The 72,089-nt window shown below is 37.3% G+C and overlaps 2 protein-coding genes and 3 long non-coding RNA genes across 5 annotated transcripts; 3 read left to right on the forward strand and 2 right to left on the reverse strand.

Annotated features, from left to right (window-relative positions):
- The first annotated feature begins 3,985 nt into the window (after positions 1-3,985).
- Positions 3,986-4,494, forward strand: LOC127953500 (uncharacterized). The gene is made up of 3 exons (XR_008153264.1): positions 3,986-4,013; positions 4,096-4,248; positions 4,429-4,494. It is a non-coding gene; the product is annotated as an uncharacterized LOC127953500 (long non-coding RNA).
- Positions 4,397-5,964, reverse strand: LOC127953455 (uncharacterized). Its single transcript, XR_008153179.1, has 2 exons — positions 4,922-5,964; positions 4,397-4,848 (listed from the first exon to the last, which is right to left on the reverse strand). It is a non-coding gene; the product is annotated as an uncharacterized LOC127953455 (long non-coding RNA).
- A 602-nt stretch (positions 5,965-6,566) lies between these two features.
- LOC127953379 (gastrula zinc finger protein XlCGF26.1) lies at positions 6,567-32,230 on the forward strand. The gene is made up of 2 exons (XM_052552607.1): positions 6,567-7,282; positions 30,484-32,230. The coding sequence occupies exons 1-2, from the start codon at positions 6,817-6,819 to the stop codon at positions 31,710-31,712; spliced, it is 1,695 nt and encodes a 564-aa protein (XP_052408567.1). The 5' UTR covers positions 6,567-6,816; the 3' UTR covers positions 31,713-32,230.
- Positions 32,231-35,841: 3,611 nt separating this feature from the next.
- LOC127953511 (uncharacterized) lies at positions 35,842-39,339 on the forward strand. The gene is made up of 5 exons (XR_008153278.1): positions 35,842-37,298; positions 37,406-37,732; positions 37,822-37,986; positions 38,159-38,286; positions 38,379-39,339. It is a non-coding gene; the product is annotated as an uncharacterized LOC127953511 (long non-coding RNA).
- An 824-nt stretch (positions 39,340-40,163) lies between these two features.
- LOC127953414 (zinc finger protein 239) lies at positions 40,164-58,032 on the reverse strand. The gene is made up of 2 exons (XM_052552659.1): positions 57,526-58,032; positions 40,164-42,884 (listed from the first exon to the last, which is right to left on the reverse strand). Exons 1-2 carry the CDS (start codon positions 57,812-57,814, stop codon positions 42,070-42,072), a joined length of 1,104 nt encoding a protein of 367 aa, XP_052408619.1. The 5' UTR covers positions 57,815-58,032; the 3' UTR covers positions 40,164-42,069.
- Positions 58,033-72,089: the final 14,057 nt, after the last annotated feature.

Consider the following 72,089-nt stretch of genomic DNA (forward strand, 5'->3'; position numbering starts at 1 on the left):
ACCCCATTGTATGTATGTTATGTATGTATGGACAGGTTGATGGCTAATTTCGCTGGTACTTGTGACTAGTGACAATAAAGGGCTACTACTACTACTACCTGCCTCACTGGCATGAAATTCTTGAAAAATGCTGTCTGCTTCTTCAGCACCTCTAACCACTTTTACATTAAGCTGTTTTTTGGTTCCCTTATTGCAGATATAAAACAGCACTCCATCTATATAAAAATTTACATATATTGCTTTTATCTGAAATGCACCATTTTTATTAGCAACATATTATGAGTTAAATTGATGATGTGGAAAAAAACGGTAAACCTTCAATACTAAGATCAGTGTTTTTAATGTCACATATAACTATACATGAAATAACTATAGGTGAGTATAATATAATAAGTATAAATGTATATAAATAAGTGTACAGTAAGTTTCTTACCCTGGACAACATACTGATGTGCACGTCTTCGAATTACATACTTTTCGGCCATGGATACATTTTCTGGGTATTTACCACTATTATTGTAGTTTAATATTGTGTCATACTGTTTCGAATCCATTCTAGCAAAAAAAAAAAAAGAGAAAAAAAGAAAAATTATACTTATTTATAGTGTTTAAATATTTATTCGATCTACGTCACACTCATGGTCTTTGGGGTGTCTAGGGACCCCAGGCAAAATGTAATTTTGTAACAAAAGAATAGTTTTTAAAACAAATGTAATTTTACTCTGTTTATTACTCTGTTTAATTTCTGCAGTTTTTCTATATAAATAAAAAAATATTAATTTTTCCAATATGTTTTTATACATTGATTTTTATGTCAAATTAAAGGTGCGGTAGGGAACTTTTGTAAAAAAATATTTTGTACATATTTATTAAACCTGTCATTATGTCCTGACAGTAGAATATGAGACAGATAATCTGTGAAAAAAATCAAGCTCCTCTGGCTCCTCCCAGTGGTCCTATTGCCATTTGCAGAAAGCCATGCGCTCCCGGTAAAAAATAACCAATCAGAGCAGCGGTCCGTAACTTTGTTTGTGTTCAAAATGTAGAAAAATTTACATAATAAATGAGTACACCATGAATCCATTTTCCAAACCGTGTTTTTGGCTTGTCCTGAATCACTAGGGTGCACCTATAATAAGTGTTTATATTCGGACTATTTTAGATTGCTTCGGGGGTACCGCGGCGGAGTAACCCAGTACCTTTGTGATTCTTCGTATGACATAAACAGAGAGAAGTAGTTCCGGCTACGATGTTCTTCCGCAAGACGCAAGCAGTTCTGTTTATTAACCGCTAGAGCGTCAAAAGTTCCCTACTGCAGCTTTAACTTTATAAAAGACAGAAAATGCGTAATTGTGTAATTTTTATTGTTCAAATTGTGATTTCATAATATGTAGATATGAGTCCAACTGAAAAAAAAAAAAAAATAACTTGGGAAAATAGCTTTCAGTTAACGTTAGTCAAATAGCTCTGCAGCCATCTAGTGGTAAAAGTGATTATATTTTACTTTTAAAACTTTCCAAAAGATGGGCAAAAAAAAAAAAAACATACACCAAACCATGTCAAATTGTCCATGTTATCCCCATGAATAAAAGTTAGAAATGTGACTTTGTATAAAGTGATAATAAATAAATAATTCTTGGAAAGTGGGACGATTTATTTTTTTCAATTCTTAGAGAAAACTATTTGCAAGTTATCAGGTGCACTATTTAAAAAAAGAATAGTGCTTAAAATAAATGCGTTTTAACACATGAGATTAAAAACACATACGTATGCGTAAATATAAATATACATATACATATATATATACTTTACCTAGCCGTCAGTGTCCGACTCGTGGGACGCTTAAATGGCGCTCTTTTACAATTTTTTTTTTCTTTTTTCATTCTCAAGCATGGGTACACTACGTAATCCGTCACGTAATTGCAGGGATCCGTGGAATCATCACAGAAATGCAGAAGGAATGGGTTATCATTGTCAGTAAACTTGATAATGCCACTTTTTTAATATGTAATATAGGCTATCACAACTTTTTTTTCAATATTACAGGGGAAAATTGAAGATTTTATTGTTTTTGATGGAGACTTTAATAATTCAGTGGACAGGTTTCCTCCCGTGAAATGGACCTCAGTAATAACATTATTTGTACTTTATGTGATTATCTTCATTTTATAGATCCATGACGTTTTTATCACCATAATGTTAAGGAATATGGGAGGGGGAACCATATTTCTCAGTTCTTTGGGAAAATCTGTTCCCACTTTGTTTTTGGTGTATGGGACGGTTCTGTAGATTAAAAGTTCTTCTAGACGGGAGTAGTTTAACAATAATATCAACACAATATTGTACATTGCAATATTTTTTATTTATGGAAAACATAAGGTTGTGTGACAACCCCGACAAACAACAACAACAACAACAACAACAACAACATATGCGCCTGTCGAAATTCATTTATTAACTTGACGCTGTTGTACAGAGTTTCACAAGTTGTAGCCTATGAAAGACTGAGCTATAAAACCTCCAAAAACAATACATTCTACTAATATTTTTGACAAACAACGTGAAATTTACCTTATGTGGATGAAAAGTAGGAAATAACATCAGAAACTGACGCTTGGGATAAAAAAGCACACATTTTCCGCTTCGAAATGACAGGAATTCACGCATCCGCGCCGAAGGGGAAACAGGGGAACTGAACTCACTGCAACACCGGCTCCAAGGTTTTTTCCATGTTTTTTTCCTTTGGCCGCTTACCTCAAGGCAGAACTTTGTTTTGATTACGGCCAATCAGGGGGGTATTCCAGAAAGCTTGGTTAACTTACCATTTGATAAACTATAACCTCTGGGTTGATTTACCCCAAACAGGCATACCATGAGTATGTCGGTTCCAAAACACCTGAGAAGAGTTAGCTTAATCAACCTCTGACTGGTTACCCAGAGTTAATGCGCGTGCACGGTGCATGTATAAAGACATTTTCAATGGATCGCCGATTTCACGAGTCACCATGGAAACTCAAAGCGAAAAAAAGAGAGCCGCGTATTTCACAGAGGCGGAGTTGGAAGTTTTAATGCATGCTTATGAGGAGTTTAAGCCAATAATATTAAAAAGAAGCAATACAGCTGCATCGGCTAAAGCAAGAGAGTTGGCTTGGCAAAAAATAACGGACAGAGTAAATGCGTGAGTGTATTAAATTACAAATTTGGTATTGGCTCCCGTTTTATTGAAATGCAAAATAATGAAGTATGACTTATACATACTTTTGAATATGTTAAATCACTATGAAAGCATTTACTTTTCCTGCCATTTTATTTCTTTAGCTTGAAATAATAATGTATATTTCTTATTTAATAAGGTGTAATCCTTCTGGAGCCACAAGAACTTTAAGCCAAGTCAAAATGAAACACAAAAACATTCTGCAAAAAGGTAATATTTGATTACACAATTACTGAACTATTATTATAACAGGATTTAGTATATTCATTCTGTCATGCAGCTAACAGAAAAAAGACTGAAGCCCGTCTAACTGGCGGGGGGCCACCACCACCTCCCCTCACCCCATCTGAGGAGCTGGCTCTGTCCCTTAATAAAGGGCGACCAGTGGTTGCTGGCATTCCAGGGGGCAGTTCATCACACATACTATGCACCACAAGTGATGGTGAAAAAAGGGTGAAATGTAAGTTTACCTCTATGATTTGTTTTCATTTTTTATCCTGATAAATTACTATCTCTGTCACTTAAAGGCTTTTTGAACAAGATTAATTTATGTAGGCTTATTTTATTTAACTGCATATGATGTATTATTTTCTTTGATAATATTGAGAATTTAACGGGTTGTGTGTTCTTATAGATACTGATGGACGGATTGTATTATTGGACTCTCCAGAAAGAACACAGTCTGTCACAGTTGTAAGTGATTTGTTGTCAGGTACTTTTAGGGTTTTTTTTTTTTTTTTTTTTTTTGCCAAATAATGTACACTTGAATATTTCAGCCTCAGCACACAATCTAAGCAGGGTAAGAATTTGTGTCCATGTGTCCATATTTTAATTTTATTGTCTGACCAAACAATCTCATTTATTACATTTTTCCACCTTAGTTGCCAGCAAAGGAGCTGTATAAGGTCCATCTTCAAAAACAAATAAGAAAAAGTGACATGGAGATGGACCTTATACAGCTTCAAATGGAAGAGAAAAGGCTCCTCATTAAAAAAGCAGCACTTGAAATAGAATTACTTGAGAATCGCCTTAAGGTGAGAACTTGTCTGAATATTAATCTGTTGCATGTTAAAAGTGGTCTGTCTGTCTCTATCTATCTATCTATCTATCTATCTATCTATCTATCTATCTGTATGTATGTATGTATGTATGTATGTGTAAAGCAATATAAAAAAAAAAACATTTTAATGAATTTTACTTTTATTGTTTTTCAGGAAATGAAGAAATAAACTGCCTGGCAGACCAGTGCAAAAAAAACTAATAAAAGTAATTTTGACAAATCCTGTCTCTCAAAAGTCTTCCGTCTCTGTTGGCCTCTAAAATCTGTCGGTGTTCCTCTGGGCCATCTTCCTCAATACAAGGAGGGTGGCTCTCTCCTCTTATAGTGGCAATATTGTGAAGCACAACACAAGCCACAATAATATCGCATGCCCTCTCTGGACTAACCCGGAGCCCACGCAGACACTGAAACCGAGATTTGAGGATCCCTATAGTCATCTCCACCTTGGCCCGTGTTCGGCTGTGAGCCAGGTTAAACCGTGTCTGTGGTCCAGGCTCAGGTTCAGGGTAGGGTGTCATTAAATAGGGCAGACAAGGGTATCCTCTGTCCCCCAGCAAGTAACCATTGTACTGTCCTGTAATGATTGAAGTGTACAACACAAATATAGTAAAAACGAAAAAACAAAAATTGTATAAAGCAAATCATACCCTGCTGAAATGTCTGGCATAATGATGACTCGCGGAAAATTCTGGCATCATGCACAGATCCTGGCCATTTTGCCTCGACATTGGTGATGATTTGGGTTGCCTCACATATTACCTATAGTTAGTGGAAAAAGTAATGACTTTGATGATTTTAAGAAGGGGAAAAAATTAAGTTGTTACCTGCACATTGATACTATGAATAGATTTCCTATTAACATAGTCTCCCTCATTTATTGATGGAGCTTTAATAGGAATGTGAGTGCCATCAATGCACCCAATTACATTTGGAAACCCTGAAACAGAAAGTTTTGGAAGTATGAAGTGTGTGCATAAGGAATACATGTATAGATATTAATAATATGACTAAATATTAAATATGCGTCATATATTTTACTACAAAGGACAAACCTGCCACTCTGTGGAATTCGTCTTTAATAACAAGCAGAGGTTTATGGCCAGGGAACTGTACAAACGTGGGTAACAACTGTTTAAGTGCCAGACACACTGTACGAACGGCTCTACACACAGTTGCCTTTCCCACATGCTCTGAATCGCCCACACTGTACAAAAAATGGCCAGACGCAAAAAACCTAAGTGCTATGCACAGAATGTTTTCTGTGCTAAGCGCAGAGCCGCGGTTTGTCACATTTGCGATATGCGGTTTTAAAAGACGTGTTAAATAAACTAATGAATCTTTTGAAAAACGATAACGCTCTTTTAAATATTCATTAGGGTAAGCAAACACATCAATACGCGGTCTTATAACCCTCTCCCGATGAAAAAAACCTCGTATAATTTGTGCTTCAACGTCCACAGGATCCTCGTCAAAAGGGCACGCCATGCTCACCAACCTTCTGAAACGAAGTTACACTGAAACATAACCTGCTCTCGAGCAGGTTATCTTCAGAGAGTCAGTTGCTATGGTTACATACATACCCAGAAAGTGACCTCTGTTTTTGGAACCGAACGTTGAGGTTATCCACGAACTTACCCTTATACATACCCAGGTATGTCACATAACCTGCTTTTTGGAATACCCCCCAGATGTGAGTATATGGGATCATAAGATTATGTTAAAACAGAGAGGGGGTTGACGTGAAGCAGCACTCCACTGCAAGTTAACGAGTCGTAACAACGTTAATGGAGTGGAGACTGTGACATCGGTTCCTTCAGAGAGAATCTTCTCAAAAACAGGGCACATAATCACAGAAAAAAGAAATACAATCAGTCCATCAAAGCTGAGGCATCTGATTTTTTTGAATGCCAATCTTCGCTGAGGACATTAATACTGTTTGCTTGAGTTTGGTTCTATTTCTGTGGATTTATTTGCTGTTTTGTTGTTAATTTGTGCAATAAAATGTTTGATTAAAATATTACACAAAAGAATGGTTTTATGACAAAATAAATGTACAAAATTAGGCAATTCTCATAAAGGGTTTTCAACAAACCATTAATTTATGCAAAGTTATGGTAAAACAAAGCCCTGCAAAAAATCCTAAATTAAGAACCTTTCTGGAGTCGCAAGAGCCGGCTCTTCTTTGGGAGCTGAGCCAAAAGAGCAGGCTCTCTGAAAACAGCCGAACTTCCCATCACTACATTTAGCGCTCGTTGCTTCGCTCCAGTCCAGCGGGAGGCGCTAAAACACACATACGTCTGTTTACCAAACACCAAGAAACCTCAGAAGAAGATGATTAGTTTCACCGCGCTGTCTGTTGTTTTGTGGTGATGCTGGCTTAACACAGACGGTTTGAAATGTTGTTTCTGTAAATAGAAAAATACAGCTTTTTTTTAGTCAAGTCAGTAAATACATGTATTCGTCCTCACCTTCGTCTAAGTGTTGAATCAAGCAGGAATATCTGGAGGAGTTTATCATCTGAACTGAGATCTGTTGCTGTGAAATGATGTTTGTTAAACAAGAGAGAGAAGAGGACACGAGTGAACCTGAAATCTGCAGAATAAAACAGGAGGAACCAGAAACTTCGAGAATAAAACACGAGGAACCAGAAACATGGAGAATAAAACCAGATGAACAAGAAACTTTGAACATAAAACACAAGGAACCAGAAACCTGGAGAATAAAACAAGAGGAACCAGAAACCTGGAGAATTGGACAAGAGGAAGCAGAAACCTGCAGAATAAAACACGCGGAACCAGAAACATGGATAATAAAACCAGAGGAACAAGAAACTTTGAGAATAAAACACGAACCAGAAACCTGGAGAATAAAATCAGAGGAACCAGAAACCTGCAGAATAAATCAAGAGGAACCAGAAACTTTGAGAATAAAACAGGAGGAACCAGAAACCTGGGGAATAAAACAGGAGGAACCAGAACAATGGAGAATAACACTCGAGGAACAAGGAGGTTGGTGTTTTTTCCTTAATCTTTAATCACTGTTTGTGGTACATGAAGCTTATAAAGCTTTAGACACAAGGGGGGCTGCACTAGAGAGCTATCAAAATAACTGAAAATCAAAATTTTTATTTTGTACTTACATATGATCAAATTTCTATTTATATGTGAATTTAAAATGCATACTTTCAGTTAGGGTGAAAAAAGGCCACGTCTTGTGGCCTCTCTCCTGAGGCCACAAGACGTTTCATCGAGCAAAATATTACTAATGCACATTTATTCAAAATATAAGAAAACATAACTGTGGAAAAGAAAACATAACTGTGGAAAAAGGTTAATGTTTACAATAATGTTTAAAAACCAATTATAATTAAGTTGCTTAAACAACTAAAAACAAAACAGCATGTATGCATGCATAGTTAAATACAAAGGGCAGAAAGCCAGTCACACAGAAATGTAAAATTTCATGTTTTTTAATTTAAAAACATAAGATGTAATGAGATGGGTCGGCCGTCCGCATTATGTCATTTTCGTCATCCGCGTACAGGCAATTTTTTGAGACCGCGTGGATGGTGCACGTACGCGAGGTGAATGATGAGACGTTGACGCTGGTCCACCTTTGAAAGTTGCGTGGACACGGCTGTCCCTTACAAAAAACAACTGCAGTATATTGAAGTACAACTGCAGTAAAACTGCAGTACAAAGCAGTTTAACTGCAGTATAATTAAGCACAGCCGTAGATTTGCAGTATAATGGCAGTACAGCTGCAGTACATTGAAGTACGACAGCAGTAAAACTACAGTAAATGTTAGTACATCTGCAGTCAAATGAAGTACAACTGTAGTTTTCCAATATAATGAAGTACTGAAATGCAGGTATAAACCTACACTCATACTACATTACTGCAACTGTGGTAACAGTAGGCTACTACTGTACAGAAAGTAAAAGCTATGGACCACTGTAACATTAACCCTTAAGCTATCTTAAATAATAATAATAATAATAATAATAATAATAATAAAAGTTGTCTTAATCTAAATGGCATGAGACTTGGTGACTTTGTGGACACTTGCTGACAATTCAATTCTTCATATAAAATCAATAAAACACAACAATTAAGATATAGCCAATGCATAAAAGATGCAAATGGTTTGTGTAAATTTATATGGAGTTCTCAAAATTCATGGGTAAATATACAGAATATTTTTTTTTTATTATATTTGTACTAAGGATGCAATAATATAAATTATTTACCCAAAGTATTCATTTTCTCCTCGTCACATTTTGCATTGAGATACTGTCACAATAAATCTGAATCTGATTATTTGTTAATCTCGTTAGTAATTATTTTAAATAAGCAAGTACACATGTGATTTTCAATTAATGTTTATTTGTATTGCATTTTGTACTTTTTATACATATATACATATCATTTGTCACATTCTGAGATTGAAATATGCAGTTAATACAAGAAATATATTTATATTGAGTTATTCTAATGAATAGATGGGTAAGCATACACAATTGCAATTTTACTAAATTTGTACTAATGATTAATCCATAAACATTCTTTTCTCAAAGCATTAATTTTCTCCTCCTCACATAGTACACTGAGATACTACAGTAAATCAAATTCTGCTTATTTTTTAATCTCTTTCATATGTGTTTGGTAGGGGCAAAATGACAAGCCCATCTGGTCTTTTTACAATTTCTATACATTTGTTTGTTACTTCAGATGGAAGTACTGCCTTGTAGCCTGCACAGAATGTGACATTAAGTATGTGAGAATCCATGCAAACATACTCTGTTCGCTTTTTGTGAAAGGCTTGAATTTGATTTGTTAACCTTACCAGTAAAACTGGTTGTCTGGGGGTGGCCTGTGTTTGAACAACAATGATGTGTTCAATTTTTGCAACCTGTTGGCCAATGGTTACCAAGGAATTACATCTGGAGTATTTTGAGTCATACTGATCAGTGGAGTAGAGTGTCCCATCACAAACAAACCTCTGAAAGTAGGTGGCTTGATTTTGTTCTGTATGAATTCCAGAATCCTGTAGTAGGATGTGCTGAGACATTGGTAGCTCCTTCACCTGACCATGACCAAAAAAATTGCAGCTACTGACCTGTGCAACGTTTTTGCACAAGGAATAACCCCGAAGTGCTGATGAAACGTATTCATGTGCCAGGGAGTCTTCTGCAATGTAAATTCTAGTTAATCTTTTTAGCTCCTTTAGTCTTGCTAGATTTTGAGCTATTTGCAATGGTAAATGTTGTGTTCCATTGAAAAGTTTGAGCAGTCTACCATTATGTCCTTCAAAGACGAATGTTGACGTCAAGGACAAAGGTCCATGTCTTCTGACACTCTCAGCTAAGTGGGTGAGGAGATGAATGTTGTAAGACACTTCTTGCTTTCCATACAGAGACTCGGTTAGAAGTACAAACTCACAAAGAGCCATATGAGCCTTGTCGATGTTCACATGTGAAATATGTGAACTAGTTAGCAGATAAACTGCAAAGGCTAGTAGCATCCAGTGGTGGAAATACTGTGTCGGGATTAAACCCATCAGTATAAATGGAGAGATTAAAAGAAATGTTCTCCACTCACTTCCTTTCCATTTTTGCCGTTCTTTTACAGATCGTGGCAGACGGGTTATCTCGTTAGGTGGCCTGACTGATTTCAAACGTTTGTCTATCTCTTTCAAGACACATGGATTTTTGACGTTTACTTCTGGCACTTTGTTGTCAAACCACAAGCCTGTTATTTGCCGCACTACTCCAAGAAGTACACTATGTAAATAGTCTGGAACAAAACTTTCTGCCATGTCAAAACACTGTAATGTGGTCAAAAGACTTGGTCCTTTAACACCATTGACTGGGTTATTTACAGAGGCCAGTTCTGCATCATGGATCATGCCTTCATGTGTTCTCAGACTTGGAATGGGTACTGAGAGTGGGTAGACCCTGGTAAACCCATCACCCTTTTCCACTCTCTCTCCAGAATGAGTGCAAAAATTACAGCCATGTGCCCCATTAAACTGGTTGATATTCTGCACTGGAGCCCTTGCAACAGAGTCAACACTGCATAGAATTGCAGCAACTTTTGAACATTCGTAAGTTTTTGTCAAAGTGTTGTGCCACACAACACCCTCAGATTCTAAAGATCTGCACTCTTCAATGAATGGTTTAAGAAAGCTTTCCATTTTTGGCTTGGTTTGCCCAAACCAGAGTGCAGGCACCAACACAAAGTTTTTTCGTTCGGAAGGAGGGACTTCATTTATGGTACACTGAATTGGCCACATTGAATAGCTTGAAGAGTTAAACACTGGGACACCATCTGTATTCCATGTCAAAGATATATTTCCCTGCTCTGTCAGCATTGGAATTCTCTTATACAGTGTACCATCACTGATATCTTGGATGCAATCAGAGTTGTTTGTCTGTGATAGTTTTTCATTTAGTTTGTGATTTTCAAAAAGATTTTTAATTTCATCTCTCAAGGGGGTGTACATAAAATAATAGCCTTTACTCAGATGTTCTGATACTTTGCATTCTGTATCACACATTGGACATAGTACACTTTCGACATCTAATATGCCAATGTAAGCCCCACAGTCAGGATTCAGACAATAGTGATGTAACTGCCAGCTGGCTGTGTCAAAAGCACGCTTGAACAGGTAGTTGGTGGAGGGTAAACTATTTTCAGGGAGAAGCATCTGCAGCAGATGCAGTAAATCTTGACTTCCTGCTTTGGTCACATGGTGGCGTAGCATGTAGCCCAGAAGTGCAGTTAGACTTTCCCCTTTTGAAAGTTTGGCTCCAGGATACAAAGGCTGGTCTCCATCAATGACACAAGTGGTGGTTCTGATATTTCCATCCTCAAGATTGGAACTGCTTAGCTAGAGATTAAAAATGAGAAGGAAATAAATGTATGTATGGTCATTTAAAGTCATTTTACAATCCAGTTTTCCAAATTATTCATGCATAACTTTCAGAAAACAGTGCTGCCAGTGCTTTACTGTAAAATCAAATGTACTGTGAATTTAAATACAGCGATGAAGTGTAAAATAGTCAAATATACTAATTGAAACAAGTTATTATCACTTAAATATTTAGTTCATTGCACTAAGTAGAAAAATTTTAATGTGTGAACTCAATCGATCAGGAGAGTTGAACTGAAGTGTTTTATGATTAATTCATTGCTTTAATACTCAAGTTAAATACACTTAAATTAATAATATAATATAAATATTAGTTGTTAAATTTGAATGGTTGGCACAATCGGTTTTCTGAAATTAAATGTTATCCTCCATGGGATTATTCGGTAACAGAATTTATTTTCAACTTTTTATTCAATCTGTATGATTGTAAATACATAGTAATAAAGGATAACTTCATCATAAAAAGGAAGGCTTAAAAAATATTTGTTTCATTTAGACACTGTCCATGGATGTGCTTGACCAGTTGGCTAAATGTACTTTATAGCACATTTGCATAACAAGCAAACATGTCCTTTATTAGACTATACCCTACCTCTTCATTGCTCAACCAATGTGTGTTTTGCTCTTCGTCTTCTATATCACCACCTGATATGTCATCTGGCTGAAGAAAAATGTAAATGACCATTAGGCTTACAAAAAATATTAAATAAAATGGTAAACTGTTAAAGGATTGGTAACACTTTACAGTAAGATCTTTGTTAACTAACCATGAGCAATACATTTGTTTATTTTTTAATACAAATATAGCGGTTAATTGTTTGCTCAGTGTATTAACTAATGGTAATAAATACAACATTTTATTTTAATAATGTATTAGTAAATGTTGAAATTAACTAAGATTAATACATGCTGTAGAAGTCTATTGCCCATTCTTAGTTCATGTTAACTAATAAAACCTTATTGTAAAGTGCTACCAATTGATTGACTGCATGGTTGGCATACAATCAAAATGAAATAAATAAATATGATTAAAATAAAATATATATATATAAAATCAAGAGCAAACTAAATATTTTGTAATACCTCAGTGAGTTGCCTAGCTGCCTCTTCTCTGCAGAGCAGTTGTGTGTCTTCCTCAGACTCAGCATCAACTCGGTTCTCTGTGTGTGTCTAAAGTAAAAAACTAAATTACCTTTAAGCCAGTTGTGTAATGTCTCCATGTATTGCAAAATGTGTATTATTATAATGAATAATAATTAAAAATACTGTTAAATAATATTAAGGGAACTGAATTAGAGGTTATATTGGCTAAGATGTATTTATTTAATTGAACTTTGACTTGAATTATTTTACCTGAGGTGACAGGCTTGCAACATCACCTTCCCTATTTCTCCGCACACTTGTGCTTCTGTGGGGTTCTTCTTCATCTTCCAGAAATATTTTATACTTGTTTCTTCTGGGATTTTTTTTCTTGTGAATATAGTCATCTTCTAAAAAAGATTTGTATTTTTTTCGCCTGTCGGACATTTCACCCTCATAGATAATTAGCACGCGCGTGACTAGATCTTCTTCGCGCGTTCGTTGCCCTGACAACGAGTCTCGAGAGCAACTGATACTTGATGAGCAAACTGTCAGTCAGCGTCCTACGTTCGCTCAGGATGGACATAAAATACGTTTTGGTAGATTTTTTCACAGACAACACCGTTCATATATGTGAACTTTCACAAATAAAACACAAAAATATGTCAAAACTACACCCCGAGGCCATTCACAAGTGGAACAAAGATGAGGAAGCATATGTTTACTGGAAGAAAACTTCGTCAGGCGAGCTGCAGCGTTGGCCTTGTCGAGTCATCCAGTTTAGTGGTGAGTAGGCTATAATTTCCTCTTATCTTTGGTTATTTAATTTAGAGAGCTGTACAAATACTTTTATTTATCTTTTATTCAAACACAGTTGAGAAAATAGGGGGAAACGCTGCTTACGTACTGATTTGTAGCGCACGCGCAGGTGCGCAATTAAAGCACGAGCACAGCCTCGCGAGGACTGATCAACACAGACCTCGAGTCTGATTGAAAGACAAAACAATGTTGTTTTTTTGGAGGTGATACATTCACTGTCATGTTTTAGTTATACAGTTACCAGAAGTAAACTGACCATTTATGGGATCCATTTTATTGCGTTGGAAAGATATTAATTTCAAAGTGAGACTGATTAATCGTAGGCTATCATTAAAATCTCACTCCAACCAGTTACGTACAATCCTTTGTGAATAGACAAATGTATTAAGCTATCATTGAAGCTCAATAATTAAAATATAAAAACTTATGAAAAAAAATATAATAATGGAATAAACAAAACTGCACTGAATGTCTTTTTTTTTTTTTTTTTTTTTTAGGAGAGCGTCAGCCCTTAATTGACTTGAGAAAAAAAATTGAAAATGGCTGTGACTTTGACAGTATACCCCTCTTTGCAACAGAGGAAACATTAGGAAAGGGTAGAAGAGAGAAAGTAAAAAGGTCCTCAACAGATGTTGGCGAGACTTCATTTCTGGACCTGGTAAATGGATAAAAAGAATTTCACATTCTAACTCAAATGTCAACCTGATTTTAGATAGTATTTAAATGAGATCAAGAAATCCAGTTACATGTAGGCCTAGTCCTGTGTATTTTATACATGTACTAAATGCACTGTAGACAAGCATTTATGTTTAATAGTTACATTTTTCTGGGATACTTTTTTATTGTGTGATTTCTATTTTCAGGAAAATGCACCGGTAACCAAAAAAAAGAAAAAGACCAAAAACATCATTCAACAGAAGATTATGGCTGCGGTGAAACAAAGCTGCACTCAAATAAATGTCAGCAGGAAACTACTTTATTTTATCTTTTGTAAACTATAACTTTACAGCTAGAATACATAATAACTGATATTGTACTTCAGGAACCAAGACCTGCCGTGGGAGTGCTGAAGGATTCAAGTGTACCAAGTCCTTCGTCTCCTCAGCCATGTAAGAGGTCAGACATGGCTGAAGAGATCAAAGAGTTAAAAAATGAAATTAAAGAGCTTAAAGAAGATTTAAAATATGAGCGTCGCTTCAGGATAAAAGCAGAGAGAGAGCTGAGGGAGTGGAAAGGTAATGAAATCTAGCTATAGTGCAGCAATTGTTCTCAATCTTCTTCAGTATATATAATATCATATTTTTGAATACTCGATTCTGATTGGCTGGAAGGTGTGCATTAAACAATGAATGCACAGGTTACAAGTCAGTTGAATCACTGTTCTAAATTAATGTGCTGCTTTTATTGTAGGACACACACACACACACACACACATACACTCACACACAGGCAGTCACTCGCAAAAAGAGATCTTGCAATGATCTCACACGCAGAAATATCAAAAGTAACCGAAAAGTAACCTGGTCTGTCCTGTCTGTCAGTGAGTACGTTGTCAGTCTCTTCTCTGCCACGCAATGTATTTTTCCTTGCGTAAGAACATGGAAGGTCATGAGAGCAGTGTAGCTTGTCAGGCATAGCGACAGTAACTAAGGGGGGTGGGTCTTTGCGAACTGACAATTAAAGTGACAGCTTCATTAGGAAAATGCTGTGCCTGATGAAAATAGGCTAATTTTTCAACTCCCCATTTATCCTGACCACGACTGTATTTATCAATTCATATTAATATTTTTCCCAATTATTTTATTTTGATTTTAGATTAGAATCTTGAATGAAAGACCAAGAGGATAAATGGTGCCAATAGATGTGGAGGGCACTGTAAAGGTTTTGTGGATTGTGAACATGATTGTGTCATTCTGCTTTTTTCCAGAAATGCATGCTGTTGTGCAGGAGCTAAAAGGCACAGTAGGAGAAATAAAGATGTGCATTTCAAAGCACAAGCCTGGCACTCAGCAGACCTCATCTTCTCAAAACATCTGTTCTCAAACTCAAGAACCATGCTCTGCTCAAGGAAGTAAGCAGGTAAGTAGGTCCCAATTATACAGTTATTGTATTGTATTCCATTTTCTGTCAGAATTTTCAATTCTGGCTAGAAGGTGTGTTAAAATCTACATCTTTCACTTAACACAACTTGTGGTTGCTGATGTTGTTTTTAACTCTGTACTGGGCAAAGTATTTGGATTTTTCTCTGTAGCTTTATAATTTATTCTAAAAGGCATTTCTGAGCCATTTTGTTTTAGATTGTAGTCTATCACTGTGGTGGTCAACTTTTTTTCAATTCTTTTACTTTTTCAGAAAAGAAAACAATTTGTTCTCTGCTGTTCCCCACTAGGTAGTCGATTACATCAATTTGGGGGAGGGGGTGCGGATCAAGAGAAGCCAGTTTGATAGGATCAACACCCAAGATTTTAAAAAATTTACCAGCGAGCTTTTCCTTGTAACCTTTGGGCGAGAAACTCTTGCCACTCACTCTCTAAATGGAAGAAAGGCACCCAATGCAGAGACCAGCAAGGAGGCACTTCCAGCTCACACAGTGTCCGTCTTAATAGGTAACTCCTCATGTATTTCTACAGACTAGCTCTGCTGTGAAAGAGAATTTGGAATTTTTATCAGTTGCTTTATTATTTCTTTGTCAAACAATTTAGTTTGTTTCATTCCATGTATATAATTAGTTGTTTATAGTAAATTTGTAAGTATTTTCGAATTGTTATATTAATAGCTTTCAGAATTAGGTGAGTATTAAATCAAGATTTATCTCCCATTTTAAATAGCATGTGATCTTTTGTCATCAAATGATAATAAAAGACTTAATTAATTGCAAATTTAAAAACTCTGGAGTGGAATTAAAACACATTTGATACTCACATGCTCTTAAGCCCTCTATGCCTTTTACATTTAAATTCTTAACATTTAAAAAAATGCATAAAAAAATAAACACTTTAATTCAATTATTTTTTTACAATTATTAAATAATTGTTGATAAACTGTATACATATGGAAAAGGTTTTTTTTTTTTTTTACATAACCAACTATTTTCAGATGTTAAATTATATAAATAAAGAAAAAATATCAAAAAGATAAATCATATCAGTTAGCATATGATTCAAGTTTTAGTACTTCTCCAGTGACTGCTATATCCCAGATAACTTAAGAACAACATATTTACCTTGCCTAATAAAAAGTAAAGTTTCAACAACAGAAATCATGATTTTCCATGAAGTGGGTTTTGCTCTATATGTGAGCGTAATGAGACCACTTCCCCATGTGTTTTTCATTGTATTAATGCATTAGATTTGAGTAACAATTCCTATGAAGCCTGTACTTATCATTTTGTATTATCCTATAAAAAAACATAACAACAGTAATAATACATTATAATGCTTACCTATTTGTGGTCGTAACGTTTAAGAGTGCATAACACCAGCCTTTATAATGCATTATATAAACAAATAAACGTATAAACAACCTTATAATAACTGTTATATCTTCTCATGGGTAATAGCAATAATATTAATAATAATTACTTATTTGTGGTAATAACCATTAAGAGTAATACTGTTTATAACACACAATGAACAATTTAATTCACTTATACAATAATGGATTATATAGCCCATAGTTTCCTTTATTTTGCTTACCCAAGACTCATATCTTGACATTGTTGACATTGAAGATCCGCACAGTATCATTTTACATCTAATGAATCTCTTTATCTGCTGAAAGTAAAGCGACAATAACAAATTTTAAAGATCTAAAGCACTTAACAATGTGCTCATGATATTTATAAGTAGTCTTTGTCTGCTTTAACAAGCCAGAACTATCCCTTTTAACTCACTGGAAACTCTTTTACATTTAAAAATACAATGTTGTAACTTAAGTCAACAAAGTCAAGATACAGTATGACTCTTGGGAAAACAAAATATATGAAACTATGGGATATATAATCCATTATTACAAGTGAATAAAATTATAAATAGTCATACTCTTAACACTTTTAACCACAAATAAGTATTATTACTATTGTTACGATTATCATTGAGACGATATAACACATTATAAAGTTGTTTATAAGGCATTATGCATGCATTATAATACAATAAAAATACACTTTTAATGCATTATAAATACAGGCTTCATAAAAAAAGTGTTATGCATAATGTGTAATGCATTAAAACAAATGACAAACAACCAATTTCAGATGTAACAACCAATCTGCAAATATAATGCATTTTAACTTTAATAACAATTACTTATGAAAATATATAATGCAATATAATGTGCATTATGAACACCTTAATTATGTATTATACATAAATGCTTTAAGAAGTAAAGTGTTACCTTAACTTAATTTACTTGAAATGTTCATAGCCATTAATGCTGACCAGTATGCCATTACAAATGAATTAGGGAACAGTATGAATAGTTACCCCAAACATTTGGTGAAACCACAATGCAAAATTCAGTTTAAGCATACTATATGCTATATGTTATTATATGTTGTAGACAGTAACTGAAACTTGATAGTTTTTCTGAATCTTTTTTTTTTCTTTTATTTTTCAGACTATATCCAAAAGAAATTCAGTGTGTCTTCATCTGATGTAAAGGCAGTCATAAGAACCAAGCTTAACAACGAGGACAAGCTATTCAAAAAACGAAACCTTCCTGAGTAATGAAAATAGACTATAAAGTGTTTATTTGCAAATGATTAATTTATTAATTTAGTTTCTAACTCTCAGCCGGTTATTTAAAGTTTAAATAAATAAAAAAATGTATTGTTAAATTGCAGATTCACTGTTGTTTTGTACATAAATTAATATATGTGTGAAAATAAAACTATTTTCTGGATAACCCGGTTGTATCTGTACAGCACTTTATTAGTACTTGTACTTTAGTTGTAATCTTTATTTTAGTACTACTGCAGTTGTACTGCAGTTTAGAAATACTTCAGCTGTACTGCATCTGCTCCAATACATCTAAAGTACTAGTAAAATAATACTGTGATACAGATTCAGTACAGCTGAAGTACTTCTAAAATACAACTGCAGTACAACTGCAGTAGTACTACAATACAAAAGTAAAACTTCAGACTTCTTTTTTTTACAGTAATACTGCAATATTGCAGTTTTTTCGTGTCCAAAAAACTGCATTTTTCTACATGTATCAAAAACTGTAGTATTACTTCTAAAAAACTGCAGTAATTTTTTGTAAGGGGTGCGCGAGACGGAACGGAACACGGAATGTGACGTTTACCCGGGGCTTAATAGGCAGCCTTCGTTAATGCACACCTAAAATTCAAATGCAACGTTTTTTCTTTCGAATGTGGATTTTATTTTAAATTAGACGAACATTCGAAATTCAATTAAAAATTTTTTTGAATAACTATGAATACTTCAACCTCGTCTAACATACCCAGTGGCATTAGAAAAAGTCTCCACTACAATACTGTCGCCGCGATTGCGGAGAGGTGCGGTCAGAAGACAAATATACAGGTCTAGCGCGGTAAAAATCTCCCGCCTCGTCCCCGCAACAATAACACGCCTGCTAATTTCGCGATGAACACTCCGACCCCGGCAAACATTGTTCAAAACTCTGACATCTGGCAAAGGACCATTTATTTACATTAGGCAAAGGATTCACCGTTTGTGCTTGGTGTAGGGCTATACTTTCACTTTCAGTATCACCGTCATCTTCTGAATACAGATATTCCCCTTTAGAATCAGTGTCCGCGAATAGAAGTAACAACACCTCATTGCGGCTTTATTGATGCCATTAGATAATAATAATAATCTAATGCCAATACTCGCTGACGTTGACAATATTGGTCAGATAAAATGGCTCACTTAATTCTCACACAAGCTCCGCTTTTTTTCGCACTGATTCAATGCGTTCTAGCTCGAAGATTTTGTATAGGAGCATTACGTTTTTTTCAGTCAGAGATGAAGTATTACATGTCTGCTATCTGGTGCAGGGGAGGTTGCATGAAATGTGACACCCTATTTGACAAAATCGGCCGTTTTATTCAGTGCCGCATCTTGTCGAGTAAACTCGTCCGTGGCGCCAAGAGGGTTAATAAGTAAAGCCTGTGGGATGGAGTTTGCAGGTAACTGTGTTCACCACCGAATCTATACATTTTGTAATTGTTGTTTTATGATGTGCGGTGGATATTATCAAGTGTTGCAAAAAATCCAAACAAAACACACCTACAGAGTGCACGAATACATGACGTGAAGTCAGGCTAGATTAGTGTGCATGCGTTCTTTCACTGCATGATTCAGTCTATTAAAATGCATAACAAAATTAAAGATACCGGCCTTTATATCATTTCATATAATTAAAATCACAAAAGAGTGCATTTTTCCTCAAAACCCCAGCATGATTAGAAATTTGATATTGATTTTATACAAAGTTAACAGATAAACAAGAAGTTAATATTAAGAGACTTATGTTTTTAGACTTTTTTTGGTAAATAAAGGGGATTTACTATTAAAAATAAAACTTGGAAGAAATGTGAGGTTATTTATTAAAAAAATGTTGTTTGTTTAATTTTAGTAGTAGTAGTAGTAGGCTATGTGCATTCTGCTGAACAGTAGTAATACATTTCTGGCAAATACTTGTCTTTAAATGAAACCGTATTTTTATTTTGAAGGGTTACCATGAATACCTTTACAGTTTATGTGTATGTGATATCACACTAGTTTTACTCAAATCAAACAGTCAGATGCTCATGAAGTGACTGTCAGAGCAGTTCTTTAGATGTTTTACATGTGTTCATGTCCTTATTTAGTGAGACGACACACGGTGTAATCACCGGGAGCGTCACGCGCTTCAGTGTGTTTAATAAACGAAGTCATGCTTCTGCGCCATTCATTAACACAGACACGCAAAACATGCATGATTCATATTAAAATAGAGTTTTCCGGCTTAATATTTACAGATATTAGTCCATATTGTTTTTTGATGTAAGTGACTTACTTTTAATTAATCCAATATTGGACAAATTCTGTGACATTCCGTGTTAAACTGTAAATTCCAGTATAACAGATTTTATCCTCGCATTCTAAACTTTAATAAAGAATTTAGACTGATTAATATTAGCTGTCAATCACACAGTCACTGCTTTCCGCTAACTACCACAAGGAAAAAAAGGGCTGAAGAGGAAAAAATGAAAAGAATACTGATTTCATTTGTAAACAACCTAAACCTAACATGCACAAAAGAGGATGAGAGCCTGTAGTCGGTGATGAAGTTGTAACGCTTTTGACTCTGATAACTCTTAAAATCCATGAAATGAAAGAGACTCAATTCAACTTTACTCCAAATATATGAACTCATCTCTTTTGAATACTTTATATTTAACATGTTCCTTTATGTCCAATATCAGTGTTAAACTGTTGGACTTTAAATTAAATCTACTATTGCTTTTCACCATTGACTTATTTTGCAGAACATTTAGACTGATCATTTCAGTGCGCAGATACGGCAGATTTGTCACAGGATGCACGATGTGACAGTTGTGTCCGACTATGTGAACTAGCTGTTTTAAATACAGTATTTTTATATTTAACATTAGTTTATCAGTATGTTTGAAAGTATTTTTTTTGATTATTGGTGATTCCATAGGCTCTCTCTCGCGCACCTGCGTGGTTTAAAACACCAAATAGTGATGTTATGACAAGAACAAAGAGTTTCTCTCTTGCTTCACCCATGCACGATAATATCGTGTATCGTCGATCTCATGGGCTGACGATATGACTATTTGAAAAGTGACCATATTGCCCAGCACTACTAAGTTGGTTACTGCATTATGATTGGTTCAAAGTCAAGTCAAGTCACCTTTATTTATATAGCACTTTAAACAAAATACATTGCGTCAAAGCAACTGAAAAACATTCATTTGGAAAACAGTGTGTCAATAATGCAAAATGATAGTTAAAGGCAGTTCATCATTTAATTCAGTAATGTAATCTCTGTTCAGTTAAATAGTGTCTGTGCATTTATTTGCAATCAAGTCAACGATATCGCTGTAGATGAAGTTACCCCAACTAAGCAACCGAGAGGCGACAGCGGCAAGGAACCGAAACTCCATCGGTGACAGAATGGAGAAAAAAACCTTGGGAGAAACCAGGCTCAGTTGGGGGGACAGTTCTCCTCTGACCAGACAAAGTCAGCAAAGTCAGATTGTGCAGAAGAATCATCTGTTTCCTGTGGTCTTGTCCTGGTGGTCCTCTGAGACAAGGTCTTTACAGGGGATCTGTATCTGGGGCTCTAGTTGTCCTGGTCTCCGCTGTCTTTCAGGGCAGTAGAGGTCCTTTCTAGGTCCTGATCCACCATCTGGTCTGGATACGTACTGGATCCGGGTGACTGCAGTGACCCTCTGATCTGGATACAGACTGAATCTGGTGGCTACGGTGACCTCGGAAACAAGAGAGAAACAGACAAATATTAGCATAGATGCCACTCTTCTAATGATGTAGCAAGTACATAGGGTGTTATGGGAAGTGTTTCCGATTCCGGTTTACCTAATTAATGCAGCCTACAAATCATTTAACGGATTTGGATATTAAAAGCATATTAGTATGTTATGTGTATGCCAGGTTAAAGAGATGGGTCTTTAATCTAGATTTAAACTGCAAGAGTGTGTCTGCCTCCCGAACAATGTTAGGTAGGTTATTCCAGAGTTTAGGCGCCAAATAGGAAAAGGATCTGCCGCCCGCAGTTGATTTTGATATTCTAGCTATTATCAAATTGCCTGAGTTTTGAGAACGTTGCGGACGTAGAGGATTATAATGTAAAAGGAGCTCATTCAAATACTGAGGTGCTAAACCATTCAGGGCTTTATAAGTAATAAGCAATATTTTAAAATCTATACAATGTTTGGTACGGAGCCAGTGCAGCATTGACAGGACCGGACTAATGTGGTCATACTTCCTGTTTCTAGTAAGAACTCTTGCTGCTGCATTTTGGACTAGCTGTAGTTTGTTTGCTAAGCATGAAGAACAACCACCCAATAAAGCATTACAATAATCTAACCTTGAAGTCATAAATGAATGGATTAACATTTCTGCTTTTGACATTGAGAGCATAGGCCGTAATTTAGATATAATTTTGAGATGGAAAAATGCAGTTTTAAAAATGCTAGAAACGTGGCTTTCTAAGGAAAGCTTGCGATCAAATAGCACACCTAGGTTCCTAACTGATGACAAAGAATTGACAGAGCAGCCGTCAAGTCTTAGACCGTGTGCTAGGTTATTACAAGCAGAGTTTTTAGGTCCTATAATTAACACCTCTGTTTTTTCAGAATTTAGCAGTAAGAAATTACTCTTCATCCAGTTTGTTATATCGACTATGCATTCCATTCGTTTTTCAAATTGGTGTGTTTCACCAGGCCGCGAAGAAAGATAGAGCTGAGTATCATCAGCATAACAGTGAAAGCTAACACCATGTTTCCTGATGATATCTCCCAAGGGTAACATATAAAGCGTGAAGAGTAGCGGCCCCTAGTACTGAGCCTTGAGGTACTCCGTACTGCACTTGTGATCGATATGATACATCTTCATTCAAAAAGCATTCAAATGATTCGAGAAGCACCCGGCTGCAGCCTGCAGATGCCTACTCTGATTGGTTCGATTGTCTTTCATAAGCATACATGATAAGAAATGTCAAGTCAAGTCTGTTTTATTGTCAGTTTCCACATGTACAGTACATACATACAGAGAATCAAAATTGCGTTACTCTCAGACCCCGGTGCATACAGATAACATAAATATTAAAACCTAAAAATCTAGATCAAATATAAAATGTAGATACAACTATACAATAAGGGAATGTAATAAAAAGACATATCATAAAATTAAAAATAAATTTAAAAAAAGCAGCGCAAGGCAAATGGCAGATAGAGTGCAAATCAATGAAGTGAACAACAGTGAAGATAAAATATTTTTTTTTAATATGTGTGCGTAGTTGGTGTAGGATGGAGTGTTGTTTAAAAAGCTAAAAACGCTGTGTAGTTTTACAAAGCCTTCATTATAATGCACAGAAGAAGAAAAAAAACCATTAGCATGTAAGCCTCCATGTCCCTGAAGTGATTGTTTTGCTAAATTAAGCTGATCTTTAGGCTAACAGACAAACTACCCACTACATTTAATAAATGAATTGGGTTGATTATCCAGTGGGAGGATCAGGTTTTCAGATAGTAGAATTTGTTATGAATACATTTTTGCAAATTTGATTATTTCGTATTATCATAGTATAAGAAAGGAAATGAAAAGGATGTATCAGTATTGTTTTAATTTACACTGCATGACAAGACAATTATTGTTACATAATTATCTGTCATGCAGTTGATAAACCCGCAATAGGTTAATGTGTCTGCTGTGTGCCATTTTGAAATTTTTATGAAACTTTAATTTTCTTTACTATTTTGCAAAGCATAGACCTTTTCCTCTCCTTTATTTAGGAAAATATGCTGCTACTCATTATTTTAAAGTGAAGAAATCAAGAAACTATTATTTCTATCGACAAGTCTAGATTCTGAAAGGACATAACTGTAATCTGTTGCTATAGTAACGATCGTGTTCTTATTTTAGTGCAGTTGTTAAGATTGTGCTTATTTCAGCGAACAGTTTCATACATTTATACAGGGTTAAACTTTTGTGTCATTCAGTGGCACTATTTAGAGATGAGTGATGTGCATTTTAGACCCTTTTTAAAAATGTTTTTAATTATGCACATCCTTGAATAAACCACATTTAAGTGTTTTCCTCCGATAGAAAACCATTTGCCTAAAATGAAAATGCTTAACATGGCATAATGCATTAAAATGTGTTTTAAAAAGACCAAACTCAGTAAACATTTTTAATAAAGCATTCTATTTACAGACAAGCAGACTATGGAAGAGAAATGTTTAACGATTAATTAAGCGCGTTGCATTCGTATTCTGGACTCATATCTAGTTGTCTGTGAATAGAATGCTTTATTAATAGTTTGTTTACTGAGTTTGGTACTGGTAAGATGACTAAGGCAAATAGTCTGGTGACATAGATCTGCACGTGCTTCTCAATACAAAGTACACAAATTTTGGACTTGCATCCTCGGTAGTTCGGAAGTTGTGCATTCGAATCGGGAGTGTGATGTCCACGACGACGCAAATTCAGTAATTCTGCAAACAGCAGCGCACTTGATAACATCAGTCAGCTCACCTTGACTACTGCAATTTTCCTCACTGTACATTTATAATAAAACAATATAGGATATCAAGTACCACTGCCTCCTTTCGTTTTTCATTTTAACAAAATAACAGCTGCAGAAATGTACTTAGTTCAGGGAAATGTGTGTATACATTAGGGCTGAACGATATATCATTATCGTATTTATATGTAGATATGAACTTTCAAGATTTTACTATTGAAAAAAGCAACGATATAGACGATATAGATTTCCCCTCTCCGCGCTCGCCCTGCATACAACTCTGGCAGTCACAACAAACATCAGTTTTACGAGTGCTCTTGACTGCAGCGCTAAAGCCATAGGGACGTGGGAACTATATTATGATGGGGGGGGCGGCGTTTCCATGGTGACGCGTCATTGCTTGTCACGTGACACACCGCAGCAGCAACAGCGCTGAATGAATGATGATCTGCTTTTATATCATTTTTCCTTTTTTATTCAGAATATTCACAAATGTGTTAGTTATGGCATGAAATATCTGATATTCCGATTGTAAAATACATGCAAGTGGAAGTATATTGTTGTTTAAACACCTTTATAACGATCGCGTTAGTTGAGCTGTATGCGCGATGGGCGCCGCCGTGTTAGTTTGTGCCATAGACGCAGTTCAGAGAATAGGATTTGTAGTATTTACAACCTCTATGTTTACAACACATGAATTCATCCACTTCTCCCGAAATACTTAAAAGTAAGTGGCTGGTGAACTGGGAATAGAATATGTAAACTCTGAAGTAACTTACACAATGTGTATCTGATATGAATAAAACGTGTCGAATTATAATGGAAAGGATTATTATTACCTCTTCCATAGACATCAGTGTGTATTTTACAAACTCTAAATGTATTGTTTTTTAGTACTTATGTGAATTTATTTGTTTGAAAACTAAAATAAACAGTATGTGGTTGAAAACACTGAATAGGTGTGATATATGACAGCTCTGACTCTGAGCGCGCCTGTCTCTGGCCGCCAGCTCCCCCGTTCCAACGTCTATGCACACTGTACAGAGACAGCGGATAAATTAGAAAAAGAAAGAAATGAGTGCGGGAGATAATGCGGCCGGTGGCAGTGCAGAATCTGATTGGGTGCCAAAACATAAATCATCCTCCATAATTTGGAAGTATTTTGGATTCAGAAAAGATGATGTAAACCAGAGTGACGTGTTGTGCAGGTCGTGCTTAGCAAAAGAACACGTAGTCATATCGTATCGATATCGAGATATCTGGCATGAAAATCGAGATATGAAATTTTGTCCATATTGTTCAGCTCTAGTATACATACAGCCATTACAATGAAACGAAATATAATATCAATTGCCTCTTTTTATTTTCATTTTAACATATAGATAAATTGAATACAGACCAAAGATAACCTGTTAGATTGACCCAAAACGAATTATGTTTTGTTTAACCACTAAAGAGACATCAGAAGGACTAGCCGAGGTGAGGTTGCTCTCGGCGGATACGTGATCACTGAGCTCCCGCTGATCGCGTGGAGCTCATGTCTCTATATTAATATAAAAGATGAGGATAAAAAAAGACAAAAGGAACAAATTAAATAACACAGACACTGCTCTGCAGTACGGCTCCGAGGTTCTGCTGGACCATAGATCGGCGGTCGTGGCATAATAGGTGATCTTCTGCAATTTATGGGACAGCGTTTGTCGACAAGACTTGAACAGTTTTGGTAGAGCTGTTTTACTGAAATATCTACTTGAAGGCAGATTATATCTGGGATCTAATGTCTGTAACATTTCTTGAAACCCATCCTTCTCGACTGATGGAATTGGCAACATAGACCTTGCAAAAAAAACTTGTTAGAGAGTTCGTAATCGTTTTCCACCTTTCCCTTTTTTTTGTCATATGGTGTTTTCTTTGTGAATGTTTCTGCCAAGGTCTGTTGCGTCTGTTCTTTTTTTTTTGTATCGTGTTTGTCGCAGCAGTGTTTTGTGCGTGGTACGGAGATGATGGAAGAGGTTGGTTGTGGTGCTCTGCATGCAACAAATTCTACAGATGGGCGACTTTTGTTGCTCGTCATTTTGGTCAAAACCAAACCATCTCCAGGCTAAAGAAGGTGACCCATGTCTCGTTGTTAGCTCTTCTGGCACTGGTTTCGAGGATGACTGTATTTTCGCTTTCTTCGCTCATTTTTGTGTTGTTGCACTCAAAGCTAGATAACAAGTCACTGATGAGTAACACGCACGGCACACTGTAATGACGTAAGACGTCAGGGGCACTGAGGCATTATGGGCAGTTCACCGTATTAATAAAAATGTTTTCATTTGTGTTCGGAGGCTATTCCGGTGGATCTCTTGTGAAAAATGTATTCCATCTTTTGGACTCATCATTATACAACGCAATTTTCTAATAATGCAATCACAAAGCTCACCACTTGAGGACGCCACAGACATAAAAAAAAAAGTTTTAACTTCAGACTTCAGTTTTCCGCAAACAACGCATATTTGCTTTTCTAGCAGCTATTTTATTAATCGTGTATCGGCTTTGCTCTTTAAGTTTTTTGATTGTTGCTTCAACTAAGAAACGTCATAACACACAGGTAAGAACTCCGTAGTTGTATTGCAAATTAGTAGCAGCTTACTCATTGAGGAACGATCGTGATTTTGTAAAAAAAAATAAAAAAATAAAATATAGTCAAACAAACCCCTACATTAATAAAATCACTACATATAATTATTTAGAAGGTTATAGTGTGCATTATTTGTTTTCTCTTTAACTTCCTTCAGCTCTTTTCGTGTTTGGGGGGTCGGATTGTACAAATTATGAAATATCCGATATCCCAATTTTGCTTATCGTCCAGACAACAATTTGGATATTATCGTCTAAACGTTATATCGCCCACCCCTAGTACTATGTATTTTTACAATATAAGATATATCTTTTAATTTGCTAAAATAAACGTTCAACAAAAATTACATGATTTGGGCTAGTGCTGGGTGGTATACCCGGTCATAACAAATACAGGTGTATATTTTCGTTATGATATTAATTTTTTTATATATTGCCATACCGATTTATTTAATTATTCAATGTTGGAAATGAACGTCATGCTGTGCCGCGGCCGCGCGACACTGTTTCAGACAGACCCTTTAAAATGTTGCACTTCTAAGCAGCGACTGAGGCGTGGTGAGGGTAAACACAGTAGTGCTCTGGTGTTACGTTATAACGCCTGTTTCACACATAGTCCGTCTGCAGTGCATATTGCGTATTTTTTTATGCACCCATGTTTAACAGATTCCAGCGTTTACACTGCACGAGGTTGCGGTCCGTCAGTGAGTTCAAGGAGCAGTGCGTCTGCAGCAGTGCATCAATTGTTAAAGTACCAAGTCTAATTTTGCTGTGCTGCAGGCACTGAATTAAAGTGATAGCGCATTGTTCGCTGGAAAAATTAACATGGATTGACAGGGAAATGCAGTAATTCCACAATAAATGTACACTAATTAAAGCTGTTTCACACACAACACATGGGTTTTTGGCTAGGTTTCAAACAAGAAAAACACTTTTGCACTTTTAGATAAACAAGGAAAACAATATATTTATATTCACTTCTATGGAGGCAGAAAAACAAAGTTCACCCATGGGATTGCTTGTGATAAAAATTTAAATGCAAAATGGACGAGACTGTTTCTGGCTGTGGTGTTTTAATTTGAAATATTTTAACAAGAAAGGTAGGCTAATTATTGTGTTGAAATGTTTTGCCGCTTGCTTGAGCAGCTTATTATACAAACCTAGAAGTAAAATGCATGAGTAATGTGTTGTTTATATTTATTGAGTTTAAACTAATGTCTATAACTATGAAAGATTGTTACTGTTCTTTGATAAAAGACTCACAATGTAAAATATATATATATATATATATATATATATATATATATATATATTTTTTTTTTTTTTTTTTTAACATATGAAATCAAAACAATGAACAAATGTGTTTTGTGGACTAAACAGACGCGGATCAGTGTGAGACACAATCAGTCCGTGCTGCGGACTGCAGACGGAGTATGTGTGAAACAGGCGTTACAGGGAAGATGGATGCTGCAGAACTAGTAGAATATGACAAAGAAGAACTTGTGACAAAAAGAGGAGCCTGGTCTGTTGTTTGGAGGGTTTTTGGTTTCCAAAAATCCGACATCGACCAAACAACCATTTTATGCAACCGGGAAACCGGCATAATTTAGAAAAAAAAAAATGTCATATACATTTTTGTTCAGACCGCCCAGCACTAATTTGGTCCCTATTAAATTTTTTATTTTTTTCACCATATTTTTTTTTATTGTTACCAAATTCTGTTGTGGCATGTCTAATTATTAGAACGCATTCATGATCTAATGATTTTTCCCCTCAAACATTCTGTGTATTTGCAATTTAATTGTTATAAAATCAAGGCATGTAACATTTTGTCTTTTAATTACTGAAAATTAAGCAAACTTTTTTTTGCAAACAAAAACATTTTACTATTAAAATTAAAACATGGAAGAAATGTGTGATTATTCCTTAAAAAATAACGTTTGTTTAATTTAATAGTAGTAGCAGGGTATGTACATTCTACTGAAAAATAGACTTCAAAACCGGACTTTTATTTTGACGGTTTGTCGTGAATACCTTTACAGTTCTGCACATGTGATCTGATGCTTTTGCTCAAATCAAAAGGTTAAATGCTCATGAAGTGACTCTCAGAGCAGTTCTGAAGAAGTTCTTTATGTGGTTTTCGTCCTCATTTAGTCAGTTGTCAGACGCCGAAATCATCACGAGCGCCACGTGCGTTAAACTGTGAATTCCGTTTTTATGAATGGATTCCATGATTCCGTCCGCATTTTCTGCATCACAGGAAACACAGGACCCTACAATTCCATCAGCACAATGTATACTCTCACACTTGAACTGCTTCTGTTATTGAACACTCCGGACACATTGCGTTCAAATCAAGCAGTGGTCTAAAACAGTTTATTTATTCACCAATTGGACACAAGTTTACTTCAAGAATGAATGAGGCAAAGATTAGTTTGAAGCTCAGTGTTTAAAAAACGGAAAGAGTGATCTATATTATAGCTCTATAAATTAAGCATATGGACTTTATTAGAGCCACAGAAAGACAAACATTTAGATGAAAATGCTCAATATACAATTCATTATGTACATTAACAATGATTCGGGGTGAATATAATGTAATTTAATGAAAACCTTGTGAATGGCACTCTGAGGCCATTCAGAAAATCCTGTCTGAAATTTCTCGCTCTGTTCAGCGTGTAGCATCAAGTGTTAAAACAAACAGCACGTGCTGTTAGTGATTTCAACCGCTAGAGGCCGCTCTCACAATGTATAATGAAAACAGAGCCTTCTCAGCAGCTCCAGAAAAGGGCGAAATGTGGAAAACTATCGGCATGGATTTTTGCCGATAAGCGTTTGTTCCAGCAATCAACTATTGGTGCCAATCGGTTCTTCTATATATATATATATTTGGATAAAGCACTTCTCCTTTGCCGAGATAATCCATCCACCTCACAGGTGTGGCGTATCAAGATGCTGATTAGACAACATGGTTATTGCACAGGTTAGGCTGGCCATATAAAAAAAAAACACTCTCCGAAAAGTGTGCACAGAAATACAGTATCATACATCCTGATTATTTTTTTAAACGTTGAATGTTTTTTAAAGCATGACTCTAACTCTTTGTAGTGTAAACAACTCTGAATGCATGAATCAACATATAACATGTATATCCCCGCACCCCCCAATTGTTTTAATAAACGTTAGATTAACCTGTTAACCAGACCAACCATTAAGTGCCCTACGTAACTTAAAATTGCAACAGCTCCTTATCTTTGTTAGATAATTTTGGTGCCTTTGGAAAGAACTTTTTAGCAACCAGAGTTGATAATGCTAAAAAATATTTGTCAAGATTAATTTTGTCCCGTTTCATTTAATCTATTCATAACCATTGACACTTGCAAACAAAGAGTTGAGTACGCCGGCGTCCAGTTGAAGGTTAACAGGTTAATAATCATTTTTTGCAACCATTGTACACAAATTTTAACCTTTTTCCAAATGTCCCAATTGATTCTTATTTATTAATTTTAGGCCTGATGAAAGTGAAAGAAGGAGGACAAGATCCGAATAAGGTGGAGGAGAAACATCACTGTCAGAAAGATCATGATGTCAATGGAGAAAAATCTTGCAGCATTAAAAAACCAGAAGTCAAAAGTCTTTTCAGATGCTCTCAGTGCGGAAACACTTACAAACATAAAGTAAGCCTGAAGGATCACATGTTAGCTCATGCTGGAATAAAGCCTTTCAGCTGCTCTCAGTGTGGAAAGAGTTTTACAACAAAAAGGCTGCTTAAGTATCATTCGCTAACTCACAATATAGAAAAGCCTTTCAGCTGCTCTCAGTGTGGAAAGAGTTTCAAAAAGAAAGGACACCTTAATGATCATTTGCGAACTCACACTATCGAAAAGCCTTTCAGCTGCTCTCAGTGTGGAAAGACTTTCACTCGCAAAGCAAGCCTTAAGAATCACATGTTTATACATGCTGAGATAAAGCCTTTCAGCTGCTCTCAGTGTGGAAAGAGTTTTACACAGATAACTCAACTTAATGAACATTTGCATATTCACTCTTCAGTAAAGCCTTTCAACTGCTCTCAGTGTGGAAAGACTTTCACACGTAATGCAAGCCTTAAGGATCACATGTTAATTCATGCTGGAATTAAGCCTTTCAGCTGCTCTCAGTGTGGAAAGAGTTTTACACAGAAAAGGAAACTTAATGAACATTTGCATATTCACAGTTCAGAAAAGCCTTACGTCTGCTCTCAGTGTGGAAAGAGTTATACACACACATCGAACCTAAAGAGGCACATGTTAAATCATGATATAAAGTATTTTACCTGCTCTCACTGTGGAAAGAGTTTTACACAGAAAACCCAACTTCAGGATCATTTGTTTATTCACTCTTCAGAAAAGTCTTTCAGCTGCTCTCAGTGTGGAAAGTCTTTCACAGGTGCAGCAAGACTTAAGCATCACATGTTAATTCATGCTGAAATAAAGCCTTTTAGCTGCTCACAGTGTGGAAAGAGTTTTACACAGAAAGGACACCTTAATGCTCATTTGTATACTCACTCTTCAGAAAAGCCTTTCAGCTGCTCTCAGTGTGGAAAGACATTTAGATATAAATTAAGCCTTAAGAGGCACATGTTAATTCATGCTGGAATAAAGCCCTTTACCTGCTCTGAGTGTGGAAAGAGTTTTACACAGAAAGGACACCTTAAGACTCATTTAGTAACACACTCTTCAAAACTTTCAAAAACAAGATAACAGATATCTTGAGACTCACATGTTAATTTATATTGAGGTAAATCCTTTCAGCTGATCTCAGTGTCGATAGAGTTTACAGTTATATTTATTCATTTTAGCAGAAGCTTTTATCCAGTGACTTACAGTTGGGGAATATATCAAGCAGTTCATCTCAAAGAGGCAAACTGACACCATGTTTGTAATGGCAAGTTTCAGACATTTGCCGCATTTCCACCGAAAATACCCGGAACATTTGTACCAGGAACTTTTTTCCCCAGGAACTTTTTTCTCCCCAGATCTGTTGCTTCCTGCATTTCCACCGCGGTCTGCACGTGTTTCTCAATACAAAGTGCACTGATTTTGGACTTCATCGGTAGTTCAGGCTTTGTGCAGTTGACTCGGGAGTTGTTTTGTCCACAATGACACAAACCAGTAATTCTGCAAACAGCAGTGTACTTGATAACATCAGTCAGATCGCCTTGGCTACTGTAATTTTCCTCACTGTACATTTACAATAAAATGAATTATGATATCAAAAACCACTGCCTCCTTTCGTTTTCATTTAAGCATAATAACAGCTGCAGAAATGTACTTAGTTCAGGGATATGTGTATATATACAGCCATTACAATCAAACGGAATATATCAATTTGCCATTTTTATTTTCATATTTACATATAGATAAATTGAATATAGACCAAAGGTCACCTGTTAGATTTACCCAAAACCAATAATATTTTTTGTTTAACCACTAAAGAGACATCAGAGCCAGCAGCACACATCAGAAGATCTAGCCGAGGTGAGGCTGCTCTCGGTGGATACATGAGCACTGAGCTCCTGCTGATTGCGTGGAGCTCACCGTCTCCGGATTCGGCAAAACACATTTTTAAATAGCCGCTGTATAAATAAACCACAGATTTGAGTTTTAAACAGCTACATTCGCAACTATTATTGCTCAAATAAACATGAGCTGAACCAGGAAAGAATAAAGGAAGGAAGTTCTTTGTTCGTTTTTCAAATATTAACAAAAAAAATGCATTCACACTACAAATGACGCAGCGACAAATCAACACGATGCTATTAATTTCAATGAAGATCCAGCCATTGCTGGTTACACAGGTGATCGTGACAAAGGATGGCAAGATGATGTAGTGCCGCGTTTCCACTGAAATTACCCGGAACATTTGTACCAGGAACTTTTTCCCCCAGACATGTTACTCCCTGCGTTTCCAGCCCGGTGTAAAGCACCAGGAAGATTAGGCAAATAGACTGGTGATGTAAGTCTGCGCGCGTTCCTCAATACAAAGTGCGCTGATTTTGGACTTGTAAGTCCGGTAAATCTGCAAACACCAGATAACTGATAACTGATAATTGATAACTTCAGTCAGCTCGCCTTTGACTACTGCAATTACAATTAAACAAAATAGAATCTGGTTACATCGAATGATTTGTTCGCAAACCTGATATAACTACACTGCAGTTTTGAACTCTCTCACAACAGACACGGAAGAGAAGACAATGCTGAATAAAGTCGTAGTTTTTGCTATTTTTGGACCAAAATGTATTTTTGATGCTTCAACAAATTCTACCTGACCCTCTGATGTCACATGGACTACTTTGTTGATGTTTTTCTTACTTTTCTGGACATGGACACATTGGACAGTATACCGTACACACAGTTTCAATGGAGGGACTGAAAGCTCAATGACTAAATCTAAAATATCAAACTGTGTTCCAAAGATAAACGGAGGTCTCACGGGGTTTGGAACGACATGAGGGTGAGTTATTAATTACATAATTTTGATAATTGGGTGAACTAACACTGTAGTATTCAAACTGTGTATTTACAATGTTGAAGTGGCTGACAACAATACATATTCTTATAAGAAATAAAACTGCCTTGTGGAAAAAATGCAGAGATGTAGCTGAATAGTCAGGCCAACTACGCTGCTGGAATTTAATGATGGTCATGGTGGTAACAAGCCAAATATTTACCGAAGTGGTTGGTATAAAAAGTTTGAGAACCACTGGTTTAAAGAAATGGTATAAAATGAAATCCTGCTTTTTCAGTAAACCATTTCTTCTTTTCCCTTTATAGAGTTATTAAGAATCCCAGCTTATTATTGGCAAATTTCTAAGGAATTGTTCATCTGCTAGAGATTCTTTGACCTTTTGTGATATGTTGTGATTTTTACTTGGCTTAATAAAAATGTACTTAATTTAAATTTTTTTTTTTGGGATTTATGGGATTTATCAGGGCTATGTAGGTGTCAACCAGAGGGGCAGGGTTTCATATTTTATTGAAGCACCCCTGTGCGCCGCCATTGGCTAGCCGACCCCCACCTGCTGTAAGCATTCCCTTGACTCCCATTCATTTTGGCATCACTTTGACAGCGAATAACTTTACATCTGAGGCGTTTAAAAGACCCTATTTGTCCATTAATTATTTCTGAAGAAACACGAAAATGTATAAAAGGCTCCATTACCTTGTATCTTACCTTATGGTCCCATAGAAGCAGTTTTTGTAAAAAAAAAATAGGCTAACGATTGCATCATAACCAGCGACTCTCTGTGGCACAGTAGATAAATTACCGTATGGTCAGGAGGAGAAGCTCGCAGGCAATCTTTTACTGTCTATGATGCTATCGAGGGACTTGGAGGCATAAAGTCAAGGGAGATAATTAATCAGAACACTTACCAAAATTTGCTCCTGTTCACGCTCACCTTCTCTGCAAGATTCGGTGGGTGATTCAGTTTTCTCTTGGCACAGCTATTAGAAAACTTACAATTGTCAGACAGGTTCCTGGTTGTGACTCAACAGTATGCAATGTATTACAATGTAGGCCCATGAAATAACCACTGAATTGAATACTACTGTATGCCTTCAATTCACTAAGACTGCACATGTGCCTGATCACTGATCATCCCAATATGTCTTTTTACTTCTAGCACAAGGTGAGTCGGAGACGACCACGTGGGCCCAACACTGAGAATACTAAGAGGAAGTACACCTTCAAGTACCATGTGCAACAAGGAGGCCAAAGACTTGCTGTTTGTAAGCTCACATTTATGTCAGTCTTTCAACTGACCAACAGTCACCTACAGGCAAGTTTTATACAGCCTAGCTTTTTCCATTTGTTAACTTTTTATTACATGCATGATTTTAATTCGATACATTGTCCATAACATATTGATTTAAAGTTACTTATCTTTGAAAAGGTTATTCAAGAAAAGTTAGGCAGTCAGTCTGAGGGAACAGAGCAGGTAGTCAGGTCTCCATTAGAGGACATAAACATAAGAACAGGTAAAAAAAATAAAAAAAAATCTTGAAGGACCTCATGCTCTTGTCCTGTTAGTTTTTAAAGCTGCACCAATGTCAGCATCAGTTGCCCTACAACATTCCCTGATCTAATGGTGCACTGGACACTGGCATTATAGGGCGTCGGGTGCCTTGCCTCATTGAGTTTACTGTGGCAAGCAGGACGAGACTGAGGGCCGCAGGAGAACGGTGCGAGGCCGGTGGCGTGATTACTGATGAGGGACACCTGTGAGACGCACCGGTCTCGTATCTCTCACGGAGGAGTGGGAATTTTCTTAGCAATGCTAAAACGCTAAAACGCACACATCAATTGATCACATATTTATCAGAATGAATTCAGTTAGATTGAAACAAAAGGTGTGCATGTAAACAATGACGATTTTTGCATCATCGGAGGATTTTTTTCCAGACAAAAAATACATACAGTATTGTTCAAAATAATAGCAGTACAATGTGACTAACCAGAATAATCAAGGTTTTTCGTATATTTTTTTATTGCTACGTGGCAAACAAGTTACCAGTAGGTTCAGTAGATTCTCAGAAAACAAATGAGACCCAGCATTCATGATATGCACGCTCTTAAGGCTGTGCAATTGGGCAATTAGTTGAATTAGTTGAAAGGGGTGTGTTCAAAAAAATAGCAGTGTGGCATTCAATCACTGAGGTCATCAATTTTGTGAAGAAACAGGTGTGAATCAGGTGGCCCCTATTTAAGGATGAAGCCAACACTTGTTGAACATGCATTTGAAAGCTGAGGATGGGTCGTTCAAGACATTGTTCAGAAGAACAGTGTACTTTGATTAAAAAGTTGATTAGAGAGGGGAAAACCTATAAACAGGTGCAAAAAATGATAGGCTGTTCAGCTAAAATGATCTCCAATGCCTTAAAATGGAGAGCAAAACCAGAGAGACGTGGAAGAAAACGGAAGACAACCATCAAAATGGATAGAAGAATAACCAGAATGGCAAAGGCTCAGCCAATGATCACCTCCAGGATGATCAAAGACAGTCTGGAGTTACCTGTAAGTACTGTGACAGTTAGAAGACGTCTGTGTGAAGCTAATCTATTTTCAAGAATCCCCCGCAAAGTCCCTCTGTTAAAAAAAGGCATGTGCAGAAGAGGTTACAATTTGCCAAAGAACACATCAACTGGCCTAAAGAGAAATGGAGGAACATTTTGTGGACTGATGAGAGTAAAATTGTTCTTTTTGGGTCCAAGGGCCACAGGCAGTTTGTGAGACGACCCCCAAACTCTGAATTCAAGCCACAGTACACAGTGAAGACAGTGAAGCATGGAGGTGCAAGCATCATGATATGGGCATGTTTCTCCTACTATGGTGTTGGGCCTATTTATCGCATACCAGGGATCATGGATCAGTTTGCATATGTTAAAATACTTGAAGAGGTCATGTTGCCCTATGCTGAAGAGGACATGCCCTTGAAATGGTTATTTCAACAAGACAATGACCCAAAACACACTAGTAAACGGGCAAAGTCTTGGTTCCAAACCAACAAAATTAATGTTATGGAGTGGCCAGCCCAATCTCCAGACCTTAATCCAATTGAGAACTTGTGGGGTGATATCAAAAATGCTGTTTCTGAAGCAAAACCAAGAAATGTGAATGAATTGTGGAATGTTGTTAAAGAATCATGGAGTGGAATAACAGCTGAGAGGTGCCACAAGTTGGTTGACTCCATGCCACACAGATGTCAAGCAGTTTTAAAAAACTGTGGTCATACAACTAAATATTAGTTTAGTGATTCACAGGATTGCTAAATCCCAGAAAAAAAAAATGTTTGTACAAAATAGTTTTGAGTTTGTACAGTCAAAGGTAGACACTGCTATTTTTTTGAACACACCCCTTTCAACTAATTGCCCAATTGCACAGCCTTAAGAGCGTGCATATCATGAATGCTGGGTCTTGTTTGTTTTCTGACAATCTACTGAACCTACTGGTAACTTGTTTGCCACATAGCAATAAAAAATATACTAAAAACCTTGATTATTCTGGTTAGTCACATTGTACTGCTATTATTTTGAACAATACTGTATGTGGTTGTTTAGCAGATGTACAGTGTATTTGTTCGGAAATTAAATTAAATTACATTATATTTAAATAAGTTATAATTATTTAATTTTTTTGTCAATGTTAGAGCAATTTCTGAAACTGTATTCTTTTGAATTTTTTTTTTCTTTCCAGCTATCCATCTGGTACAGAAAAGTTGACACTAGTAAAGGAGATTGTGTCATTGTTCCTCTCATTAAGGATTTGGCGAAAATGAGGGACAGGTAAGGATGTTTTTACATTATAAAGTGAATTACTTAGCAATGTGTATATAACCTGCTCAAGTATACTTGACTTCAACTTAGTTCTATTTTTGCATTACTCATGTCAGGAGCATTTTTTGATGGACCATCACACAGTAGATTTATAGAAATGAGACTATGGAACATCAGACAGAAGCTTCAACAGAGCCAGCGGATGTACAGTTTGAAATGTCGTCAGTGTACACAGCAACCTTCTTTGTCAAGTCCAGATGAAACTGCCAAGTGAGTGGTTGACCCTGATAAAGAGGATGTGACCGTCACCAGAGAATTCATCATCAATAAAGACTGCAGTTGACCAAACCTTCAGTTACCAAAAGAGAAGGATAACGACAAAATCCCCAACTGTTGCTGAAATCTTCAAGGAATATCCCGGATATCTTGACATGCCAGCCTTGGTAGTAGACATGCTCAATGAAGATAACTTTACACATACTTGTATTTCATAATTGCAATATAATTTTTTTTTTTTTTTTCTGTTTTTTAGCATTGAGGATGGACATTGAGTTTTCCAAGCTCACAGATGGAAAAGAAAACTTGCTCATCCAGAAATGGGAAGAGACCATAATTCCAAAGCTCAAGGAAGTAGCATCCTTGGAGAAGAAAAATGACATCAAACACTTTCTGGAGAAAGCTGACAATCAGCATGATGGTATGATTTTCTACCTCACTGTCTGTTGCATGTGCATACATTTCCAAACGTAGTTTAAATAAGAAAAATAAATGTGAATTTTAACATTGAATTCATGACAAAATAATCATTTCAAATAAAATTTGTTTACATTTTCTTTTTTGCATGTGACCAGCATCTTCACTTCATCAAGATGAGTTGTGTTAAACTATTTTGAAGATCCTCATTCATCTTCTTCCACCCACGGCATCTGGGAGAAGTGTTGCTGGCAGTAAATGCTGTGTGAACTCTGCAGTCTCATACCTGTTGGAGCAAGTGCTGGTATGCTTTTTACTGTGTTAGCTTGGGATTAAACAAAATTGTTTCTCATGCAGTAACATTTTTTGATGCTTTTCATTGTTTCATTTCTGTAGGCTGGTACCAACGTGACCTCCTTGCTCAGTGGATCCATGAAAGGTTCCCTCTAGGACATGGAGCCCAGTATGTAATTGTGGCTAATAATGATTCTTTTGGCCTTCCACTTGATGTTGGAAGCCTGACCTGTTCTGTAGACAGACTTTCTCAAATTCTTCTGGCTGTGCAATCTTCAGTGTCCATGCCAACTGTCCTCTGTTTTCAAATTTACGAGTATTTTTTTTAAATGACTGTGCCAAATGCTTTCCCAGTTGTGATTGGATCTTTGTAGAAGGAAGACAAATTGCTTGACAAGCTTAAGACAGACTCATTTTGAGACTCACTTATACCAGTTCAATTCATGTGACGAATAATATCAGTTTTTTTGGGAACAACATACTGGACAAGATGCGTTCGGACTTTAAAAGAAGATAAAATCGAAGAACCATTATTTGGTGAGGTTATACACATTATTCCCCAAAGTGAAAGAGAATGTGCACGTATGTTCTTGAGTTTTAAGAGTTAAATATTTTGATGAACACCTTTTTTCCTTCACTGTCATCAGAACTAAAGATTATGACATGGCAAAGCTGCCTGGTGACTTAATAGATTACAGACCTTCAGATATTGTATCATTTTGTGATCAGCAATATGTAACTCCTAAATACAAAATTTAGTTTTAAACATGTTAGTGGTTGAAACTGTTGAACACAATGTTTTGACCAGATTTGAAAATGAATTAATTTATTAAGATGAGCACCTTATGTGAATGCATAAACAGTAAGTGTGTAATGGTTATTTCTTTAAATACAGTTTTCCGGTTCATTAAAAGTTTTTTTTCTGTATGAAAAAGAACATGTTGGTACTTGAGAAAAAGTTCAGAAAATTTGGTAATTTATATATTTGAAACTCTTTCATACATATTTGATGTTTTATTTGACTGTGCTTAACAGATGTGAGTTTTATAATATTTGATGAATGTTTTTTATAAATGTAGTTTTATGTATGTATGTATGATGAATGTATTGAAATGCTAATTTCACAAGTTTATAGTCAGAATACTGTAGTAACAACATTTTAATGCATTAATTCCATGTTGAAAATGAAAACAAACAGTATGTGAGCAGTGTCTAATGGTTTCCTGTGAAATTACATAAACGTTAAAAAAAAAATTATATTGATTTGACATTTTTAATAATTTTTATATGACCATATTAAACAATTGCTTAGTAACACACAGTTGTGTTAGATACATACAAAAAGAACACATCAATGTGTTTACTTAAGCAGCACATTTATGTGTTACATTTAATAACACATTTTGTGTGTTGAATTTAACTCAACATGTGTTGTCCCTGAGCACACTCAGAACATGTGTTAAAAATAACACATGTTGTGTGGTTTTCAACACATTTGTTCTAAGAGTGTGGTCAGTTTGAATGTGGCACATTTCGTTTTTAGTCACATGGTCAAGGAACAGATGAGAGAAGATTTTGACGGTTGCTTTGCATCTTTTCTTGGCGGGCTTTTACATAATTTACATTTTATTATTTTGCAGATGTTTTTATCCAAAGCGACTTACTATTGGGGAACATAAAGCGATTCTCCATAAAGAGGCAAACAGGCACATGAAGTGCTTGTAATACCAGGTTTTAGGCACTGTTCAAATAAGTACAAGCTAGAAAGAGAAGGAATAAATAAAGAGAAAGACTTCAAAGAGAAATGGTGAACAAGAATGTTTTGGAAAGTGATTTTGAGACTCTGTGATGGTACCCACGAGGCGTCACTCACTAGCGGATCTCAGACTTCTGGAGGGGATGTAGGTTCGTAATAGTGAGTGGAAGTAGGTGGGTGCAGAGCCTGTGGCTGTTCTTTATGCAAGCATCAATGTCTTGAATGTGATGCAAGCTGCAGCCAGTAGCCAGAACAAGGAGATAAAGAGAGGTGTATCATGGGCTCTTTTGCGATTGTTGAAGACCAGTCGTGGCGCTGCATTCTCAATCATTTGTAGAGGTTTATTTGTGATAAAATGGTAGGCCATTAATGCTCCGTTATGTACCATGAATGTAAGTCTTTATGTATCATGAATGTAAATCAAACAACAAAATAGCGAAACATCACTTTTTTAGCTTTATTAGACTTAATTTATACACTGAAGAATATGTAGTGCTATTTTACATTTGATTATTCAATTTCTGTACCCGAATACAATTAGACTTGCAAATGAAATCAACTGTGCTGTATATTATCTTAATTTTTTTAGCATTTATCCATGTTTGTAATTTGCTAATTTCTATGCTAATTTATTCACCTACAAAATCACCCCAATCATTGTTGTTGTTTTTTTTTTCCCTAAAAAGAGCTGTTCAAGTCATCTGGGGCCCGTTTCAATAAGGAGGTTCAACCAACTCTGAGTTTAAACTTGAACTCTGAGTGGACTTACGCTGAGATGGGAAACTCTTGAGTTTTCGGTTACAGAACAGCTGAAATTAGCTGGTTTAATCAACTCTAAATTGACTGACTCTGAGTTAAGCGCGTGCACCACAACTATAAAAAGCCATTATCAATGGAGCACCAATATTACGATTCACCATGGCAACAGCTCCTGCCAAAAAGCCGTCTGCATACTTCAGACTCAATACAAATGTAATTCTTATCAGTGTTCAGTGTTATAATATCACAGGTGAAAACTGGCAGAATGTTAGATTAATCAACTAATAGTTAATCATTTTATGGTATCTCATGGGAAATAAATATATATAATATATACATCTAATGTGACGTGATGGGAAAAGTGAGGAGAACAAGCTCGACAAAATCTGGACTCTAACCCAATCAATCGCATTACAAGCTATTTTTTCTGTGTCCAAAACATTACCGCCTACACCACTGAAGTCGTTATTCACATGTGTCATATTTAACCTTATGTGTCGATGGAGGGCGGAGTTACAGTAGATTTGCTCTTAGTAATAGACACTCCGAATAATCTTGTTTTCTATTTGCATCAAGATTATTTTTATTACCACACTGGCATATAATTTTACTTAAGTAAAATGCACTTAATTTACATCCCCCCCAGGAAACAAGACTAAGTATTTTTATATAATTTTCTTAAATAGAATATCAATCTTTATTTTATTTTATTTTTTATATATTTGTACTTAAGAAAAAAAAAACAGTTCGTAAGAAGAGCATTTTTCAGCGTGCATCAATTAAGTGTTTAAAAAGGGGAGGAGACCGAAAGAAACTCTGGGTTTACCGAAGAAAACCTGCTCCAGGTTAGGTTCATAGAGTAAGTTACTATGGTAACGGGCTTGACTTACCGTGCTTTCTCGGGTTTGACAAACCTCCCATTATGAAACAGAAAACCTAGTGTTTCCCTCATTTCAGGGTTAACATACTTAGAGTTTTCACTTAACCTCCTTTGTGAAACGGGCCCCTGGTGATCTTTTTCTTTTTTACATATTGCAATATACATTTCAGAAAAAAAATACTGTAAATATCGTACAGCTCTACTAGTAAGTTTAGGAAAGGTAATAGGCTCAGTAGCTTCTGCAGCATGAACCTTACTGTGATTATTTTTTTTTTTTTGTATGACTGTAGAGCAAATGACTGAATGAAACACTTCCCACATGCAGTGCAGTGATAGGGTTTACTCCAGTGGAGATCCTCTCATGTGTTTTCAGATTTGATAACCAATTGAATCTCTTATCAGTGAGAACACTTATAAAGTTTCTCTCTAGTGTGGATCCTCTCATGTGTTTTCAGATTTGATAACTGATTGAATCTTTTGTCACAGTGAGAACACATATAAGGTTTCTCTCCAGTGTGGATCCTCTTGTGTTTTTTTAGATTTGATAACTGATTGAATCTCTTGTCACAGTCAGAACAGTTATAAAGTTTCTCTCCAGTGTGGATCGTCTCATGTGTTTTCAGGTCTCCTGACTTTTTGAATCTCTTGTCGCAGTGTGAACACTTGTAAGGTTTCTCTCCAGTGTGGATCATCTTGTGTGTTTTCAGATGTGTTGAATGATTGAATCTCTTGTCACAGTGAGAACACTTGTAAGGTTTTTCTCCAGTGTGGATTCTTTCGTGTGTTTTCAGATGTACTGACTGAATGAATTTCTTGTCACAATGTGAACACATATAAGGTTTTTCTCCAGTGTGAATCCTCTCATGCAATTTTAAACGGGTCGCTGAACTAAAAGTCTTCTCACACAAACGACATGAATGTGGCTTCTCCTTAGTGTGGACATTCATGTGTTCCTTAAGGTGTGCTGATTGTGTGAAACTATTCCCACACTGATCACATGTAAATGGTTTTTCTCCGGTATGAATTCTCATGTGACACTCAAAACTTGTTTTCTGTTTAAAACTCTTTCCACACTGGGTGCAGGTGAAAGATTTATTGGCTCTTCTTTTCTTTAAATCTTTCTGTTTGTCTTGAGAACTCAAGGGTTTTCCTCCAGTTTTGACATGATCCTCAACGTCACTCAATTCTTCATTCTCTTTTTCTTCAATGAATTCTGAAATAAAAGTAAAAATGGTCATTTTTGGTAACTCGTTAAAAGCTGAGAAATGTGAACATAAAGTAACCCCATTCAATGTTTAATGTTTGTAAATGTTTTTTTTTTGACAATTGAATGGCATTTTCACTGTCTCACAAGATAAAAATGAATATAATTAATATTGTTATTTAAAATGCAGGAAATCATTAAACATTTATTTGTCCTACATGGACCTGTTGTTATACAAGCTGTTGACTCGTGAAAGAGTCAATCTTTTGTTCATTATCTGGCTCGGTGTTCATATTCAGTTCTCTCTTCACAGAAGTTCAGTCAGTCTACTGTTTGAGTACATGAATTACTCCGGGATATTGGTTTGTTTGAACTCAGAGGGAGTGTCAGCCACATTAAAAAAGTTAACAGCTTAAGTCATTTTGTGGATGAATGCGTATCGGAGACACAAAACGTTTAAAATGATTCCGTTTGATGAACTGGTCCAAAAAGATCCGGTTACATCGAATGATTTGTTCACGAACCGGATATCACAAACTGCTTTGATTTGAACTCTCTCTCACAACAGACACGGAAGAGAAGACAATGCTGAATTAAGTCGTAGTTTTTGCTATTTTTGTATTTTCAATGCTTCAAATAATTCTAACTGACCCTCTGATGTCACATGGACCACTTTGATGATGTTTTTCTTACTTTTCTGGACATGGACAGTATACTGTACACACAGTTTCAATGGAGGGACTGAGAACTCTCTGACTAAATCTAAAATATCTTAAACTGTGTACCCAAGATGAACTCACGTGTTTGGAAATTTCATGAGGGTGAGTTAATAATGACATAATTTTGATTTTTGGGTGAACTATCCCTTTAAATGAGATTGAGGAACAATCAGATGTAATTGATCATTTGAACGCAAGACCTATTAGATTGATTCAAAGTTGCAAACTGATTAGATCTGAAATATACTCTGGTGCTAAACGATGCAATGAATCCTGTATCTTACAGGAAGCCAGTGTTATTTAATAAGCACAGGAGTAATATGCTCTCTCTTCTTAGTACCCGTAAAAAGCCTAGCCGCTGAATTCTGAACAAGCTGCAGGCGGGAGAGAGAGGCCTGACTCACACCCAGATACAATGCATTACAATAATCCAAACATAAAAGCATGCACAACTTTCTCCAAATTAAAGGACTGGCTTCAACTTAGATATAGATCTAAAATGGAAAATAACTTTTAAACAATGGCATTAATTTGTCGATCAAATTTGAGCTCTGAGTCAAAAACGACACTAAGGTTTTTCACTCTAGAAAGATTTTTCCAAGGAAGTAATCCCAGGCAGTCAGTGACATTATCCACGCATCCCTTTTTACCAAATAAAATAAACTCAGACTTTTTCTCATTCAGCTGAATAAAATTATTAGCCAACCAACACTTAACCTCATCCAAATATTCATACAGAGACTGAATGGATAAATGATCCTTGCACTTCAATGGTAAATACATTTGTGAGTCATCAGCATAGAAATGGTAATGAATGCCATGTTTTTCAAAAATTGATCCTAGAGGGAGCATAAAAAGGGGAAACAAAACTGGTCCCAGGATTGAACCCTGAGGAACACCACACATGAGAGGGGCAACAGATGAAGAGTAATTCCCTAGACTGACTGAAAAAAGTCCTATCTTTTAAATATGAAGAAAACCATTCTAAGGCTAAAACCTAGATGCCAACATGGACTCTAAAAGCTGCGGTAAGATCTAAAAGTAACAGAACGACACAACTTCCACAATCAGCTCTCAAAAGAGCCAGGTCTAAATCCTGATTGAAATCTATCCGAAATGCTGTGCATACACAATCTTCTCCAATATCTTTGAAATAAAAGGCAATTTTGAAATGGGACGAAAATTATTCATATCAAATGAGTCTTAACCAGCTTTTTTAAGAAGGGGCAGGATAACTGCATGTTAAAACTTGGTGGAACAACACCTAATGTCAAGCTACTATTCATTATAGTTAAAATGCATGTACCAATAAAATGAAAAACGTCTTTAAATAAAAGAGAAGGAATCACATCACAAGGAGACCTAGTGGGCTTCATGTGCGCAGTTATTTATTTGAGCTATGTTAGACAGACTCATAGTCTGTAAAATTTTAGCATGATGTAGAAAAAAAGTTTGGAGTCAGTTTGTCATTTTATTTTATTAGTGTTCATTTATTATATTAAACTGGACAATTTGTTACACCTTTTTAAATTTTATGTGGCGTCATGATTTACTTTTGATAAAAACAAAGGTTTATTTTTGTATGTTAGTTTGGTATCACATTTATTGTATACCCTTTAAATTCACTTATTAAAGGAACAACACCAGCTGCAGTACGGTGTATCATTTATTTTAAATGATTACGTATTTTGTACATTGTACATTGCACATCAAAGAAGGTGGCGTTTCAGAACACACCCACCGATTGCGTAACCACCACGGACCAATAGAAGGTCAAAGATGTTTAGGAGCTGAAACTAACTCCCACAGAAAGTTTGCTTTGTTTCGGCAGTTTGAAACAGCTGACCAAGCTCCTGATTTTGTTCTAAATGATGTCATAACAGTTAATTTTCGATTTATTTTGAAGTATATGAGGGCTTTGATTTATTTATGCACATGCATGCACACTAGGGCTGGGACAACGCGTCGAGGTCATCGATGATGTCGACGCAAAAAATATGGGCATCGATTCGTCTACATGTTTTTATTTCTCTAAAAAACGTTTGCAAAACGTTTACCTTATGTGCACTGAATATACGCGATGGCTGGATCAACATTCTGTCCAACGTTATATCTTTTTTTTTGGCGGCTGTCAAAGCCTTATTTGATCGGTGAGTGATGTAGAATAGAATGACTGCTGCGCCTTATGACAGGGCGTGTACGAGAGAGAGCCCCGGCTGCGCGCGCACTCACAGTCTTCAAACAACACGAGCGCTTCTTGCTCTCTCTCTCCCTTGTGCATATTAATCAAAATCATTAAACACAATAGAAAAAGGGCGAAACACCAAAGTTTCATGCGTGCTCGTGTGCTCACAGTCTTCAAACTACATGAGCGCTGTCTTGCTCTCTCTCTCTCTCTCCCTCGTGCATATTAACCAAAATCATTAGACACGATAGAAAAAGGGCGGCACACCAAAGTTTCACATGGAGCAGTCAGAGATTTTTTTTCTCCATGACAGGCTGCTGGCTCCCACTGTTAGTTTTTTTTTTTGGAAAAGCACACTGAATTAGCTTAAAGCCCTCAAGTTTACATTGGTTACTGTATTCTTTCAATTGCTCTAAACAAGTATTTTGGGTGACCTTTTTTAGTTTATTTTAGTGACCTTTTATTGAATGCTAGATATCAAGTTGTTGTTATTTTCATCTGAAAGAAGAACTTTTTTTCAGTAAGCTAGGCCCCATGTATTCAGTAAGCTTGTTTCAGTAAGCTATGTGTTTTCAAGGCTTCAAGGTTTTATTGAATGCTATCTCTATACAAGTGCAAAGTAATGCATTTGTAAGGAAATATTAGCTCATTTATTTTGAGAAGAATCAAATCTAAAGTCCAAATTGATTTAGTTATACTTCATCAACGGTTCATCCACCGAACTTAAAATTCAGTATATCCTTAAAATTCTGTTTAAGTTTACTTCATGAACAAGATAATATAAACAGAAAGATAATTTAAATACGCTACAGGCTAGGTAGCACAGGATCTGGGCAAAGTTTAATCTTAAAATACACCACACAAGACAATACTTCTTTATAAATGAAACAAGAATTTATTGAGCTATTCTATAGATTATATGGATCTAAAACTAAATGAACACACACACACAAACATACATACACATACCCACACAGTTGCAACGGATTTATGAGGTGAGTTAATGAGAAAATCTCTACCAAATTCATATGCGTATCAAGAATCAATAAAAGCCCAATAGAGCCCTAGTTTATCTTTACAACTTAAAACAACCTTGCACCATTTCAGCATTAGATAGAGGTTTGTTTGTCTTTACTTGTGGTTGTGCTGCTGGCCGCGGTGTCGTTTCATCTCCTTGGCTCGCGTTGAGCTGAAAGGGGAATCCCGGCTGGGATTCGTGGTTGCGTAGATGACGTCTGGGGATGCCCTATGCCTCGATTGGTTGGTTGACTGCCCGGTGATTTTGAGAGATTCAACAGCTCTTGCCTTGACGGTGGACAAAGTTTCTTCCGAGTCCTCTCGTTTGCGCGGCGTGAGCTTTGAAGATTCTGTCACGGAAAGTTGAAGTTCTTTATGACTTGCAAGCACGCTGATGGCTAGAAGCCAGGGTTGAAGAGGGGCAAGCAAGCATGGTTTCACTGTCACAAAGTTTCAACGGAGTGGTTTTGAGTTCTGGATGGCAAGAACGCTAGCAGCGTGTAGGTAGTTCAAGCCATGGCCTAGATGGAAGAGCAGCGTAGTGCACCGCATTTAAGCGGCATGATACACGACATCAACCTCTACAAGAGATGACGCACTTGGAGACTAGATTAGAGACTAGACTGGAGCATTGGGGTTTTATCAAAGCAGAATTGGTCCATCCATTTTATCATTGGTCCATTGCTCCTTTTTAGGGACTCAGGATGTCAATGTACCATTAGTTTCCTCATGAGCGGGGGCATTTTGCAACAGACCTTTCCTCTGTTGTATGATCACGTTATCACTTCGCTTAATGTCGCAATGTCCTTTAGCCATTTGTTACCCTGACAAAAATGGGTCCAGACAATCTTGAGCATTGTTTTCCTCAGCTAATCATTAACGGTGTTCAGATCACAGATTGGAGGAAGTAGGCTCTTATAATTACTTTGGCCGAAGCAGCCGTTTCTGCAGTTATTGACGTGACTGTTCACCGAGGTCCTACACATTCTTAGCCAGTCTTTTATTTTGTAATTTTAAGAGCAATAAACATATATTGCAATGTTAAGGAATTCATGTTTTTTTCATTCAGATATGTAAATCAACATGTATAAATTGTTAGTAGTCAATTAATGGGGAGATAATCGAAATCTAATCGGTCTGGAAAAAATAATCGTTAGATTAATCGATGCATTGAAAAAATAATCGCTAGGTTAATCGTTTAAAAAATAATCGTTTATCCCAGCCCTAATGCACACACACATGCAGAGAGAGCAAGAGAGAGATGAAAAACTTTGTGAAAGTGGAAAAGGTCAGTTGTCTATGTTGAGAATGTAAGAGCTACGCTTCTAAGAGCTAAAACAAAAAAATGTTCCCACGAAAAAGATATAAAAGAGCATCTTTGGTGTCCAGCACACGGTTCACTCTCTTCGTGTTGGATTCCAGCAAAAATGAAAAAGGCCTGGAAGACTCAGAGTCAGAGGAATCTGAGCCAGAGGACTGCAATCCCCCTGAAGACAACACAGGGTTGGAAGAGGAGTGCCATGAATCGGACGAGAACTGTGAAGAAGCAGATGTAGACCAAACCTTCAGTTCTAAAAATGGGCAAATACTCTGGTCTACTACTCCACTTCCACAGGGGCCAGGGGAGATCTTCAGCTGCACGGGTAACAAAGTGAACTCCTGGAACAACAAGATACTTGTGTTCTTGTGTAGAGGACATAAAGTCAACCTTTTTATTATTTTTCCAGCATCTCGGTGGAGATGACAAATGGTTAAACAAAAGTGTGCATATGGTGCTGACTGGAGTGATGTGAATTGGACATATGCCACATTTCCACCAAAATTACCCGGAACAATTGTACCAGGAACTTTTTCCCCCAGGAACTATTTTCTCCCCAGACCTGTTGCTTTCTGTGTTTCCAACGTGGTCTAAAGTACCGGGAAGATTAGGCAAATAGACTGGTGACGTAGATCTGCCTGCTTTTCTCAATACAAATAGTACGCTGATTTTGGACTTCCATTCTCTGTAATTGAGTCTTTGCGAATTCGACTCGGGAGTGTGGTGTCCGCATTCATTTAATCCGGTAATTCTGCTGTATACAGCAGTGTACTCTTGAAAACATCTGTCAGCTCGCCTTGACTAATGCAATATTCTTCACTGTATATGTGGCGAGGGGGGCGTGGTTTTGCGGAGTCGGTAGTGGGTGGCGCGTAAGTAGGTCAAGTGCAAATGATAAACACGTGTCTGATTTTAATAATTGGCGTGGAGAGACCGGATATAAGCCGGGGAGCGCAGGTGGTGCGCGTCTTGTCGTGAATGTCAGTTGGTGATTCCACCGGCCACCACAAAAGCACCATTGTGCCCCCTACCATTAATGCAGGTCCCCTTCGAACAAATTGGTATGGACCTCATCGGGCCATTATAGCAGTCAGCGCGGGGGCATCGCTTTGTAATAGTCCTGGTGGACTATGCAACGTGATATCCTGAAGCAGTGCCTCTCCGCACTATTTCCGCTAAAAGTGTTGCGAGTGGACTGTTTCGCGAGCTTTAAGAGTTATTGGGCATTAAATCGATTTGAACAAGCGTCTATCACCCACAAATAGATGGGTTGATCGAACGATTTAACCGCACATTAAAATCCATGATTCGTAAGTTCGTACATGAGGACGCCAAAAATTGGGATAAGTGGCTAGAAAGTTTCTTGTTCGCTGTACGGGAGGTCCCGCAAGCCTCCACGGGGTTTTCCCCCTTCGAGCTTCTCTACGTTCGTCAGCCCCGCGGGGTCCTCGACGTCCTTAGGGAAACTTGGAAGGACGGACCTTCTAATAGCAAAAATGAAATTTAATATGTCATGTACCTGGGAACAAAACTCCACACTTTGGGGCGGCTGTCAATGGAGAATTTGTTGCAGGCTCAAGACAAACAGAGTCGGTTGTACAACAGGGGGCTAGACTACGTCAATTCGCACCGGGAGATAAAGTGCTTGTATTACTCCCTACGTCTAGTTCAAAATTACCCTTCGAGGTCACACGGCTAGTTGGTGACCTCAACTATGAGCTAGCTCGAATGGATAGGGGCGGAGCACATCAAATATTTCACCTCAACCTGCTTAAATAATGGTCCGAGGCTAAATCAGTGATGCTGGCGACGGTAGTTAGTGGAGTGGAGGATCTCGGTCCAGAAGTGAGTTCAAAGTCTCTCGCTCAATCTCTCACTCTGGCCCCTGGAGGAGACCACCTCTCGCCCTCGCAGCTCACTGATATAAAGTCAATACAAGCAGAGTTTGCTGATGTGCTCTCGCCCCTGCCTGGTCGAACGAATCTTATTCAGCACCATGTTGAGTAGGGGTGTGCCAAAATATCGATATGGCAATATATTGCGATATTTTCTCCCGCGATTGATTCTCGATGCGCTCTTGCCAAGTATCGATCTTAAAAGTCGTTATAAAACGCTCTATTAGTATTCATTATCCCTTGACCCTTCTCCAGAAGTGGATAGGGGGCGCGCGTTGCGAGTTTGGCTGTTGTGTTGTGAGCGTAAAAGAAGACGTACACACACTTGAAATGGTGGAGTCAAGCGAGAAAAGTAGAAGTGAGAGCAAGAAGTTAAGGAAGGAGCACTGAGCTCCTGCTGATCGTGTGGAGCTGACCATCTCCGAAATCAGCAAAACTAATTTTAAAGAGGCGCTGCTTTTATAAATAAACCACAGATTTGAGTTTTAAACAACAACATTTTTGCCTGAAATACTTTGTTACATTTCATCCCACAATTACTGTAATATTTTGAAAATGATTCGAATAAATGTTGAAATGTTGAAATCACAATGCTGCATGAACTCGACAAATCAGGATGTTTAGTGCCCAAGTCCCACCCCCAAAAGTTCCGGAACTTTGAAAAGTACTACCTCGCCAGCAGGGACTTTCTGAGGGGCATTTTTTTACCCGGAACTTTAGTTCTTGGTACCTGCGGTGGAAACACACAGAGTACCAGCCCAGAGTCCCTAATTCCTGGCTCTATATATCTATATATTCCTGGCTCTATATAAGTTCCAGCAGCTATATATGGAAGCATTTATTCTGCTCTTTCTTGCTTAAGTTTATCGCTCCAACAATGGGGCCCTCTCCAGTTTGTGGAAGGATGAAACTGGGTGTGCAATTTTTTCGTGCTGTCATGCCACAGAAAAGATTTAAAATGTTGTTAAGAGTCATCCGATTCGATGAAAAGGCCACAATACCTTCTCGGCATGAAAGTGGCAAGCTGGCACCAATTCGGAATCTGTGAAATTTATGGGTTGATCATTTCCAACTAATGTTTAATCCTAGTCAATGTTATGCGTGGAATAGTCTCTCAGCCTCAGACATCATGCCCATGGACCATTGGCTAAACAGGACATAAAAGTTAAAACACTTCAGGATTGTCAGTCGTCATTGGATTGATTGAATTCTATAGGATTTATGGGAGACGTGTGTGTCAGGTTCTTTAACGTTCTGTCTGGAAACACAGATCCCGTGACGATACCCCCTTACGAAAGATAGCGTTCTGATGATTCGGCATTTCCCGTAAAGGATGTCACAAACCAAGTAACAGAACCGCCACCCTGGCCCGGGTACACTTTACATTCAGCATTCCTTTATGTCTCACGCACAGCCATGTCCACACATCGAGCTCGACACATGCGCAGTACCATGGAGTGAAAGGCTGTCTTCGAGCCCTCTTAATGACAAAAATGAAGTAATGCCAAAGGTGTGCAGACGGCCGAAGTATACTTTGGCCTTTACGCAAAAGGCGACTGGCTGTTTTTTGCCTTATTGTAACTGTCTGTTCTGGACTTGCAATTTAGGGCTGTGCGATTTGGGGAAAATATCTAATTGCGATTTTTTTTGACTGATCTTGCGATTGCGATTTGATTTGGGATTTTAAATTTGCAAAGTCAAGGTTCAGCTCAATATTATCAATAATGTGCAACACATTATGAGTATCCTTACCCTGCTGAAAAAAAAAAATATATATTTTTTTTACAGTTTCATTAAATTTTATTTATACATTTAGAAGACACTTTAAATCAAAAGCAACTTATAGTGCACTCAGGCTAACATTTTTTCAACACGTGTTCCCTGAGAATCAAAACCACAACCTTTTGCGCTGCTAACACAATGCTTGACCACAAAGCCACAGGAACATTACAAAATATTTTTTTTTGTTTTAGGCATTATTCCAATAGGAATTACTGTTGTTCTATGTGTTACCATCTGCCATATTACATCTCACCAATAGAATCCATCAAATAGACACCATTATAGTTTACATTAAAACCAATACAATTCTCATTATAACCCTGAAGTCCATTACATTTTCAATTGTGTTTTGGGATGAGTTCTATATATTTTTTATCTTTTTTTTATAGTGGGTGTTTATGCAGTTGGCTAGAGCAGAGTTGGCTACGCTCACTCTATTGGTTAGCAAGACTGACACTCAAGCCGGCAGTCATGCATATGCTCTGAAAGAGCGTAATATCGTGTCCAGATCGCAGGCATTTGCAATTAGAAAATCGCAACCTCTCAAATCGCGTTTGCGATTCGATTTATCGCACAGCCCTAATGCAATCATTTTACACAATGTCATTTATGTGGAAATATGAAGTGCTTCAAATTGGGTTATTAAATTAAATTATTTGTGTCATTATTATATAACAGAATTATATAAATTATATGTATATGAATTATATAACTAAAGTTAAATAAAGATGTCAATATTTTTTTCTTTATAGTAAACAAATCAAAGACAAAATAAATTCTACTGTTTCGAAGGTTCATTTCTAAATATGTTTTAATATAATTGAAATTGATTTTACACACAAGCAATATTGTATTGCATATTGAATGTTTCAACAAGGTACCGCATATCGCACAGCCCTTATAAAATGATAATGATATAAAATAATAAAATGAGACTCACATGGCTCAAGGGGGTGAATAAAGGCCTCCTGTAGCAAATCTATGTTTTTAAAGAAAAATATCCGTATTTAAAAAGTGATAAAATAATTGTTTCTTCCACTGACTGTCCGCTGATATTTGCAAGCCATTCCGGAGGTTGAGATATGACTCTCATAAATTTGTTTACAGGAGCAAAAGGAAGTTTCATTACTTTAGCAAAGGAAAACCGGTCTCTTACAGGCTTATATCAAAATCTTCTTATATTTTTATTTACCAGTCCTTGTTTTGTACTTCTAATAAGTGGCTGTCATTTTGTTTTGGTGTCTCTTATCCACGCTTCCGTGTTCGGCACAAATCACTGATGCCTGCTCTACGCGTACATCCTACGTATGTAAGTAAGTAGCCCGGGATGGCTTGCACGTATAACATTTCAGATAGGAATATTTTTCTCACAATAAACATCGATTCGCTACAGGAGGCCTTTATTCACCCCTCAGAGCGATGTGAGGCTCTTTTTTTTAATCAAGGATTCACATGCTTTATTTGACTACTTTTGGACTGTTGAACAAAAACGCCCTCCTATTAAAACTTGGAAGAGCCAAGATAATTATTAATATAACTCAGATTGGATTAATCTTAAATAAATCAGTCATATACCCTTGAAGGATTCTTGAGAGTAGGGTTGTAACAGTTTGAGATTTTCACGGTATGATAATCGTTTCAGAAAATACCGCGGTTATACTGTTTCACGGTATTAAACAATCAAAACTGTTTTTGTTTTTTGTTAAATGTTTGAAATTAGGGATGCAAAATATTGATTAATTCCATAATCGATTGTCGTTTAAATTAACAATCAATTTATCTATTAATCGTTAACCATAATGCTGCAAAATGGATCTATTGCAGGCAGCAGTCACTGGCATGACAGAATGTGCTAAAGCCACACACACACACACACAAAACGCTTTCTCACTTGAATTAAAGGGGGCTTTAGTCTGAATAAAATGGTAGTACAAGGATTATAAAATTAATAGATGTGATTAGGATTATTTTATAAAATGAAGAGAGAGCGCCATACATTTGAGATCAATTTACTTTGTTGACTTTCTTATCCCGCACAGAGACCGCTGAACGTGCCGGTGCTGTAGGGAACTTTTGTAAAAAAAAATATTTTTTACATATTTATTAAACCTGTCATTATGTCCTGACAGTAGAATATGAGACAGATAATCTGTGAAAAAAATCAAGCTCCTCTGGCTCCTCCCAGTGGTCCTATTGCCATTTGCAGAAACTCCATCGCTCCCGGTAAAAAATAACCAATCAGAGCTGCGGTCCATAACTTTGTTTGTGTTCAAAATGTAGCAAAATGTATATAATAAGTGAGTACACCATGAATCCATTTTCCAAACCGTGTTTTTGGCTTGTCCTGAATCACTAGGGTGCACCTATAATAAGTGTTTATATTCTGACTATTTTAGATTGCTTCGGGGATACCGCGGCGGAGTAACCCAGTACCTTTGTGATTCTTCATAGACATAAACAGAGAGAAGTAGTTCCAGCTATGATGTTCTTACGCAAGACGCAAGCAGTTCTGTTTATTAACCGTTAGAGCATCAAAAGTTCCCTACCGCAGCTTTAAATGGTTTTGTGGTGCTCGTTGTTGTATTTTAAAACACAATTACAATGTTTTCAACTGACATTATGGCATTTAAAATAAAATGATCCCAAATGTAACTGTGGCGCGCGTGTGACTGCTCTACGCATTAAGTGAGCCGCATCCATCGGCGCTGCTGCAACAAAACACTGTTGCTCACATTAATTTGATCCTGCTGGATTCTGTTCTAGAAAATGTCAGATTTGGAATTTTTGCGTTCCGGTAGGCCTAGCCTATTTGTTTTAAAATATAAAGCATACAGTGCATTAGGTCATGACAGCACGTGCGTGTAGACGAGGACGAGCGAGAAAGAGAGAGAGAAAAAAAAACAAAGGGTTAGGAAAATGTTAGATGACCATGCCTCTGCCGTATAGCCTTCATTAATGTGGTTTAATTTGTTCTGGTTTACCAGTTTGTTTTCTTAAATCTTCTTATTTCGCAGATTTATTTTAATTATCTTTCACTTTTAATCGCATCTCTTAGGCTACTGTGTGTGGTAAACATGGGAAGGGAAATTAAAGATTTCATGAATTAATAATTCGTTCGATTTATTAATTTGTTCCCTTATTTCAGTTAAATCATGGGTTATTTAGGGAACAAAATTAACGAAACATGGACAATTGCCACAAATTAATAAGTAGTAGAAACGAATTAACAAGTTGTAGGAATGAATAGTCTATCTGTCCTATGTCCCGCAGCCCTGCAGAGTGCAGTTCTGATGAAATGACTACATTTCTATTGCTTTTCATGTTGAATGAATTTTGTGTTCTTTCTATTATAAGCTCTAACCTGTTAACATGGGAGCCGAATTAAAAACAGACACGCCACGCAGCTGAGACGCTTGCGCCACGCATCCAGTGTGTCGCCGGCCGCAGCCAGTGTGGCGTGAGCGCCGCGTGTCTGAAGCGTCCCAGAAGCGTGGCGGATTCTGTGTCTTTACACACCAGAAGTGTGCCTGACGCGGCGCTGGCGCGCTGCTGCTATAGAGGGAGACCGTTGACAGACCAGGCTCTTGTCTTAATGACAACAATATAAACTTCTTTTTTTTTTACACACCTACACCTACTGATAAAGGACACTGTCAAAAGTATTGACGGCGAGATAGATTATGTTTGACAGGTGCAATATTTGAAAATCGATAATTATTTATTTATTTTTTAAATTACATTTATATCTGAATTTATGTCAACCTATAGACTTTCAAATACCAAAATATCATGAATTCATATGTATTTGTGTACAAAATGACATAAAAACACATTTTCCTATTATATTTTGCCTGGAAACGCTTCCAACACGCACGCGTGTCGCGGTAAAAATAGGCGTCGGTTCTATTTCTAGCATGCACGCGTTTTCCGCGCGTCTCACGCAAGGCGGTCTATAAGCTCGAACCTGTTAACATGAGAGCCGAATTAAAAACCGACACGCCACGCGGCTGAGACGCTTGCGCCACGCATCCAGTGTGTCGCCGGCCTAACGGTCAGGTGAGGAAGCTGAGAAATCGAGTGATTAACGTTGTTAAACTTGTTAAAAATGTATTGAAAGACTCTAAAAAGGAAGAAATAATGATACTTATCTGAGCTGCATCCCAAACGAACCATTTTGGGTGAAGTAATTTTATCTGTTGGTGAGTTGTTGATCTAGTTACTGTATCTGCTGTTTGCCATTACATAGCAAAAGCTAATTTAACAACTGATATTAATGAAATATTAATGTATGCCATTTATAATAAAATGTAATTATATAAAACACTGAAGTGGCGAGTACAAAATGCCTGTTCTGCTATTCTGTTCTGTTATGTTCCAAAGGCAGAGAAAGATAGAAAAATCCCAATTTACACCGATTCAAATTTCTAGAAACTTGGGGACCATATACAGGCTAGGGGAACTCATATCAATCTTAAAAAACCTCAGAAAGGGACATTTTCATGTCATGGGACCTTTAAAAGGCCGTTCACGTATTGCGTCCTTTGCGCGATCAAGTTCGTTATTTCAAATGTAGCAAACGCGCTCGTTTTTTCCAGGCGCCTCTGCACCGCATCGAGTTAAAAACATCTCAACTTTTCATAATGCCGCAAGCGCACCGCAGGTCATGTTCCTCACCTTTCCCGTAACAAAGTTGAAAGCTCAGCCAAGATGAAGGAACAGCTGATAATAGCTGTATGTGGATTGCCATTTTTAAATAAATCAAGTAGCAGAGCTACTGCAAGCAATTTTTAGTGTTGCAAATTCATTTATCAATGGCTGAAATTTCCACGTCTTCATGGAGAGAGCAGGTCATTGTTGCTTAGCAAAGGCAGACGCCTCAAGAGCGCTAGTGCCAGAAGGCTTTGGGAAAAAATCAGAAAGCAGCTTGTCTAAAGTTTCCATGTGTTTTAGGCGCGATATATGAACTGCCCCTTAGGTGGAACGTTGTTGCCTAGGCACAGGTGAGATTCTGTGTTTGTTATTTTCTCTCAATATCGTAGATAAGCAAATGTACACGGTATGATAATCGTACATGTTTATATCGCGGTATATCGTCATACCGGTATATCGTTACAACCCTACTTGAGAGTGCTTAAAACATGGCCTAATTTTTTTTTTTGGGTGAACTAACCTTTTATGTTTCTAGCACTGAACACAAAAGAAGATCTATTGAAGAATGTGGGTAACCAAACAGTAACTGGTGCACATTTGACAGTAGAAGAAATACCTTGAAAGTCTGTTCAACTGTCTGGTAATATACATTATTCAAAATAACATTTATCATAACATCAGAATATCAGAATATTGTTTTCTGTGAATGAGTGAACAGGATGATTTTCACATAATTTTTGTAGCATCAACTCTAGTGTAAAACATCCAGTTCTCAAAAGTCTTGTGTATCACAGCCTTATTTCACCTTTCACCTTTTTTTTTTTACTAACCATACATAAACGTTGTTTTCTCAAAAGCACAATCATGGCTACATCCATGCTGCTCACATATTATTGTAGCAGAGCAAATACATTGTAATCAGACTTAAACCAATAATGTTTTTTTTTTTTTTTAAGATGTTATATAAAAACACAAATGTCAGGGCATTCCCAAAACAGAGAAACCCCAGATAAGTAAAACTTTGTAAGCCTCATTTAACATTACCACAAACAGTCATTAATATGAATGAAGAATAAACACCAACCTCCTGGTTCCTCATGTTTTATTTTCCAGGTTTCTGGTTCCTCATATTTTACTATCAAATAATCTGGTTCCTCATGTTTTATTTTCCAAGTTTCTGGTTCCTCGTCTTTTATTCTCCAGGTTTCTGGTTCCTCTTGTTTTATTCTCCAAATTTCTGGTTCCTCTTGTTTTATTCTCCAGGTTTCTGGTTCCTCTTGTTTTATTCTCCAGGTTTCGGGTTCCTTGTGTTTTATTGTGCTGGTTTCTGGTTCACTCGTCTCCTCTTCACTCTCTTCTTTAACAAACATCATTTTCACAGCAGCAGATCTCAGTTCAGATGATACTCCTCCAGATATTTCTGCTTGATTCAAAACTTAGTCACGACTGTGAGGACGAAAATATTACAGTATTTTATTGACCTGACTCAAAACTGATTTTCTCCCTTAAAAGAAACGTTTCTAAGCGTTTTTATATTAAACCATCATCCCGACATAACAACAGAGATCGTGATGAAACTAATCTTCTTCTTCTCAAGTTTAATGGCGTAGTAGCCTATGTGTTTAGCGCCTCCCGCTGGACTGGAGTATGAAGAGGAGAGAATAGGTAAATAACACGGGGGAAATTACCTATAGATAGTGCATCTATAATGCTGGCTATCCTAGCTATGTCCCGATTATCTTGATGGTTCTACAGATTATTTTATCCCTTGTCAAAAAATTCTATTGGAATTTCATTTTATCCATTTGGATCTTACTGTATTGTTAGAATCCTATTGGACATTCTAATGGATTTTATTTGATTTTTAGAATCCTATTGGACATTCTGATTTATTTTAATGGGATTTTACTGTGTCCCTGTAGGATTTTATTTGATGCTGCTCAGAATGTTATTGTGGACATTGCATTTTATTTAATGGGATTTCAATTTTTCATGTATGATATTTTTTTGATTTGTATCATATCGGACGTTGTGATTTTTAAATGGAAATTCATTTTGTCCTCTACAATCTTACTTTTTCTGTTAATTACTTCTGATTCTGTTAATTACTTTACTTTTTTGGAGTAACACTGTGTGTGTGTGTGTGTGTGTGTGTGTGTGTGTGTGTGTACTTGTAACCCATAAAAATGCAGCTTACATGAATATATACAAATATAAAAACTTAGTCATAATACAGTAGGGCAAATATAATAAATATGATATTTCATATGAGTTAAAATGTATTACACATGACTAAGAATTCATAATAAACACTCTGTCTGATTCCCTGGAGATAATGATTCAAAAATGATACGAAAATACACACGCGATTACAAACATGAAGGACGTAATAGATTAAAACACCAAGCTATCGAATTTATTAGTGAGGAAGTTAACTGTCTGAAAAGCAAGTGTGGTGCAGTGGAGTCCAAGGTGGGCAAAATGGAGCAGACTACCTCTGAGCAAGAGAGAAGGCACACCTGGAAAGTTATTTGCGACGTTGGAAATAAAGAATTCACGGAGCCCCTGAGAAAGAGAGAGATGTTCGACTACAGGTGATCCAGTTATGTCAGCGACTCCTACCAGAGGACAAAGACAAACTTTCGAACGCCATTGATATTGGTCGCAAAACCAGAAGAATTATTGTTCAATTTGTGTTCAACCTGTGTTGCGTGCAGCATAGGAGTCTACTTTTCTCAGGGAAAACAGCCTGAAAATATCTGAGGACTTATCTCCGACAGATAAAGGGAGGAGGAAGAAATTATGTCCAGCAGTGGAAAAAGCAAGACAAAATAACAAGTGTGCTTACTTTATTGGAGATAGGGCGTTTGTAGAAGGAATTGAAATATTCCCTCCAGTAGTGTTGTCACGGTACCAAAATTTCAGTATTCAGTACTGATACCAGTGAAAATCCATGGTTTTCTGTACCAATTTCGGTACCAAACCAAAGTTTAATTTGGACTAAATTCACCAGTAAAAATTCATGGTTCTCCATACCAAAGCAAAACACAAAAACATGCTAGCTGAACAAAACTCTATTTTTATTAATAATGTTAAACAATGCCGTTCCTTATATTTGTTTAAAATTGTGTTTCAAGTTTTTCCACAAGTAAAAATGAAAATAATGAAAATAAATTACAAACCTAAAAAACACAATTTTTATAAATTAAACAAAATATGCCATGACCAAAGGGTTATAAACTAAACTATTATTATACATGTATAAAAAACAATGGCATAATATAAGTATTCAAGGCAAGGATTGTAAACATTTGAGTGATTAAATAACTAGATAAATAACAAAACAATAATCCATGACTGAATAAACTCTTCTTATTTATAAACAAAATGTCATGACTGGTCAAGTTATAAATGAAAATTTTATAAATGTAAAAAAAAAAAAACAGAAAACACATTCGTCACATTACATCTCCTGGCCCAGAGGACAAGCCCTACACATATCACAGTTAGAAATTGAAACAGCTGGGTTTCCTAAAACTGTCTGTGCAGTTAATGGATGCCACATTCCATTAGTAAAACTGCACTATGAGAATCCTGTGGCCTATATCAATAGGAATCAGTTCTATTCTGTTATTTGTACTGGATTCTGTGACAGTCAGCGGCGGTTCTGTAATGTCAGTGTGGGTCACCCTGGTAGTTGGCATGATTCAAGGGCATTTCGGTTGTCAAAAGGGAGGTGACTTCTTGAGGAAGATCCACATTCCCTGGTTCATGAGGGCAAGCATATAATTGGAGATTCTGTATCCTCTCTCGCTTCAGCTAATGAAGCCATACAGAGACAATGGCCACTTGACTGTCAGCCAGAGACGCTTCAATAGGAAACGGAATTCTGCTCGTGTAGTTATTGAGCATGCATTTGGAACATTAAAATAAAAATTCAGGGGACTCAGATGTGTGCACATGAGAAAAGTAATGAACATTCCTTCTGCAGTCACAGCCTGTTGCATTCTTCATAACATCTGCCTGAAATCCAGTGACCAAATTGACGAGGATCAGCAGGAAGATGTTATGGAGGATGTGTCATGATCAGTGTTACCAGAAACACGGCGAGAGAACCAATTGCAGGTAAGTCATTTATTAAAGGGTAATCCAAAGGGGTAAACAGTTCAGGCAGGGTCAAAACCAGAATATCCAAATACAACAAGAAAACAAACAAGAAGAAAAGGCAAGAACTGACGGACATGAATCAACTTTCAACATTAAACAAGGACTCCGTAACACAGACTCAGACAGACCGTGTATAAATACACAGAAGGATAATGAGGGAACAGGAGACAGGTGGGGAACAATCAATACTCAACAAGGAGGAAGGTGACCAAATAAGGGAACAGGAAGTGGTGATAAGGTGACAGACACCGTGAGAAAGGAGGACATCTAGTGGAACCCCAGGAAACACAACCCAGACACTGTGACAATACCCCCCCTCTACGGAGCGGCTTCCAGACGCTCCACGACAAGACACAACACAGAGACCAGGAGGGAGGCAGACAGATGGAGGCTCAGGGGGAGGGACGGAGGGCCAGAGTCACTGAGGGGAACAGACCAAGAAACCAAGAAACACAAAACAGAAGTCCATGAAGAACATCATGTGGGGCCCACCAGGGCGGAGCAGAAGACCACCACAACCGTGTGATCAGGGTGGAAGCCCCCCAGGGAAGAGCAGAAGACCACCACAGCAGTGTGGTCAGGACGAGAGCCCCCCAGGGCGGAGCAGAAGACCACCACAACCGTGTGGTCAAGACCAATGCCCCCCAGGGCGGAACAGAAGACCACCACGTCCTTGTGGTCGAAGAAAGAGTCCTCCAGGGCGGAGCGGAAGACCACCACCACCGTGTGGTCAGGGCGGAAGCCCCCCAGGGCGAAGCAGAAGACCACCACGTCCTTGTGGTCGAAGCCAGACTCCTCCAGGGCGAAGCGGAAGACCACCACAATGGTGTGGTGAGAGCCGAAGGCCCCCAGGGCGGAGCAGAAGACCACCACAGCCATGTGGTCAGGACCAGAGCCTCCCAAGCGGGAGCAGACTTGACTCAGTCCTTGAAAATCACCAGTGACTTGACTCAGTCCTTGAAAATCACCAGTGACTTGACTCAGTCCTTGAAAATCACCAGTGACTTGACTTGACTCTGAAAGGTCAACGGTGACCAGCCTAGTCTCTGGAAAGTCCATGGTACCTAGCCCTGGCTCTGGAAGGTCATCGGTGACTAGCCCTGACTCTGGAAGATCAGCGGTGACTATCCCTGATTCTGGAGGGTCATCAGACACTAACCTCCACTCCGGAGAGTTCATAGGAACCTTACTCAACTCCGGAGAGATCACAGGAACCTGACTCGACTCCGGAGAGTTCACAGGAACCTGACTCGACTCCGGAGAGTTCACTGGAACCTGACTCGACTCCGGAGAGTTCACTGGAACCTGACTCGACTCACTGGAACCTGACTCGGCTCCGGAGAGTTCACTGGAACCTGATTCGACTCTGGAGGGTCTACTGGAACCTGACTCGACTCTGGAGGGTCAACTGGAATCTAACTGGAACCTGATTCGACTCTGGAGGGTCAACTGGAACCTGACTCGACTCTAGAGAGTTCACTGGAACCTGACTCGACTCCAGAGGGTCAGCTGTGACTGCCATCCTGTGCAGCGGCGCTGGGCAAACAGTCATCTTGGGCTATGACTCTGGACAGTCGGCCATCTTGTGCTGTGGTGCTGGGCTGGTGACCATCTTGTACTGTGGCGCTGGACCGGTGGCCAATTTGGGCTATGGCGCTGGGTTAGCGGCCATCTTGTGCTGTGGCGCTGGGCTGACAGCCATCTTGTGCTGTGGCGCTAGGCTGGCGGCCATCTTGGGTTGTGGCGCTGGACTGGTGGCCATCTTGTACTGTGGCGCTGGACCGGTGGCCAATTTGGGCATTGGCGCTGGGTTAGCAGCCATCTTGTGCTGTGGCGCTGGGTTAGCAGCCATCTTGTGCTGTGGCGCTAGGCTGGCGGCCATCTTGGGCTGTGGCACTGGACCGGTGGCCAATTTAGGCATAGGTGCTGGGCTGGTGGCCATCTTAAGCAACGGAGCTGGGCTGGTAGCTATCCTGGGCAGTGGTGCTGGGCTGACGACCACCCCAACGGAAGAGACCGGAGTGGCTGGGGCATCCCACGGAAGTCGTTGCTGCAGGTAGCACACAAATTCCCAGAATTCCAGTGTCTCTAACTGCGCCATCTCCTCCTGAGACACTGGATCATCCAGCCCGCCATTGAAATAGTCCTTAAGGGCCGCATCATTGTAGCCCATGCCCTCGGCCAGGGACCAGAACACCTGAGCCAGGGCACCCACTTCATTGCCCTCTTGGCGGAGGGCGGTCAACCGAAGATACTTGGTTCGCCTCTCCGCAATCTTGGCTGGGGAACGGAAAAACGACATACCGCTGGTTCCTACGGGGACGGAGTCCTTCTGTCACGATCTGTGTTACCAGAAACACGGCGAGAGAACCAATTGCAGGTAAGTCATTTATTAAAGGGTAATCCAAAGGGGTAAACAGTTCAGGCAGGGTCAAAACCAGAATATCCAAATCCAACAAGAAAACAAACAAGAAGAAAAGGCAAGGCAAGAACTGACGGACATGAATCAACTTTCAACATTAAACAAGGACTCTGTAACACAGACTCAGACAGACCGGGTATAAATACACAGAAGGATAATGAGGGAACAGGAGACAGTTGGGGAACAATCAATACTCAACAAGGAGGAAGGTGACCAAATAAGGGAACAGGAAGTGATAAGGTGACAGACACCGTGAGAAAGGAGGACATCTAGTGGAACCCCAGGAAACACAACCCAGACACTGTGACAGGATGACCCATACCCACCAGAAGCCCACATTCACAATGATGCATCACATCATAGAGATGCAATCTATGGCCGCCTGTGAACATCACATTTACTTGTTCTACCTTCAACAATTCCCTCCATAAAAACTTATTTAAACTTATCTTAAGAAGCTTTTTGATTTGACTGCTTTGTGAGCTGGTGGATGGGATTGTACACAATTCTTCTTCGGCGCTCCAAGTCAGGCCGCACTAGCGACTCTAGAGAAGCTGTTCTCCTTTCTGAATGCACTTCATAAATTTCACAGAATGTGGATGTTGTTTGTCTCCTTCTGTGAATTTCTTTGGAGGGCATAGCAGTGGAGGGACCTGGTTGTTCTTCTGGGAGAGGCTGTTCTTGGGAGCCTGTGGCCTGTGCAATTGAGGACTTGTTCTGGGATGAGGTAGTGTTGAACAGAGAAGTCGAGCAGATTGTGCCTGATGGTGCACTCCCAACTCCAGATTTCCCAAATAAGTCTTCCATTTCCTTTGAGAAAACATGTAAAACAATGTACAGTAAATAGAGATGCTTTAGAAATTATTTTTTGTGTAAACCCAGTGATTTGCAGTAATTTCAAAACCAAAAGCACACCAACCTTGTAATACTCCCATGTAACTTTTCCCTCTCCTGTTGACCGACACCGGTCTTTAGCCATTTTGTAAGTCGTGATCATGTTGCCAAGTTTTTTGCACAATTTTTCATTGCTGATGTTTTTCTTTGAAAACTAGCTCAAGCTTTTTGTAAAATGTTATTTTATTTCTGTAGTACAAATGCAGATACATTTTTGTGAGGTCAAGCAGCAACAGTGTGGTCCGGTGTATGAATTCTATGAAAACAGCAGTTTAAAATTGTGAGAGATAAACTTTATACATATTGGATATTAGTTAACTTTATACATATTAGAAACAGCTTATACATTTTTGGGTTTCTTGACATTCTGACTGCATGGAAGGGGATTGAAGATTGTGTGTTTTCCTTGAGATTTATTTTCCTTGTTTCAACAGGGCACTCGACAAGGGTTACTGGATGATCAATCACTGGAAGGGGACACTGAGACAGAGATGCTGGACGTGGAGGGGAAAGTTGAGACAGAGTAGTAACAGGAGGGGGACACTGAGACAGAGATGCTGGACGTGGAGGGGGAAGTTGAGACAGAGTAGTAACAGGAGGGGGACACTGAGACAGAGATGCTGGAAAGTGGGTACAGTAGTATCTGCTAAAGAGAACACAATAATAAAAAAATCCCCATGATCATTTTAAATGTTATTATGGTTAGAAGAAAAATGCCTTACCTTGTTTCTGTGCTGCAGATCTCCCTTGTTGCATTATATATGCTTCATATTTTTTGTCTATACCATTCTTTATTCTCTCAGCAATTTCTTTGCTTACTGTTAAAGTGATTGCTCCCTGGGAGTCTGATAGTGTTAGTAACATATTCTCCATCTTGCTACAATTGTTAACTTTGTGGATGCCTTTTATAATCAAAGCCATAATGAGAAATAATGAGCAAACAGATGCTGCATTAAATTAACATTGTTATCCCTAATTATGGGTTAAACATTTAACAGTGGGACATGGCTGATTAACTTAATGATGTCTATCCTACTTAAGGGATAGTTTACCCAAAGAAAAAAAAATATTTGGCTGAACTATCCCTTTTTTACATGAAAAACATTCCATATAAATATATTACACAATTGTGTGTCACCTTAATGTAAGTTTGGATTTCATGTTTAATGACCAATAAAAGTGTGTACAGCTAATTAATAGTCAAAAATTATATAAAACAAAAACACATTCTAAATTAAGAAATTAGCATGCATATGTGGGTTTTGTTTACTGCACTCCTTGAATAAGACATACCTACACTGTAAAAAAAAAATATGCCTCTCCAACATAAAAATTTCTATTGACCCGTTGCACCTAAAATTTTTAGTTGGCCCAATTTAAGTTGCTGAAACCAACTTTTGTGTGTTGTGCTGACTACCCCTGCATGTAGACGGAACTTGAAATAGAACGTTGTGTCAATTAAATATTTTCTGTTGACTAAACATAGCTTGTTGGGCCAGCAAGCAGACTCAAATTGAAATAAAATGTTGTATTAAATATTTAATCTTGGTCAAAATAGTCTATTTTTCATTATTTCAAATAAATTACACACTTTGCTTTGATAAAGAAGATTTTATGTATTTATTTAAATACATAGGAACTTGCCTGTTAGGCTCAAGTAAAATATTACACAAGTATTCAACCAGTGCCAAAACAAGCATCATGAGGGCATTTGTGAAGTCTCCCAGATTGTCCATGACAGCTTCCTCCTCCAGTACTACAGCCACATCGACCACTGTGGGATATGGTCCTGAGTTGGTAGAACTGTCAGTCACTTCTAGGATCCCCATTTTCATGGCCTTTGTGTGTGGCCCCAGTGCCTCAGTATCCTGTGAAACAAAATAAATTATTTTTAGTGTCAGACTGAAAGCATAATGTCTTATGCAATCACTACTGCATCACAAACAGTAAGACCATAATAAAGATATTCAAATTAATTACCTTAATAGTCTTTGAAATTGAAGCTGGCTCTCTCAAGTACAGTGGAAGACCACGAAGAACAGAAGACCTTCTATAAGTAGTTAGATCTGTGGTCTGCCAAAAAGACCATCAATAAGACATTATTAAGTCACTTAATTAACAAAGAGGTTACACATATACTCTACCAAAAGTTTAGGATCACCTACTCTTTTCACCATTGGGCATCATTTCAACTTCATGAAATAGTTACCTGAAATACATTAAGATTACAATCTGCGGGGGATAATCAGCTAACAAATGCAGCAAGTCCGCAGTCCCTTAAAGAGATACTCCACTGAAAAATGAAAGTTCTGTCATCATATACTCACCCTCATGTTGTTTCAAACCTTTATGAATTTCTTTCTTCTGCTGAACAGAAAGGAAGATATTTAGAAGAATGTCAGTGGGGTATCCCTTTAAGACTGTTGGAATAACATTCCCAGAATCTACTTAGGTTAGATACTGAGAGTGGTTTTCTAACAGTCCTAAAATAGATCTCAAACATGCTGTGTGCTCGTTGGCTGTTTTTTGTTCAGTCATATTGACCAAAAGTGCGTCAGGTGACTTTCATGAGGCTGATCAAGATTAACATATGGTGAAATTAGTCAATTTTGCACAGTATGTAGGTGCTGGTCAAACGGAGCTATGATAGGAGAAAAACAGCTTAATACTACACCAAAATATTTCTCTCTAATGCATACATGTTGATCTCAAGGTCATAAACAGGGAAGTTGACTGCTTTGCCTATTTTGTTATCCATACCAATTGAAACAATAAATTAGCACCATAATCAAAATCTCACCGAGTTTCCATGTACACTCCATGTAAATAAGATAAAGTAAACAATACATGTGACATCCCACAAGCAAAAAAATAAGCCATCATCTCTGAACGCCATTTATGGCATACATTATATTATGTATTTGCGGGATTTGTACTTGTATTGTAGATCATCAACATCAAGTATACATGGAACATTTTTGACAAATTCTGATCATATGATGTAATTCTATTGCTCACATAATACGCATTGGATAAATGTCACAAGACAAAGTATCAACTCAACTGCCAGAGACCTTGAAATTAAAATGTTGAGTTTTTGTGGAGCAGTGAGCTGTTGGCAGTTTCTTCTCTTACACAGGTATCAGAAAATTATGTTACACTGTTTAACACTGTTATATTTTATACAAAGAAATGATTAACATACCTGGGCATCCAGTTGTTCCAGAAGTCCATCCAAGTTGTTTCACCTTCCCTGTCTTGCTTTGGTTCTGTACATCTTTAGCAACCCCTGGGTGTGATTGTCCAGCGCTGTCAGGAATGGCTAACTTCACGGTTACCCCAATACGGTAGATGCAAACCTGTGGGTAATGAAAGATTCAGAAGCAAACAATTAAAAGCAAAGCAAATTATTTCCTAGCCTAAATTATCAGTCACTCTGTGATAGCAAAAGCATAAGTTGTCAATACTAACTGTCTGTTACAGTCAATTATCAAATATATAATAAGCCAAAATGCAAATGGAATTTGAAAATATTGACCATTAAAAATATTAAACGGAAACATGTTGGCAAACTGATAACGTTAAACAACTTACAAATCTGATAACATTAGCTATTCATTTGCGTGTTAGCACAAATTTTTATTTATTTATTTATTTTTATCGGACTGAAATGTTATTTCGTTCTTGCAAAAGGAAGCTTTGTGCAAAGTACTAGCTGCTAACATGAAGGCACACATGCTTTGAATGCCAACTAACTGTTAGAACTAACGTTAGCCTAAATTATCAGTCGCTCTGTATAGCAAAAGCACAAGTTGTCAAGACTAGCTGTCTGTTACAGTCAATTATCATACATATCATAAGCCAAAATGTAAATGGAATTTGAAAATATTGACCATTAAAAATATTAAACGGGAACATGTCATGCTTAACCGTTAGGGTCGACTTTAAATCATATGCCAGTTGGAAAGGAATGCTAAGCTTTATGTGTTAAACATGTTATTTTCCAGCACTGCTAATCACTGTAGGTACTCACAATAAAGCTATTTCAAACTTTGTTGATAGACAATCGATATATTCTTAACCTAAATTTGCTCATTGACTCGCAGCACAAAGTACTCACCAGTGCGATGTCGTGACTCGTGGTGGGGGAAACTCCAGCCTGCTGCCTGCACCTGGTAGAACTCCTTTGCGCATGCTCAGACGATTGACGCTGTTCCCTCTTGCTCGGCCAACATAATATTTTTTGTGCAACGTTAAAAGTTCTCTCAACACAATTATTTATTTTCTCTTGATGAACATTTTGTAGTACTTTCATGGAAATCATGCTATCATTGACCAAACATATTTTTCTTTTTTGACACAACCATTATGTTGAGCCAACATGTATTTCCTCATTTGTACAACTTTTTGCATCAGTCATTTTTTACAGTGTAGATAAAGATCTCAGATAAAACACAAACATGAGGCCGTATTGTAAAACCGTCACATTAGATATGCATGTTTGATTGACTAATTTATTAAATGGATTAATGTTGTACAAAAATGTCAATGTACAAAATTAACACAAGCATGCTATACAATAAAGTGTAAATTACAACAAACAGAACTTTAAACCAAGAAAATAAAAGGGTATATAAAGCACATGTCCGTATTACTAATAAAGTACTATGGAAAACAAATTATAGTATTATACTATAGGTAATGGACTTCTTGGAATTAAGGAAAAAAAAATCTATCAGCTGACATTCGCTGCCAATGAGCATTAAGCTGTGTCGTCAGGAAGTTGTTTCCCATAATGCTTTTGATCAGCACAGTCGGTGGAGGGCAAATGCGCATATATATATATATATATATATATATATATATATATATATATTCACTTTATTATTGTTATTATTATTTATTTATTTTTCAGTTTTTTCCTGTTCTTCCCTTACTATAATTTTTCTTTCCCTTCTAGTCCTCATCAGGAAACTACCCTAACTCTCTCCTTGAAAAGCTGTCATAATCCAAATCAAAGCAATGCAAGTCAAAATTGATGGAAAAGATGACTACTAGTTAACACCTCAGTGTGTACAGCGACCACCATCTACGATCAATGCTTTCCAGACTTAAGGCTGTAATTGACTGTAAAGGATTTGCAACCAAGTATTAAAAAGTGAAAGTTTGATTTATGATTATTAATCTGTCCCATTACTTTTGGTCCCTTAAAAAGTGGGAGACACATATACAAATTGTTGTAATTCCTACAACGTTCACCTGATTTGGATGTAAATACCCTCAAATTAAAGCTGAAAGTCTTCAGTTAAAGAAAGAAACAGGGCATTTAAGAGATTGAAGAGAACGCACAACTTTCAAAGATTAATGGAGTATAAAAAGGCTCAAGCACAAGTTAGGAAAGTAGTGAAAAAGTTAAAGAGAAATAGTTGGAGAGAATATTGTAGTAGTATAGGTAGAACAACTCCATTGGGGGATGTGTGGGGAATGATAAGGAAAATGAGGGGAATTAGAAAAGATTGGCAATATCCAATTTTAAAATCAGGAGAGGTCATAGCTGTAACTAATGAGGAAAAAGCTGAAATAATAGTTAAGGGCTAAGTAGAAATTTATAGTTCTAATAATTTGTCAGAGGCGAGTAAACGGGGGAGGGAAGAGACTAGAGATGCATATCCAGAAGCACTAAGAAGAAATTAAGTACAGAGGATGCTATGGATACTCCATTTACATTAAGATAAATGAATCGTGCAATAGATAAGTCAAAAGTAACTGCCCCAGGAAAAGACCAGATGTACAATAGTATGTTAAAGCATTTAGGATTTTTAACTCAAATGAAACTTTTAGGATTATATAATAAGGTCTGGGTAGAAGGCAGATTACCTATAAATTGGAAAGAGGCGATTATTACACCTACAGTATAGCAAAACCAGGTAAGGACCCTACAAATCCAGCAAACTATAGGCCTTTTGCTCTCACATCGCATGTTGGGAAAATAATGGAAAGGATGATTGTAAAAGGATGACTTTTTATGTAGAAAATAAGGGACTTTTATCTCTTTATCAGAGTGGTTTTCGGAAAGGACTGGGAACAATGGATTCTGTGGTTTGCTTGGAAACTGAAATTAGAAAAGTTCAAATAAATAAGGTGTCTGTTATGGCAGTTTTTTTAGATGTAGAAAAAGCGTATGATATGGTATGGAAAGAGGGATTATTGATTAAATTATATAAAACTGGTATTAAGGGAAGAACTTTTAATTGGATTAAAAGCTTTTTATATGAAAGGTATATTCAGGTTAAAATTGGTACTTCAGTGTCCAATTAATTTAGAGTGGAAAATGGGACTCCGCAGGGTAGTGTGATAAGCCCATAGCTTTTTTCTAACATGATAAATGATGTGTTTTGTAAAATAAAGTATGATATTGGGAAGGCCCTTTGGAAGAATGGCAAGAGTTTAACACTAATCAAGAGAAAATGCAGGAAACTGTAAGAGTGATTGAAGAATGGTCTTATTCATGGAGTTTTTTCAGTAGAGAAGACAAAGATGATGGTTTTTACTCGGAAGAGGGTTAAGGACGCTAGGATTTTGATGAATGGAAAACAAATTGAGCATGTTAATAGCTTTAGGTTTTTAGGGGTAATATTTGACTATAATATTTTTACAGATCATGTAAGAAAAGTAGAGGAAAAATGCAAGAAGATTTTAAATATAATGAGGTGCTTAACTGGGTCAGAGTGGGGCGCTAGCCAAAGGGCATTGAGAGATTTATATGTTGCTTTAACGAGACCATGATTGATGATTGTGAAAGAAAGTGTTGTGTTTTGATCAGCTTCGAAGACATCAATAAAGAAACTAAAAGTTATTCAAAATCAAGCACTGAGAATCTGCTGTGGGGCTATAAGGACCTCTCCAGCTTGTGCAGTTCAAGTGGAGATGGGTGAGTTGCCTCTAAATTTACGATTCAAGCAGTTGATGATGAATTATTGGGCAAACCTAAAAGGGCATAATGACAGTAAAGTATCTAAACCCATGTTGGGAAAGTACAAAGGAAAAGGTGGAATGTTTTGCTTGGCATCAGAAAAAAATAGCAATTGAAATGGAGTTACAGGAGAGAAAGTTCAGTCCTACTGTCCCTTATCCAATCACACCACCTTGGCTGTTTCCACCACTTATTGTTGATCTACATTTTCAAGAGGAAATAAAAAGACATAAAGGGAAGGGCAAATGGGCAGAGATAGTGGATGACCGACTAAGGTCTGTATATAAATCTTCTATAGCAGTATTCACAGATGGATCAAAGGATCCTAAGAGTGGTCTTATTGGTTTTGCATTCACTATTCCAGAGTTGAAGATAAGTATTAAAAAAAGAACTTCTGATCATCTAACAGTGTTCACGGTTGAGTTTTTAGCTATTTTAACGGCATTGCAGTGGATAGAACTAAATAAAATTGGCAAGGTTGTGATATGTTCAGATAGTTTATCTTCATTGATGTCTCTACAGTATTTATCATCTAATAACAGACTTGATATTGTATATGAAATGTATGAAATTATGTTCAGACTTCAGCATATAAAAACAGAAATCAGAATTATGTGGATTCCAGCTCATAGGGGAATTGAGGGGAATGAAGCTGCAGACGCGTTGGCTAAGCAAGCTCTAAAATATGATAGAATTATGGAAGAAGCATTTAATAAAGCAGAAAGTAAAGCAAAAATAAGCAATAATATTATGAAGGAATGGCAGAAACAATGGGATGAAGGGAAGAAGGGACGTCATTTAAACAAGTGGTAGGAAGAATGAAATCAATAGGTAGACATACAAGAGAACATATAATTATTTAGAGGTTGCGATTGGGGCAAACTGGGTTGAATAAAACAATGCATGTATTGAAAAAACATCCATCAGGTATGTGTGAGTGTGGAATGGAAGAAGAATCAGCAGAACATGTGATTAGCCAATGTGTCAATTATGAAAATCAAAGAATAAAATTAAGAGATGAATTAAAGAAATATGGAGTGAACACATTAAATCTTAAAAACCTAGAGTTGGAGATCATATATATAAAGCTTTGTGTTTTTTTTTTTTTTTAAAGAAAATGGTTTAATGAAAAGAATTTAAGTCCTTGGGGATTATTGTATTAATTTATTCATTGATGTTATAAAGGGAGTTA

This window comes from Carassius gibelio, chromosome B3 (genome assembly GCF_023724105.1).
Source record: "Carassius gibelio isolate Cgi1373 ecotype wild population from Czech Republic chromosome B3, carGib1.2-hapl.c, whole genome shotgun sequence".
Classification (NCBI taxonomy): Eukaryota; Metazoa; Chordata; class Actinopteri; order Cypriniformes; family Cyprinidae; genus Carassius; species Carassius gibelio.

Coding starts and splice junctions, on each gene's coding strand:
- LOC127953379 (XM_052552607.1), top strand. CDS start 6,817: ATGATGTTTGTTAAACAAGAGAGAGAAGAGGACACGAGTGAACCTGAA. Junction 7,283..30,483: donor AACACTCGAGGAACAAGGAG/GTTGGTGTTTTT, acceptor TATTAATTTTAG/GCCTGATGAAAGTGAAAGAA.
- LOC127953414 (XM_052552659.1), bottom strand. CDS start 57,814: ATGATGTTTGTTAAAGAAGAGAGTGAAGAGGAGACGAGTGAACCAGAA. Junction 42,885..57,525: donor AAAACATGAGGAACCAGGAG/GTTGGTGTTTAT, acceptor CTTTTATTTCAG/AATTCATTGAAGAAAAAGAG.